Consider the following 55,409-nt stretch of genomic DNA (forward strand, 5'->3'; position numbering starts at 1 on the left):
CGATCTGAAAATTCTGTGTCTACAACACTTGGACTTCAGTGGCACCTTTCTACTGTATTAGTTAAAATCACTTCAAATAACTTATCAATACTATGCACTGAAGCCGTTCAAGTAAGGGTTAGGCTTTATGGTACATTTCATAAAGGCTCCAATTCACTCTAGTCAAATACTAGGTTTCATGTATTTTGTCATTTTATCAACCATTGTGACAGCTCTGTGCACAGTAGCTGTCAAAGATTTCAGAGTGGACCAGGCTGCCAACGTTTTTCTCATGGGCAGATAACAGATTGTATTCTGAGATGTGTTTCTTCTTGACAGTATCTGGCTTGTATTTATGATATTGGACTGATATTGGACATAATGTACGCACCAGCTGCATATGCAGTCAAATGAGAAATGAGCGGCGGCGCTATGTGGAAGCACCTGCTGAAACAGTGATTAGATGTTCTGGTGAATGTTAGGAAAAGCACACGTCTTCTTCAGCCTTTTCAAATAATTTATAGCTGTGTTCAATGACTGTATACGTGAAAATACTATACTGCTGTATGTGAAAGTGACACTGTATTCATAGAAATATAGTGCGTGTAATAGGATGAGTATTTGCATTGTCATATAAAGATATTTGCTGTCATTTAAAAAAACAAAAAAAAGGAATGGACTGAAGTAACAGCAGCATCGATTGAAGCTTTAGATATGTTGACATTGCTTTTATGTTTGGAATATTTCATTCACAAGCACATTGCAAAAGAATAACATCAAATGATGATCATATCCACAATCATCTGCATTGTAGGTAAATTACTGGTATTTTTCATTCCAATAGCTCTCTGGCTGTGTATTGTCACTTCCCCAACTTGCTGAAACAGTACTCTCAACTCAATTAGTCAATTGAAAGAAAAATAATATAAGATCATTTTGATTCTGATTGATAATTGTAATAATTTATCAAGTCAATCTGCTGAGCCAACACGTTCTCACTCCCAACTCCTCCAGTTTAGTCAGGACGTCACTTTTTAATGGATTGGGTACTCCTTGAGCTTTTTCAATATGCAGGGTATTCCGAATAGACAATAATAATAATAAATACAATATATGCATTGTATATGTAAGTTTATTACAAGTGTGTCGTAAGTTAAGTATGTTAACTTACTACCTGGTTAGGTTGAGGCAACACAACTACTTGGTAAGATTTAGGAAAAGATCATGCTTTAGTATATATTACATACGTTTAGTACATAGCTTAAGTCACGTACGTTAAGTAAGTTCAAATAAGTCAACGTTGACTTTTGGCTTCACACAGGACAGGAACAGCGGTCTGCTGGGTGAAAGACATGTGACGATTCATCCTCCCCCCTACACACACTTTGTTTCCTTTACTCCTGTCATAATTACCACAGCTTCTAAAGGCTGCCCTGCACATGCAACACTGGGGCTAGAGGGGTAAATGGAGCGTCATAGGGCCACGGACCAAGCTGCCGTATTTAACGAGTTGGGAGTGGCAACGCCGAAGTACTGGTACTTTACTGGCCGAAGTAACAATCCTTAAGAATTCAGTCCTGGTTGGTTTCACGGCAGCTGTGTTAACTGGTGGTAACAGCAGGTGCAATTTAAAAACATAAGTCCAAGAGTTCTGTTTGAAATTACACATATTGTCCACTGGCGGCAGCTAACGTGCTCTAGGTGGTCTATCCTGTCATCTGGAGTGTGTCTGACCTAATCGTGGGCTTATAGAATTCATCACATTACAATCTTTTAATAAAAAAACAATGTCATCCAACACGGAAATACTGAAATATATGCATCACGTCCTGTACATTTACATATCGTGTTTTATGAATCCCTTGAGCGTTGATTCTCAATTTGTATTCCACCATAAGAGTACTCTGACTGTTTAAAAAACATTTAAACTGCTATTGTGCATACTAACTCGTTTACAGAATGCAAATACAGTGAATGGCTACTGCTAAAAAATGCAGGACATAAATCATATCAAAAATGGTGCTTGAAATAATAAACATTTTAAAGGGAATGTTATGTATTGAAGTGGAGCTGTATTAGATACTAACTAGATAGTTAGTGTATTACTACAAGACAAAAATAGTCATTTTACATTGCAGAACACAGTTAGTTAGTTTGTGTTATTGTGTGACTTTGGTGGATGCGAACTAACCCTTTAAAACACCAAAGTCAGACAACAACACTTAAAAATAACTAACCGATCGAGGCAGAGGTAGACCAACATCTCCCGTGTTCTGCCAGGTAAAATTACCATTTTTTAATGTAGTCTGGAGACTTTGAAGAGAGTTTAGATAACATTCAGTACCTCGTCAGAAAGGACTGTCTGATGGCAAGGAAAAGCGCTGAAAATATTCTAAATATAGCGTACAGTGACACTGATTATATTTAGTGGCTAAAATTGCTTAGCTTCTGTGCTGGTACTCCTGTCTGTTTCTCTGTGCTGACTGCCATCTACTGTAGGTAACACACTGACTATGTAGAAGAACCTGATACAACCACACTTCAAAATCCAAACTATCCGTTAAAGCTTCTCAATTGTTAGGTTTTGCTCTTCATTCTTTTTTATATAATAAATGGAATTAGATGTTTTGCTTGTTGATCCGACAAAATTAAGCAAAGAAATCACATCAGGATTGTGATGAGCATTTGTCATTTTTTACATTTTATAGAATATATTAGAATAATCTATAAGGAAATTGAATTCCAGCCCTATGTTTTAGAGTTCTTGTTGCAGTGTTTTATTCATTGGTTTTAATGAGAAACTGCTAATATTTCTAGATTACAGTATTTCTGGTAAAATCACTTTTTAAGTCGGGGAGACAAGGCATCAATAAACAAAATGTCATAAAGCAGAAAAAGACACATCATGTAAACAACGTGTCCTTCGATTTTTGGTATTGTTTTTGAAACATTTACATGGGAAAATTCACATTGAATTATATGAATGTATATATTTTTTTTAAAAGCACAAAAACACAATTAGATGATAAAACAACAGTCCAAAACAAATATTTAAAGCTCAGATATAAAGATATGCTATACTAAACAGCACAGAAAAATGGAAACTAAAGTAACTTCATCTGGTATCCTGCACCAGAAATATGAAACTGCCACTCATCACAATACAATAATGGACCTGGGAAATGACATTCACAGGTTCATTCCCATTTAACCGTTTCTGTCCTTGACAAAATGCAGTCCAATGTCAGTTAAGCATGTTTTATGTTTCCTGTTCCTCTTCCATCTCCTCTCTTTTAAAGGGGAGGTTGGTGTTTCCTGTGCCAATGTCCAGCACTTGTAAGTTAGACAGGTGTGCGAAAGAGCTCTCGTCCACAGAGTCCACAGACAGGCGGTTAAACCTTAAAGGGAAAAAAGAGATGCGTTTGTGGGGCGTTTTCACTCAATTGACAGCTGATGACCTTTCAGAGGCTAAAAGCTAAAATCCTGCCATGCAGAATGGTTAACAGACAGCAGGTGACATTTACAAATCACATCTGTCATCTGACAGCTTTGATCCACTCAGGGATCAGTATAGTGGGACCCATCCTTTGAGCATATACTGTATGCCATACTGAAGTGCACCCACTCTAATGTTTTGAGTCGATCAAACACAGTCGTAGTAACTCACTTAACATCAAAGCACTTCTGAAACACTGGAATCACCTGCATCCACTCTTATCTATCAGTAAAAATATTTGCATATGCTGATCATGAACTACAGCCAACATGCAATACACATGCAATTAGTAATGAATGCACACATAAATCCTCATTCCACTTCCCCCACTAACAGAAAGCATTCCAACGGCTCTAAATTGGCTCAAGCCAAAGGCTTCCAGCTGTGGGGCGATTTTGGTGGGGAAAAAAAGAAAAGAAATGTGGCAACAGCTGATATGAACAACACGAAGAGCACAGCAGCCTGGAAGGGGTCAAGTCCCGTAAACACGAGCCATAAAGCGGCTAGGTTAAGGTCAGACTGACAACCAAACAGAACAAAAGCCGTAATGCGCCCGTCCGAACCCTCTTTACTGTGCTGTCTGACCGCTGCTTTCAGCTGCAGTGCTTGTGAGTATAAGCCTGCACTATGTGGAATAAAACAAAGTGGAAAATTTGCTGAATGCACACAAGTTAGAGGAGATGGAGAGATTAGATGCCACACAGCAGTACTCTGCAAAATGAAGCTCGGTCAGACTCTCCAACACAGTAAATTTAGTTGATAAGTAACAAACCAGGACACCAGGGATATTTAAAAAAGTTTAACACAAGGTGCATCTCATTCACTTAACACTTAAACTATCAATTGTAAGATTAAAAATAACAGTTTAAACTATGGTGTGAGGAGTTAACAGTAGGGTTTAGGGCAGGGGTCTGCAACCTGCGGCTCAGGAGCCACATGCGGCTCTTTAACCCCTATGAAGTGGCTCCCTGTAGCTTTGACAAAAAAAACATGTCTTTTTTGTTGCACAGTGGACAATCTTTCAAAGGGAACACTTCTTATCTTGGAGTTCGAGGTGATATTGTGACACTGAAATAAAATATTTTTTAAAATATTTCATCAACTAAAAAATGCGTCACATTCTCCTGCGTCTATGGGCGCGGTGCCTTTCCCTACAGGTGGCTTATCTTGAGTTGCAGACCCCCGCCTAACTCACTATGCTAAACATGGATAAAACCAAAAAAAATTTGGAGGAAAATTGTTTAATTCTGCGTGGACAGATACATTTGCTTTCCCTGTCAACAATGCTGGTTTACCTGTATGCTTGATATGTGGCGAGAAATGAGCAAACAACAGAAAATGTAATGTTGAAAGACATTTTGTGGGACATTTGTGAGGTTGTTGTGAATTGTTTAAAAGCCAAAGAAATTATCACCACCTCCATGTGGATGAAACACACTGAAACGCACATAATTAAATGCAGACTGGCCTATTTTTTTATGTTTACTCTTTTTAAGATATTAGGCTGCAGCTACAAGTATTTTTTATTTATTTTTATTTTTATTCATTCCATTTTTATATTGTATTTTTTATTGTTTTGTGTATTTTTTATATTATATTCATTTTATTTTATTCAACAAATATGGGGAGGACTCAAATGGGCCTGCATAATTGCATAATTTATTTAAGTAGGCCTAAACATGGCAGTGTACTTTTTCCTTCTCTTCAAAAGAGTTTGGTGTTTTCCTTTGTGAAAACAGGTAAACATAGCAACAGTTTCTTTTATTGTCATTCTGTAATTTCATAAATGCAACAAATGACTATATATAAAATCTATAAGCTGTGTTATCAAATATGTTTTGCGGCTCCAGACATTATTTGGTGGAAGAGGGGCAAAATGGCTCTTTAGATAGTAAAGGTTGTCGACAACTGGTTTAGGGTTATACCACTGTCTGGTAAATATGAAGCTACGACCAACAGCAGGCTAGTTTAAGAAGTCGCAGCCTGGTCTCCTATTACGTTCCAATACAATGAAACTGCACCGTCAATTACGTTTAGAAGGAATTCTCCATTTTTATCAAAAGCGCGGAATTCCGCAAAAGGAGGAGGAGTGGATGGATAGGTGGGTCAAACAAGCAAGAAAATATATTGTTTTAAATAGTTAGGTGCAGGTTAGCAGATGTTGTTGCTTTTGGAAAGAGCCAGGCCTACTGACCAGCTGCTGGCTGTATCTTCATCTCCAGTACAGACAAATAGGCGTCTTTGCCAAAATGATGAAATTCCCTAAATTTTGAGTTTCTGAATACAATTAACGAAAAGCTGACCCTACTTTAATATATTCTACACGATACTTTCAGAGATTGAGAGCACTGTAAATGTCATCTTTCCTCAGACACTTTCACAAGAATAAAAATAAAAGGAATCCAAACCTTTTCATTGCCCTAAATTCACTCTGAGCTGATGGTAAAAAATTTAAAATGGGGAAAGAACACTGGTGTGCGTTGTTGTCAGCTGTCCCCTGGAGATTTGCAGAGCAGTATAAACAGAAGCAACAATTTCCTAACAGCCATTCTTCAGTAGAGTGCAGATCAATCCAAATGGAAAAGAAAGTTATGTAAGGGGCCACCCACCAGTTTTCCATAAAGCCCTGAAGACGGCGAAGAGTGGCCTATCCCCTCCTGCATGTGTCATGCAGCTACTTTGAAGAAAACAGCTTGAGCAAACAATCATGGAAGATGAATGGAGTGTTGACAAGAGTTTAACACCCGTTCAGAAAGAAAAGGACTGGCAATTACCAGTAACTGAGTTTAAGAATTACAACCTCCTGGTATAACAAGTGTTTTTTATCTAGCTTACCGGAGAAAGATGCCTTTGATGTTTGGAGTGCCTTCAAATGCTGAAGCAGAAAGACTGGAGATGCGGTTACTTTGCAGGTAAAGGTACTCCAGAGACTCAGGCAGGTCAGGCGGGATGTGTGACAACTGGTTGCCAGACAGGTCTAGTGTCTAAAATTACAAGATGCACAATGAATACTAAACATAATGAATTATTTTCCCTGATCTATGCAAGAAGTTGTGTAAAATGAGAAGATGTATACAGAAATATGCTTTACATGCGTAACTACTATCCCTTTTCTATTGAAGGAACAAATCTAAACTTAAATTGTAGCCATTGTCAGAGGTTTTGCTTTTGCTTAACTATATCATTTCTCACATGTGTTTTGACTTAGTTTGGAGACCAGACAGACTTGTCTGTGATTCCTCCTCGTGAAATGTCTTATAATGTGTACACTAAAACAACTTTAAGGCACCTCATTATAATTATGTGTATTCTGATCAGTACAGCAGTATGACGACTTTGAAAGTCCTATAGTGTGTAGGTGCCATTCGTGTGCCCTGTACTGTACTTATGACCTAAACGGTGCCAAACGCCTAACACTCAAAGACCCAAAAATGATATATAAAACACACTTTAAGTGCAAGAAAGAACCCCATACAACAATCTTAAGTCCAGGTAGTGGGTTGTTTAGTTTTGGCAGTGAACAAGGGCTACAAAATGTATTGCACTAATAACTGACATGTTTCTTCCTCCCCTAGCCACTCACTGTGAGCGCACTGAGCTCCATCCAGGCTCCCTGGTAGGCTGAATTCAGTTTCATCTGGTTGTCACTCAGGATGAGCTTTCGTAGCTTATCCATGCCCGTTAGTGCACCATCCGGTATGGAGTTCAGCTGGTTGTTCTTGATTTTGAGCACTTGCAGGCTGCGAGGAAGACCAAGGGGCATCGAGTGAAGGCTGTTTCCAGACAAATCGAGGGTTTCCAGAACACGCAGCTTTCTGAAGGCCTCGCGGTGCACCTTGGGGCTGGTCAGCTTGTTGTAGCTGAGGTTGAGCTCTGTCAGGGTGTACAGCACGGCCAGGTCGTTACGGCTAATGTCAGTAATGAAGTTGTGAAGCAACATTAGGGTCTTGGCCCTCTTAGGCAAGCCCCTGGGAACCCGCTCCAGCAAGTTGTTGTACATGTGGAGAGTGTGCAGTTTCTTCAAACCCTAGTCAAAATGAAAATGTATTACGCAAAGCAGTTGAGCATATCATCTCTTCCAGCCTGTTCTTAGAATTGAAAATACAATCTGAAATGTCTTTATAAAAAAGAAATGCACCTGGAAGGCAGTCGGGTGGATGGAACGTGAGCGCAGCATGTTATTGTGAAGGAGCAGGTACTCGAGGTTTCGGACAGAAGCAAGGGCGTCTCCGGGTATGCTACGGATAGAGTTCTTCTCCAGATGTAGCAGCACCAGATTGCGAGGCAGACCCTTCGGTACGACGCTCAGGTTGTTATTTGACAAGTCCAGACACTCCAGGCTCCTCAGTTGGCTGCCACGACAGAAGGAGAGAAAGTCATCAGATCAGCTCTGTGTGCTTTCTGTCTGATACTGCAACACAAGAATTCACATTGTCGAGTGGATGCTTTCTCCTGGACCACACTTAAACATAAGTCAAGACTAAATCAAGACTTTTCTTCGTTTCCACTTAGCAATAGCTTAAAGATGTTAGAACATGTTAACCCCTAGGGTTTGTCCACCTGAAAGTCTCGTTGTCCATGCCCTCATTGCTGAGGAAGTTGTTCTGGAGATACAGCTCTCTGAGGTTTGACAAGTTGTCAAAGGCCCCCACTGGGATTTTCTCCAGCTTGTTATTCTGTTACAACAAGAGCAATCCTTATGCTAACATAATTTACCATATAAAATTAAAAAGATACAATGAAACAGTAATTATGTATATCATTCACCTAACATAAATGAAAATTTAACAGGTGCTGGACCTTCAAATGAAGACGGTACAGGCTGGAGGGCAGGTTCCTCGGGACATCCCGCAGGAAATTGCTGGACATGGTGATAATCTCCAGGTTGTCAGAACCATTGAAGGTATGATCAGGAAGCCCTGCGTCAGTCAGCTTGTTGTTATGGAGATACACAGACCTGGGAGCCATGATAAAGGGACATTGTCATGTGTATATGGACATGATTCCCGTAACTAGCGATTTACACAAACACACATATACATACCTCAGTTTTGGTTTATGGCCAAACGTATATTGGTAGATCCTTGTAAGCTGATTAGCAGCAAAATCAGCACTAACCAAAGAGGGTGGTAGGACCTTTGGTGCTGAGGTGAGCTACAAGCAGAGGAAAAGAAGCATGACAGGACATTGTTACTGTGGAGATGGTTCGATCACTCCACCTCATCAGTCCTGAGAGATTACTCCTAACCAATATTGGATGAAATGCCGTGAAAATTTGTACAGATATTCATAGTTCCAGGATGATGTATCCTAATGACTTTTGTGATCCCCTTTTCATCTAGTGCCATCAGCAGCTCAATGTTTGTAGAGTCACTTACCTTGAGGATGTAGTATACCAGGGGTCGGGAACCTTTTTGGCTGGGAGAGCCATAAAAGCCAAATATTTTTTAATGTATTTCCTTGAGAGCCATATATTTAATAAAATTGAATGCAACTTTATGTGTGTATTTTTAAGTTTAACATGTCTCCGAGTACTAAAAGCGCTATCAGTGTTTCATTGAACAGGTGCTCTTTTATTAAATAAACTAAACGCTTCTGTTATTCATCTAATTTATGTGCACGTTTCAGTGTTTACTGCACGGGTGTCAAACTCAAGGCAATTATGTCCAGCCCGTGAGAAAATATCATATGTCTATCATAACTTTTTGGTAATTAAATCGATGCAGTGGCACAACCACAGGAAAATACATATTTGAGGAAGTATCTAAATGTGTGAATGAAATTAAACTGCCCCGGGACAAATTGACGGGACTGACGACAGATGGAGAGTCTGCGATGCGGTGAAAAGAGCTGATTAGTGGGTAGGATGTGGGAGAAGATGCAGCTGACGGTGTATCACTGCATCATACACCAGGAAGTGCTGTGTTGTAAAGCTCTGGAGATGGAACATGTAATAAGCACCGTAACACAGACAGGAAAGTTTATAAGAGTTAATGTAAGTATTTTCCTGAGGAGATTCTGAACATGGCGGTGCGATGGCTCAGTCCAGGGAAAGTGCTTAATAGATTTTTCGAGATGCGTGAGGAAATCTGGCCGTTTTTGGAAGCAAAGGGAAACACACCACAGATCTCTGGGACGATGTGAGCTGGACTGTTTGTGCGACATAACGAAGCATCTCACTGTTAAACCTGCAGCTTCAGGGCCGTGTGATCACAGACATGTATGATGCAGTGAGAGCCGAGCTGCCTGTGGGAGACTCGGATGCATTAAGGAAACTTTGGTCACTTCGTGTTTCCAAACACTGACAAACCATCTCCACCGCTGTGTTCCCGACCGCATTCTGCTGATGAAATGAGCGCATTTGCCGACTTTGCCGCTCAGAAATTTAAATTGAACTGCTCAGCAATCCGTTTGCAGTTGACTTAAATATGTTCCATATCTTTTTGCACTTTATCCAATATGTGTATCCTGTTCAATAAATGTTGACCGTGTTTGGCAATCGACGTAGTCCCAGTTTTTAATCTTGGCCCTCTCTGTGATTGAGTTTGACACCCCTAACTGCTTGTTTCGCGCAGTTTCTCCTCTGCTCGGTTTCACAAAGGGCGGGGCTTCACTGCCGACACACACATGTGCGAACACACTTACAGTCAGAAACAGGGCGGAGAAAAGGAGAGGGGGGAACTAAAAAATGAAACGTTTTACTTTAAAATTACACAGTATTATTATTTATTACTTGATTACTAAAAATGTCAGCTCAAAATTGTCTGCGAGCCATATTGTGTCATCGAAAGAGCCATATATGGCTCGCCAGTCATAGGTTCCCGACCCCTGTAGTATACTAATGACTTTGGTGATCCCCTGGTCAAAGTTTAAATTTGTAAAATATTGCAGAACCATCCCCAGCTGACTTTGTGTTTACTGCTGATTAGGGAACAGTACCATGCTAGAACAGGAAACTAAGATGGTGAATATTATACCTAATAAACATATGCATGTTAACACTATCATTGTGAGCATACTAACGCTATTAGTATATTATTAGCATTTACCTCAAAACATCACTATGCCCAAGTATAGCCTCATAGAGCTGGTATGGTGGCTGTACACTTGTAATATTCTTTTTATTCAGGCATGATGAATGATCACAAACTTTCCATAACTTTAACCAAGTAGGTTTAAATTCCCCATAGAGGTGGCAGAGGAAACATTCATATGAATGCTCATATTTGTTTTTTTGATGGACCTATGGGTTGTTTTGAAAGGCAATGACAAACCACCAGATTGTTCTTAATGTACTGTACTTTAACTTTAATGCAGTCTGCCCTGTCTAAAGAAGCGAGCACTGCTGTATGGCAAGTCATGTATCCGTCAATACAATCAAAGTTTTCTTCACTTCTTTCTCTCCACAGAACAAGTGCTACATTGTACAAAATAGCAAATCCGAGAAGCACTGGTGAGATTAGATGTTCATTTAGAGCTCTCTCCTTTATAACATGGTTTATGGATTAAAGCAGCATGGGTGTCTTTGAGGCTTAGTGAGCACTTTAAAATCCCTTATTCTTCCTGTTTGTCTATTCATCTATGTGAAGGCACAAACCAATCTGTCCATCTTTTCTCTCTCTCACTCTGTGTCCAGTAACATTTTAGCTCTCACCAGCTGGCACAGCCATACTGGAAGTGATTACAAGCATAAGCTTGCACAGAGTGTATGAGAGGAGACCTGCCACCTCTTTCTGCCAGCTGGCACTATGTTAGTGTATCAGAACAGAATAGAGTCAAATTACTGTGAGATAGAAACAAAAAAGATCAAATTGGCATTGCATCATGTAAGCACATTTTAAGGTCAGAATTGAGAAACAAATATATGAAAGTCTGGTGTGTGACTCACCTTGTTATTTGCCAAGTACAAATAAGCCAGCTCTTCAAGCACCTCAAAACCTTCATCTTCAAGGCCTATAAAGAGAACAACATAGTGAATTTTAAATCAAGTTACCCTCCATCACAAGTTGTTAAACGGGACACACAGGAAAACAAACTCAAATTCTATGAAGGCATTTCTATAATAACTGTACTGATTGTTTTAAAGCTCTATCTAGACTGCTAGCTGTGGAATGCCAAATTACTGAAGTGATATTACTCTGCAATATCTTTTTGACTTGATGTATACTAATATGTGCAAATGTGGAAATTACACATCACTTTGCTAATTTAACTTGTTAGTTTAGCTAAATGATTTATTGGCAATAACTGAACTTAATTCCATTGATAACACAGTGACATTAGTGGTTCAATGTGTAAGATATGCCAGAATTTAAATGTATAACATTTAAAAAAATTATTAACAGAATGTGAAGAGGTAAAAGTCTTGACTTCATGTCAAACAAAGATTAAAGAATAAAGTATAAAGAATACATTATAATACTATAAAACTTACATACAATAAATATGACATAACTAAAATATGAAATATAAGCAGAATAATAACTGATGGTTTTCATGAATGATGAATTTAGATTGTATGGAGCAGGTGGCTCAGAACTGCACACATTGTACCTTTAATGTGCTGCTTCTGAATGTATCTTCGGTTTAGTACAAAACCAGGTCTTCATATGCTTTGTACAAAGGATTCTTTATGTATTCTCTAAATAGACTCTTGGCTTCTACCTCTAAGAACTTTAGTGAAGAACAAAGGTTTGATCAAAACCCTATAGGGGCAACTACATGGCAGGTTCAGAAGTCCACCCAAAAAGTATATTTGAGGCAGATGGGGGGAAGAATCTGAAGAAGAGGTTTTATCTGATCAACTGGACTGAAGTAAGTATTGCTAAATGAGTCCAGGCACTCCCAGGATTCCTCAAGTGGATTTCAGGAGAAAAGGTCCCAGTTTTAAAATGTAATAAAATGGCTCGTATTAATACACCTAGTCTCGTCATTTCTTCTTTACATTGTAGCCAGATACATTATCTCAGCATATAAAATATTTTGCCATGAAGGATTATGGCCTAATGTTGTTCTATGAGGGCTATTAAAAAAAAGCTTAATACAAATTATTTGGGAAACTGCAGAGCTTTAGCAACAGAAACACAAACAAGCAGTGGCCACAGCTGGCCAGCAAGACCAAAATCCACCAACTTATCTGTTCATTTTGCAGTTTGCCAGAATTATAATGACCACCTGGCATTCAACCACACCGCTAGCAGGCACAACAAAGGCTTCCTCATAGGAGGAAATAATTATTAGCAAGAGGTTTGATGTCTATTTTGCCATTTGCACTTGTTGTGAATGACAGACCTACAACTGGGACTTGACATTTTCTTTAAAGACAAACAAAAAATCAACCAATGCCAATAGGAACAAGACGGCAAAATCTGGGTCGAGTGAATAAGAAAATGCGGTCTCAATAGACGGTAGCTTGGCTACTTAAAAACGGCGGGTTTGTGCAGGACACGGGACACCATGTCGCACAAGAGACAATTCTCTGATCAGTCAGTGATCTGTGTTTTAACTCCACCTTTTAGCATCTGGTTGCTTGGAACCTCGCCCAAGGTGGTATCAAAAAAAGCATTAAGTACTATCAAACAACTTTTGTCAATGGAAGCGAGTCAAGTAGAGTCGAGTCGAGCTGTACCAGACAGTGGGAAAAAAGGCATAGTATATGGATATTAATGTTGTCATCTGACCCTACAAAGCACACAACAACTGCTCACAGTGTAATATTACACTGATAAAGCACAGCTATCCTTGACATAAGCATCAGCAGTTCAGTGCATTTCTTCCAGCCTTTTAAAGCAAGACTATTTAACATTTTGCTGAATAGCAGCCTTTTTTTTTTTTTTAGAGAAAATGATTCTGATGTCCCTGTCAATTGCCCTCGATTTGGATGTGAAGCAAAGCCTAGTGTTATAGGAACAGTTGAATTGGGGCAGCAATTGACAGAAAAAGCCAAAAACAAACTTTCATCTGCCACTGTTGTGTAGGACTGTTGTGTGTATTTGAAAAGATTTCGCTTCTATAAAATTGGTCAAACTCAATATTGATCCACAACGAACAGCATCTCTCCTTTAAACTTCCCAGAGGCAGAATAAGTACTTATCATAGTAAAATTGCTCCAAATTGACTTGACTTGACTTGCTGAACAGGACCAGCCTGTTTGTCCCACAATACACAACTATGTGTTTAGACTGTTTAACAGTGTTTACCATCTGTGGTAAGCCAGTTGTTTTGAAGGTTGAGAGTCTCGAGCTGATGCAGATGGGAAATGTGCTCCACTCTTATCTCCTTGATTTTGTTGTTCTGGCATCAGGGGATACAACACAGACAGTGAAAACAATGGCAGACAAGTTTGCACTTATGTCCCTATTTTTCTAAATATAATTACAAAATGTGGATTTGTATTACTGTGTATGTTTGTGCAGTTGTGTGACAGACCTGTAGAGAGAGCTGGCGAGTTGTGTCCGATAGCTCGGCGGGGAACTCTGTGAGGTCGACTCCAGCGCAGTCCACTGCCCCTTCTGCCGTACAGCTGCACTCCAATGGACATTCAAGCGGCTCAGATTTCGTCACCGTTGTTGCGATGTCGGTCTCTTTTATTGGCTCTTCCTCCTCCTCTTCCTCTGGCTCGAGAGGGGCCTGGCAATGCACCAACACCCAGGCCAAGAGCAGCACACTCAGGGCCTGCAGGATGGAATGCTTGGGAAAGGCCATGTCCACTGCTGAGCTCTCCTGTTGCACAAGCACATACTGTATATATTAAAGTCCAAAACATCCCGAGTATTTTGTTCCTGGAAACAGGGCCTTGTTAAAACCTTTTGCTATTAAAGCAGTGGTTTTGTTTTCATGCTGTTTTGATCAATGTAAGTATTATGGTGGGTGAGTGACATGGACCACTGAGGCTCTCAGATCAAGTTTGTGTTGGGAGCAGCGATCATCAATGTGTACTACCCCACCTACACATGCAGAACTCAGTCAGGTACTTTCTCATCTCTCTAAACAAATATCTACAAAATGTCAACCTGCCAGGGCAGTCAGGGCAGTAGTAAACAGACAGAATTATTATAACAAGATTTCCATTTGTATTAAACTAATCAAAAAGTGCTTTTTTGTGACAGTCAAACATGCAGAAATCACATTTCTAAAAGATTTCCTTAGCAGTTGGTGATTTAGTTGGTTGAAGTGGAAAATCAGAAAACTGAAATGTATTTCCTTAACTACCATTTCTGAGCATTTCTGAGGTACTTAACCCTGAGTTGCTCCAGGGAGACTGTCCCTGTACTTAGTTCAATGTAAGTCGCTCTGGATAAGAGTGTCTGCTAAATGACCTGTAATGTAATGTAATGTAACTTTATCACACGTGAAGTTTCACAGCAGTCTTTTTTGACGCAGCAATCAGGGCCAGTTATTTGTTTTTGTTCCCGAGAAACTTTTGTTTGGCTAAATCGCAACTAAGTTAGTCAGATGTAAAATGATTCAGGGATCATCAAGGGTCAAATAGTTTCGAAATTAACTCCAGCGCAGCTGAAGCTCTGCATAGAACATGATCGAGAACACACTCCCTGATTTTGTGATAGCTCTCCAAAATCCAAATTCCTAACCAGCACCCTGTCGACCTTTAAAATGTCAATTTAGAGTTCCCAGCTGAGGTTTAAAATACCAGAGCTGACCATATTTTGTATGTTTATTTTCATTGAAACTGATTCAGAATAGACTGCTTGTCATGTTTTAGTTGTACAGTTATAGCAGGAGGCGCACTGATCCTAAATGACAGACTGGAGGGTGAGAAAATCCTGCTCCAAGGCAAAAATATGTTACACGTCAACATCTATTTGTGAGTCAGAGGGAGTACTTTTTATGAAAACAGTCCGAAGCTGAAAAGTGAAAATAGTCTGTACTTCATCATAGGTTGTTATGTTTTATTAAACATAACACCTAATGGCTGCTTTTGACACGTTACAGTAGGAAAATCCTAGTTGTGAGTCATCAAATGAATGTTGGCTGAATAGAACAGAGCTATTGTTAATGTTTTTAGTCATTTTCCTACTGTGTTAAGTCAAAATGCCTGCTGTGAAAAAGATCTATTATATGCAGCTAACCTATTTTTCCTACATTGATTATTAAGCCATGCTATCATTCAGTGGGTAAGATTCAATCATTTATTGTCATATCAACCGCAGTTGATTTGGAATTTGTTTCAGTGTACTCAACAACAACTAAACATATACTCACATACACACACAACAAGGAATGTGCAAATAACAAATGTCACTACTTGTACACTACCTAACTTCCAGACTCTGATGCCATGCTAAGCGTGCCTCAAGAGATGGTAAGGCGAGGTCATCCCCTTTGGTCCACAAATTGTTCTTCCATAGAATAACAGAACTGAATCAATTTATTGGATTTAGCTCCATAGAAATTCAGAGTATGTATGCTGCACAGATGCAGCCACCTAAGATTACCACTCTTAGCCAGCTGCCAGCCGGCTGCCTGCCGGTTCCCAGCCAAATCATTATGGGAAGTGTAGGATCCAGGATTTTTGGAGTTTAACAAATAAAATTCAGGATATTTCACAACTTTTTTATCCTTTTTCTCTCAAGTGCCCCAACCAAATACTGAATCCATATAGTACCCATTTAAAGCAAGCAAAACATGCATGTGTCTGCTTACCACAATTTCAGGTACAGTCTTATTATGTACGACATCCTTTCATTTCAAATCCTTTCAATCCACCAACGCTGATCTATCCCTGCAGGGCCCTTTCTGTCTGGTGTAGAAAAAAAACCCCTCTATCATTACATCTAAAAAATTTATTTTACTGATGGAGGGTTTGCATTGTTTTACGCACCAGACCAACAACAAAAGACAGCCGGTTTTCTGTCCCCGCTCTCTGCTGTGTCGGAAGCTTCAGGCCTCACCAACTGGAAGGGTAGTTTGAAAAAGGAACATCAGCCATGTCAGGCTTTCCAATTATTTCACAAACAAGCATTCACAATGTTTCTATGAAGTGGGGTTGTATCAGGTTCTTCTCCATAGTCCTGTATTACTACAGTAGATGAGGTCAGCACGCCCTCAGTTTGATGAAACAGACAGGAGGAGCAGCACAGAAGCTAAACAATGTACTGCTGACGGGCAGCAGCAAAACAGACATCTAAAGGAAAGACCCACTTAACTCAACTGAAGCTGTTATCTATGCTCTTGCCAAAGCCATTAACAAAAACAGTAATTATAGATTAAATAGATTAAATAGAATGATATGAATCTAGCCTTTTGCTATTGTCTGACAAGCACAAGGACAGCAGTGTTTATTTGATGCTAGTGTTTTGGCAAAGCCAGGAACACGCCCTCTTATCTTCTCCACCAATGTTAATAGAAATATTCAAGGGGGCACTCAAGCCATGCTCTCAATGTCTAAAAGCCATCCATCAGAAGAGACATTTTCTGTTTGTCCACACAGAAAATACACACAGCTGCATGCGTACACCCACAGCAAATGAAATATAAAAGACTTTGCACTTTCCTGCACTTATTGTACAATGTGGACCCTAGCTCAAATAAAAACAGCATCGCATCCAGGGGTCAGAGAAGAGTTTAAAGCCGTCATTAAGTCAACAGCATTCTCATGTTACCTTAAAATGTGTTGTCTCGAAGTAAAAATAGTATTTAATAGCAGAGATGCTAAGCATTTTAAAAGTCTTCATCTTGTTTTCATGCTCTTTCTCAGCTGAGCCGGTCTTGAAGTTGCTTCACTGTTAAGTGGATCGTCTGAAATACACATGCCACACTGTCATGCATGGATGAATGAAGCTGACAATTACAGCTCACTCTAAGCTACACATAACATAACAGCAGCCACCTATAAAACATGCAGCAGTAAAGTCTGCCGAAGCTACGTTCTGGTCTAGTACTTTACCCTGTTTGACCAACGTTTGCAGAAACGCACTGAAGTCTGACGTCCAGTCCAAACACGGGCTGTCCCATAGCAGGCGAGGAGTCACTCACACACAGATACCCTCCAGATGTGAGAGAGAGAGAGCAGGAGAGGGAAAGTTAAGAGAAAGGAAGGAAGGGAAACAGGCGAGAGTGAAAAGGAAGGGAGTGAGTAAGAGAGACAGCTCTGACCTGAATGGGAGCCAAAAACACAAATTCTTCCCTTTTTCTTCTCATATTTTTTTACCCAATAATTATTTTTTCCACCCTTAAATGTAGCAGTTCTAGTATTAGAGTAATACTTTTGTGTTGTGATAAAAAAAAATTCCTCTGAACTCAACAAAAACTTTCAATACCACATGGTTCAAATTAGATAATAATCATAGACCAGGAATAGCAGTCCTGATCACTTCAAAAGGATATGGTGCGTATCTTGGATAAAACAGCTAAAAAGTCTTGTTCTCCAATGTACAAAAAGGAGATTATTGATAAAAGATGTTACCTATCTGAAAAAATGTATGTGCCTCTATTTGCTGACACGTTCTGAGATAACTCATTTGGGGAAGAGACAAATTACTTTGTCCTAAATATCCCAGTAATAAATCAAAAAGTGGAAGAGTGGCCTACCAAAAAGGGGCGGCAGGATATGATCTAATGTCCCACGTGTTTCTGCATCAGGCCTCTTCTTCAACAAAACCATCTCCCATTAGGCCAAGTGTGTGAACATCTGCTGCCGTTATGATGCATCAGCATAGTTCACTGAACTTCAACTCTACATGCAAAGAGTTCTGGGATGATTCATCACCATAGATAGTTACAATATGCTTTGACAAACTTTTGTTTTTGTCCATTTAGTTTTCTCACTTTCACACCTCAGTTCTTACCTGATTCTGATTCAAAACAATTTAAACAATCTGTGAGTGAGCAACCATTAATGCCTCATTTCTCATCTCCACTACCATAGTTGATTTGGGTGTTTGTATGAAGGCATTAGAATAAAATGTCTTAAAACAAAGGACTGCCCCACAAAGCCTAAACGCAATTATCTGCATGGTTGAAATTTAGTTAATCTGGCTTTTCCCTTTACCATATAAACAATTATAATGCAATTATTAGAAGGTTGGATAAGAGAATTGATACCCCTTGTCTGTCTGTACAGTAAATATAAAGCTACTGTTGGTTAGCCTAGCTTAGCATGGAAAAAGCTCAATCCAAAGGCAACAAATATGGCCTACCAGAACCTCTCAAGTTGATTTATTAACAGTTTCTATCTTGTTTGTTCAATCTGTACCAAAGCCGAAGAGTAAGAGAAGAAAACTGTTATTTTTTGGACAGGAGCAGTGATTTCCTGGAGTACTGTTTGCCAACATGCTAGCTGTTTGACTCTTTCCATTCTTTAAGCTAAGCTAACGGCTAATGGCTGTACCTTAATATCTAAGACAAGAGTGGTATCAATCTTCTCAGCTCATTGTCAGCGAGAAAGCAAATAAGGGTATTTTCAAAGATATCAAACTATTCCATTAATTTCCATTAAAAGCCTAGCTAAAGCTAAAAACTACCGATTGATTTTTCCCTTATTTGTAAATTAAAAATATCTATTTTGATGAACATACATCTTGGTTTTCAGTTTGTTTTAACTGTCGAAATCGAAATGGACAAGTAATGTGAAAGAACAGCCAATTTTTATTTGATGTAGAAAAAAGTAAACTCAAGTCAAATTTGTTTCTATGGCACATAAAAAACAACATGAGCTGACAAAAGTGCTTTACAAACGTAAGCAGAATGCAGCAGGTCAACAGAGCAGACAACAAAAAACAACATGCATATACCCAGGGAGAGATCAAGATCAAATCGTTGAGTAATGCAAAAACTAAAAAACAAACATTAAAAAAAGCCCAGTAAGTAGTTACAATTTAAATACATTAAAAAGCCAAAGAAAAGAGTTTGGCATTCACCTGTGCTTTGATCGACTCAGTAGAGGAGCAGTTCTGTGCAATTTGTTCCATAAGACTTGGTCCCGCAACTGAGAAGGCAACTGTGGTCAGGGGAACTGAGTTAGGAGCATATCTATGTTTCCAAGGTCCTATGTTCCCAGGGTGCTATGTTCCCAGGGTCCTATGTTCATAAGGTCCTATGTTCCCAAGTTCCCAAGGTCCTATGTTCCCAGGGTCCTATGTTCCCAAGGTCCTATGTTCCCCAGTTCAATATTCTGTTAACACACATTAAATAAACTTTTCAAAAGGTTTAATGTTGTCAGTGACTCATTTTCCCAGGGACCTTTAATCAACTCCATGCTATGTTCCCTTTAGACCATGTTATATAAGGCGAATCCAGACCTTTTTCAGGTTCCCATTATGTGCTATATAAACTGGGGAACCAGTTCAACTCATTCCTAGGTTTTGTCAAACATGCACTTATTTGAACCCAAAGTTGGGTTGGGGGAACAACCTAGGAAACCATAAACCATAAACCATTTTAGGGCTGTTCCCTGGTTTCCAACCCATTGTTCAAGTATGATAATAAGCAGTTTATGATCAACTGTATCAAATACCGCACTATGGTTAAAGTATTAGAATAACACAGTCACTGTTGTCGGCTGCTACAAACAGATCATTTTGCACTTTTAAAAGAACCGATTTATAGTTATTCTTGCTTAAAAAGGGATAGAGTTGCTGGTAAACTACTTTTCCAGTATTTTAGATAGAATGGAAGCTTGGAAATAGGACTAAAATTAACATCAGGGTCCAAGTTTAGTTTTTTAAAACAGAAGGGAAAACAATCTGTGGAAAGGCAACAATGTATAATAGACAGAATGCTCAGGCCCACAATATCAAGCAATTCTTTTAGTAGGAGTGAGGGAAGGTAGTTAGAAGGGAAGGTTGGGGGCTACTTCCTGCAAAGAGGAAAGAACGAGAGCTGACATTAAGGCCCAGACTAAAAACTAAATCTTAGGTGTGGTCACGTTTATAAGTTGGACCAGACACATGTTGAGGAAGATTAAAAGATTTGGTGACATTTAAAAACTCAGTAGCAAATGTGTTTGAGGAATCATCAACATTGAGGTTAAAATCATCAGATATGATAACTTATTTCGTAGTTCAGCTCGATGAAGGACATAAAATCAGAAAATTCCCAAAATGTAGGATTGGCATAGGATTGGCTCTGAGCAGCAGATTTTTAACATAATGTAAAACTTTCTTTTATGGGTCCCTTATTTGCCCCCAAATATCCAAATTAATTGTATTTCTATTAATTTCCTTGAAAGCAGCTTGTGCTTAACTGATCATTCTTAGGATGTTTCCAGGAAAAGGCTGCGTAATTTATTACCAATCATGAGAGAAATGCTGAAAGTGTTCATTTGCTACTGTTGAAAAAAGAGAAAGAAAAGTCCTTTATATACTGATATAATAGAAACATCTGAATGTTCTCTCCATTAGAGACAGGGATGTGAACATTGCCTTTAATCTCACACAGTGTTCAAATACAAAGTGAGTGATTCACCACGGTCCGCTCAGGGACATCTACCTGGTCTGCTTCTTCAACAGGGATTCCTACATTTATCTATCTAGAGTGTTTTAAAGGCATAATATGTCATTTTCTTCAACTCGGGGTTTCTACATCAAAACAATAACAAAAGAAATGTGGTGGCATTGGTAAGTAATGTGGGATCATGGGAGTTGAATGATGATCCTCATTCCAGAGGTTTTTACTGAGAGCTGAATTATCAGCAGAGGTCTCCTCGGCAAAACAAACAGACCTGGTGAGTAAAACTGGTAAAAACACTGAATAATGCAGTTTCACATTAAAAATCTCTGTGTTTCTCTGACGACAGCGGTTGCTGCAAGCCGAGTTGCCGCTAATGTTTGCTCAGCTTGTTTCTCTGAATCCTTAAGATCCAGACATTCAGGAAGTTTTTACCAGGAGCCCAACTATGCACAGGTCTGTTCCTCTCCAACACATAATGGACAAATGGAAGGAAAACACTGAATAAAGTAGAATGTAGTTTCTCCCTGCCTGTTCGACTGCCGCTAACATTTGCTCAGCTTGTTTCTCCGATAACTTAGGATCAAGACGCCCAATGACTAAAAATGTTCAACACAATCTCAAAAGTGTATAGTAGAAATGTGACTTAAAACTGGATAAAAAATAAACATATGACTGGCAGACAACCACAACTCTGACACATGCACAAATGTTGCAATTACAGGCGACAGAATGAAACTGATCATTACCTTGATTAAAATTACATATTTCTCTAGGTTAAAAAAATGATTGGAAACATTTGGGTTAATGTAAGTACGCAACCCAACAAAATATACAGAATTCGTTTTTAGACTTTAGTGTGATAATGTAACATATCATACCTTTAAATCTGAAACTGAATAAATGTTTTTATCAAGTGCATCTCTATAAACAAATACTGGAGGCCACTTCTAGAAGATCCTCCGCAATTACGTAGCAGTGAGTAAGTCCAGTATAAATATCCCGCCTATAGCTATTTGTGTTGGAAGAGACAGACCTCGGTTTGTAACCTTGAATCCCTCCAGAAATGGGAGAAAACACCCTCTGATCCTCACTCTGGTTATTACTCGTCATATTTTTTGGCAGGCTGCTTTCCAGAGGGGCTCTGGTCACTGCGACGTGTTTTTAATAAGTTTCCACTGTTTAAGTGGAACATGTTCAGACAACTCTCTAAAAGCAGTGGTCCCTCCAACAGATTAATTTCACAATAGGTTGTTATGTTTCATGTCCTTCTTTAGGACACTGTACAGGGATCATGTGAGCAATTTCAAAATCACTACACTGTTCCCCCAGCTGTGTTAATATAGTTCTTATTGTTTGAAGTGGGGTTGTATCAGGTACTTCTCCATAGTCCTGTATTACTACAGTAGATGAGGTCAGCACGCCCTCAGTTTGATGAAACAGACAGGAGGAGCAGCACAGAAGCTAAACAATGTACTGCTGTGGACAGGGCAGCAGCGAAACCTATTTAAAGGCCCTGTCACACATATCCGTATGACAGAAACGTATGTCGGCGCATACGAAATATCGGCAATAGGTTGATATAAATTGAGAGTAAGTTGTGATCGTTTGAAGGACGCAGACGATACGCCGAACACGCCAGACACACGGCCCTGTCACATAGTTCCGTATGGCAGAAACATGCCGGCGTATATGAAAAGTAGCCTATATCTAACGTACCTCTAACGTAGTCACGTAGGTATTTACGTACTATATTTATTTAGGTCAGTATTCATGTACTATATTTACGTAGGTAAGTATTCACGTACGTGTTCCGTATTCACGTATGTCTAACGTAACGTCTGCATATCTTATGAAGCACACGTCGGGTACGTCCGGTAATTTTGAACATGCTCAAAACGTCAGCGTTGAACAACGCACCCCAGCGTAACACCGCCTGCTCTTAACGAATACTACTTATACCTTACCTTATATCTACGCACCCCAGCGTAACACCGCCTGCTCTTAACCAATACTACTTATACCTTACCTTATATCAACGCACCCCAGCGTAACACCGCCTGCTCTTAACCAATACTACTTATACCTTACCTTATATCAACGTAAACCAGCGTGTTGCCGATATTTTGTATGCGCCATATTTGTGTATATCTTATGCATTTGTTGGGCATTCGTTTGATACATTTTGTATTAGTAAGTGATGCACTATCAATAGGTTAGACATGCGTATCTGTATACGTTCACTTTTCTGTTCTGATGAAAAGTTGGACATATCTGGACTATGACAAATATTGGTATGCACTGGCATACGTTTCTGTCATACGGATATGTGTGGCAGGGACTTTAGACACCTAAATAAATTCATATCAAGTGTTTAAGTGTACACCATATTTAGAATATTTTCATGCTTGACCTTGCTGTCAGACAGCCTTTTCCGCTGTTATCCATCCAAGCTGTATTAGAAGCCACCAGACTGCATTTAAAGGTTTAGATCAGATTCACCAAAGTCACAAAATAACACAAACTAACAGATCGAGGCAGCAGTAGACCAGACATTCCCGTGTTCTGTGAGTTAAAATGACTGTTTTTGACCCCCAGGGGGTCTGCGGAGGTCCTGCAGGGGGGGTCGCGAAATTGTTTGTAGATAAAGCAAAAACAAAAGTATAATTTTTTTATTTACAGAATTTTTTTTTTTTTTTGCACATTCACATCCTTGATGATATTTTGTTTTCAGTTTCTATCAATAACAGCTGCTCTCTTAGCACACAGCTGAGCTCCTGCCTGCATTTGTATAAACTAATCCTCTTCATCTTTTACTTGGCCGAACTAGTATTTTCCACTGTACTTGTACTCTTGTCTCATGTGAAAGCAGATCACGAAAACAAGGCTTCAAGTCCCACCGAGTGTGTTTGTAATATAAAACGTGTCTGCTGTCCTCGTAGTCATCGCTGCTAAATTTCCCTCTAATAAAGTATCTATCTAAATCAGCCCTACAAGTGTGACCATTATCACACCATGTAGCATTGACAGCATGCAGTCAATGTGTTGTCTATTAAACTGAAAGCTGTAAGATCCTGGTCGTTCCTGCTTTTCCTGAGAAGTTTATTTGGTTATTGCTGCTCCAAACGGACGATTTCATCTTCTGCGTGTTCCGAACAACCCCCCTGGGTTTATGGAAACATACAACACGGCACATCTTGTAGGCAGCAGATAATCATTTCCCAGGACAGTAATGACGTGTATGCAAGCTGAATCACTGCTGTGTTACGTAACTCACAAACGTAGCAAACATTTAAATCAGGTCAGGTCATGGTAACAACAGAGCACATCGAGACATCGTAGACAATAATTGAAGGACTTAATGCAAGAGTATCAAAGCGCTTAAAAAAATAATGGATCAAAGGTGATGCAGTTGCTGCAGAGACACCCTGACTTTTAGTCCCTTGTATGGCTCAAGCTCCAAAAACAATGGATTACATATCCCATAATGCAACTGACTGTAATAGCATATTTTAGCATAAGCTCCACTTCCTGGTAAACACCCACATCACCTTCACTGTGACATTATCAGGGTTATTGTTTCCCCACACTTTAAGTACTCATTTTGGGGAAGGACATGGATGATAATGAGAAAAAACATCTGTAATTTAACTATTACAGATGTCTCAAGTTTTTTAACTTAGCTTGTAGGCATTTCACATTAAGATTAGAGCATTTATGACTTGTTAAGCATGTAAAATGTAAAACAAAAAGCTTGGATGCCAACATTTCTAATCAAATGTAAATGTAACATAAGATGTATAACTTGTGAAATCTCTTACATGTACAAAAGTAGCCATCAGTGACCAAAGAAATCCCCCTACAGCGACTGCAGAGTAAAAGTGCAAGAGCCGAGCCAAAGCTGCAGTGGAATCTGGGTCAGAGCTAGTTAACAGATTTGTCTTTCAGCCATGCTCCTCCATTTACAAAGGAAAAACTACAGCGTGGCAGTCTGGAACAAGGTGGCTGCAGTGTTGGAAAAGTGCACAGCCCTCTAAAAGGGAACATACGCAGATTTCACAGAAACTGATCTGGCTTTTTAGTTTACGTCTTCAAAATGATTAGAAACACAAGAGGGGCAGTCGGAGAGTGTGGATCTCCAACAGGGCTGTTTCCATCAGTGAAAAATCATTTTTGTATCCGCGCCGTGATCCGGAGCCACTTCAAAATGTAATGTGTTCTTCCTTGGCCCATGCTTCACTCTTCCAGCAAGTTTCATGGAAATAGGGCCAGTAGTTTTTCCGTAATCCTGCTGTCAAACAGACAAACAAACAAACTAGAAGGGAACTTGGAGAAGGCAAACCTACACGAAAGCCATGCCCTGCAAGTGTGAAAAATGATGTGTGTCCGCCCCGTGATTTGGATCCTCTCCAACGTGTAAAAGGTTCTTCCTTGGCCCATGCTACACCCTTTCACCAAGTTTCAAGAAAATTGGGCAAGTAGCTTTCCGTAATCCTGCTGACAGACAAACAAACCAACCGAACAGAAAACATAACCTCCTCGGTAACAATGAGGGCGAGGGTGTTTGCTAAATACTATTACTGGATAAGATAAACAGACCCAAGTCAAGACCACCCAAACTGACATTGCGGAAAAAGCACATTTATTTTGTAGAAATCTTTTAGAGATTCATACAATAATGATAGTACAGCAGAAAACAACAACCCCCCCCCCCTGTTAAAATGTCAGGCTGCCACAGAGAAAAACATGTCTATGTTGTTGGCTAAAAACCTTAGAGCAAACTGCAAGTCTGAGACGAGGAGGCACTTAGTGGCCATGAGTGCAGAAAATTACATCTGATCTACTCAAAACATTCCAGACATAACACACTCAAAGAAAGATTTTATTAGCAACAGACAATGAGAAGTTATTGAAAACTGGACATAAACTGAATTACTATCTATAAGTAGCGAACACCTGTGTATACGCTTGTGTACTGACACAATTACATGAGAGGGACTTGATTAGAGAATTAATTATCTGTCCATCTATCTTATTCTCCAGTTATTTTGGCAGGGCTGCTGACTAATCCCCTCGTCGGTCAGTGAGGTCACTAGGAGGGAAAGTGGTTCAGCCCTGTGATGAGAAGCTTTACGGACCTTTAACATTAATCTGAAACGTATCAGACTTGCTGTTAAATTCTTTGTGGGTTAACTCTATCCAGTGTTCAGAGGTGTAGTTATTACAGCTAGCTGCCATGTCCCATCTACAGCTTGGCTTTGCCCGGCTGCAGCTGCAGGCTCTGAAGCTTCATGGCCAGTCCCATGTTCCCTGTGATCTTCAGCTTGCCCTGGAAAAACGCCTGTGAATCAGAGAAGAGCGAAAAATGTCATTCAGACAAAATTTGAATCTGAAGTACTGTTCGTCCTGTTTGGGAGAGAACTACATGCTGCTGGTTTTAAGAGTTACCGTGAGAGATTAACTCGACCCAGGGAAAGTGGGGCAACGGCAACAACAGCTTATGAAATGTCAGGACAGTGCACGGCACACAGTGGGTAGAGTTAGAGGAATGAATGTTTGTGGACTGGAGTGCCAGAGGTAATCATTTAAACACTCCGTGAGCAGAAATTCTAATAATATTCCCCTTGTACCTCACAAGGGAAACCTTTGGCTTTTTAATTTTCCAATAACTTTGGATGCATATGGCATACAACCTCAGCTCCTATAGTAAGTCTATAATAACGTGTGCAGCTGAAATACAGACGCTCACATCCTCAAAGACAAAAATGTCCCCATTACACCTTAAAATCATGCGTTCTATTATATCAGGCTTTACATCTCAGGCTCGGGCTTCAAAGATGTAGTTTTTACTATTTACCACCAGATAAAAAAAGAATTCAGAAAAATAATCCCCCTTAATATTAAATGTTTGTGTTCTTTCATGAACAACACTAGCATTGTGTAAACCAACTGGCTTTTAAAAAGTGGAAATTAATATTTATATACAACATTTTTATAGCAGTCGGGTAACAAGAGGGAGTTTTATTTATTTATTAAAAATTCCATCAAAATCAAAGTTGTTGCTAATGTAATGTAGCATTTAGTGTACAGAAATATGAGGGGTTTTTTTCCATTAAAAAAACAACATTATGTTTTAACCTAATGAAATTGGAAAATAATATTTATATCTCATTTTATTGCAGCTCTTTGACGCGGACATTTTTGTCCTAGAGTGACATCAGAACAACTTTTTAAAAGTGAGGCACAGGGGATAAGTTCTCAGAAGGACAGAGTTTATGGCGGAAATGGAAAAACTGAAATGATCAATTTTTCTTATTTATTAAAAAAACATGTAAAAATGTCAACCTGTCCAAATGATGGGACATAAAGCAGTGGAAAAGCTGTGTTCTTGGAGCACGCACAGCTGGCCTGCATGACATAAACACAGTGCTTTCTGGGACTCCGAATTCATGGAATGGCAGTGGACTGATTGCAGAGATGTCTCATCACTTCACTCTTCACGTACAAAACAACTTGGTGGGTCTCATGATTCACTGAGTTGGAAAACATGGCATGGAAATAGAGTATATTTAGGGCTCATCTTGAAGGAAATGGCTGACTTTATCTTTATATGTTCTTACCGTCAACAAATGCCACGAGAAGAGAAAAATAAACTTTCTTTTAATACATTCAAACTTCTCAGGCCAAAGCACATTTTAAAGCCATTTGTTTAAAGTCAACTTGTTAGTAGATCAATTAATTCTTGGGATTTTCTGACAGTCTTATCCTTTAAGCACTAATGCTTCTACTAACATGTTGGAGAATATGTGATGCTGAAAGACGCTGAAACATCTGCCTTTCTTTCTCTTATGCGCACAGTTAACATTTTACTTTGAAGTCAGGCATGAAATTAATCTTCGTCATTTAATCGTCAGATCTCTCCCCCTACACAGCAACGGCTTCATGGCCTCTGGTCTGAGGGAGGTGAATTGGCAAATTGAGCCAATAATGACGCAGCAGAGTGTTTGCTCTCAACTTCAACCAGACGCTAACAAAATACTCTGTCAGTACTACATCCAACTGGCAAACTAATCTGTTCCACTTTTTAGGAGAATCATTGGACAGGATATATAAAACGCACTGCAGGAAACAGCCAGGACACCACACAGCTCAATCAGTCATTAATGTTACACTGATTCCATATAAAAGAAACACCAGACTATAAACATCAGGAATTAATACAAATGTAGGATTGTTATTTTGTTGTTTAAGAAATAAGAAAACTTCTGTTAGTTTCTTTCTTTCTGAATAAATAAGTTGGAGTGAATATGTTTAGTTTATCTGTAGCGGTTTATAGAGTAGGATATGTTAATAGTGCAACATCTCAAGTTGACGGTGATTTTATAAAGTAGGATTTCTCTGCCGTTTTTTATTTAGACTTGTGCACATGTAACGTCGTATTGATTAATCAATACAGTCGGCTCTGTGTGACATTAATGTGAGAGGTATATCGATCTTACCGGTTACTTTTAAATTGCAATGTTAGAAAAAAAAAGATTCATAAAATCCTACTTCCCGTGTCTTTTTTGAAAGATTGATTTAAGCATTATAATTCCAATTAAGGCCTTATTTATTGACTTAAAAGACTTTGTAAGGATCCGCAGGATTGTAGCAAATATAAGAAGGAGGAACAATTACAGCGACCACAAACTGTTCCAATGTACATATGGGCAAGTGAGTGTTGCTTTTGGCATTTTTATTTATTTAGTTATTAGTGAATTTCACATTTCAGAGACACAGTTGTGGCAAAAATAGATCCAATGCATAAGGATAATAGAGGAGTAAAGAGCGAGACACCCGGGCTGTGAAACCAGTGGCACACCTGCTAGGCTGGCATCCTGCAGCCACAACAGTCAGGTACAATCTAAATACTCACACACACTTTGACTCGATAAGACAAAAAGGTAAACTGTATACTTGTGCCTTCTCTGAATCATCATCAATACAAACCGGTCCACTCAAGCCTCACTGAGATTGAATACTCACAGACTGTGGGTTCATCTTCCCCGTCATCAAGTCCAACAGGTCTTTATCTGACATGGAGATGGTGCAATCTGCTTTCTTAGCTGAGCAGAGATAAAATAACACACACACACACACACACACACACACACACACACACACACACACACACACACACACACACACACACACACACACACACACACACACACACACACACACACACACACACACACACACACACCTTTAAACTTGAACGATAAACTTAAATGTTAAACTGTGTTTCCACCCATAGTTAAATATTAACATGATTGCATGTCACTGTCACGAGACCAGAGAAAGCCCTGATACTGTTTTCTTACCCGTGTCATTGTGGACGCAGCCTCTGCCGTTCTTCACATCCACGAACCAAATCGCCTCCTGACCGTCCGGGCCGTCCTTTACTTTGAAGGCAAAGACTCCCCCGATCTTTTTCACAAACTGCTCTCCTTCCTGTTCAAAGTACACAGAGATTTTAAAACACAGTAAACCCTACCGATGTGAAATACATTTTCACGTCATATAATTACAACTTACAAGCTTATTGTATATTCACTTAGCTAGGCAGGCTGTAAATTATTTTTTCCAAGATACATTATGTTACCCAGAAATACCGGCCTTCCATATGGGAGTAACACTATACATATTTAAGGACTCTTTCTATGAAAAACATTTAAGAAAATTTGAAATCGTTTTTAAAACACAGAAAATATCTGTATAGGGTAGTGTCAGTGGTTCATGGAGGTGAGTATCTGTTTGTCTGATCTCTTGCCTGAGATATTTCATTAAACTATGTCTCTATGTAATCAGACTGCTCCATTGTTGCCATTTGCTCATTGATGATGACAAATCCCATTCATTACATAGACAGCCCCTGCCAGCGGGCTCAAGATGAATCCAGTATGATTGAGGTCACACAAAGGTAACTGTTAAAAAGAACACGGACCTTTGGAGGAAACCATTTGTCTGATTGAGTCAACATAAGCTTGAATTGTTTATGTGCTATGAAATGAAGGGATCCAAATGTGCCACGTTCAGGCTAAAGGCCCATATAGCCGTATGGCACAGACCTAGGAACACTGTATATGCTTGCGAAAATGTATATGTGTACTACAAATTAATTAAAACAAAACTAGTAAGCTACCTTTATAAAGAACCACTGAATAAAAAGTCTACCTTACCAAGTGATAATAATTCTAAGTCACCAGTGTGATGCTACGAACAACATTGTCTTCTATTTTACCTCCTGGAGCTTCTTGTTGATTTCCTGGAACACAGCATGTGCCTTGAAGCCCTCCAGTCCGTCACTAGCACTGCTGTGAATGGCTTGAATCCTTGACATGGTGAAAGCAAAGGCATGAGAATGAGAAAGTAATAATATTAAAAGTGGTTAAACACAGCACAGATACATAAATGGTTGCCAAAGACAAACCAATCAATCACTGATCAAACATTCGCTTTGTATTTGTATATATTCTTGTAAATGTATATGAGCAGTTATTGTTTTGTATGGATCTCAGAGTGTGGTCACCCTTGTCAATGTAATATTATAACATGTGAATAACACCAACTAGTCACCAACTCTGAGGTGACACACAACATAAACTCCACTTAATTATCACTTTCACAAATAGATTAAGAGGCATTAAGACTGTGGCCACCACATTTCACGCATCCACTGCCTGCTTCAAAACAGCCACTTCCAGCTAACCCAGGATGGCACCATGGCTGTGCACCTTGTCTGAAGAGAAGCTAGCACTGCTCAACAAAGTAGCAGAACACCGACTGTCCCGGTGCTGCTCGTCCACCAACAGCTCTCGAGGAGGACAGGACAGGACAGCGTTACATTTTCAAGGTTGAAACTAGGTTACATAATTAGCCTATGTGCTAAGTATGTTGTAACACACGGCTAGCTAAAGCCTTGTAGTAATGTATAAAAGAGCTAGTTTAGTGACTTCAACATAGCTAGCTGTTTGTTTAACATGTTGTAGCTAACCCCTGCTGCAATGTTACCTGGTGACCTAATAATATCGTACAATGTTTAGTACTCTTACCTTGGTGTCTGTATTTCAGGCATTTTGCTATACCGCTAGTTGAACAAACAGTTCCGCAGGTTTAACAGAGCAACAGCGAGCTTGTACTTTGCCTGCCTGCTGTTTGCAAACTACACTTCCTTGTTTCTTGCTTCTGTCACCGATCTTCAGACTCGATGTGTCGATGTCAGATAGCACAGCGTGTGTGTGAGTGCAGTGTGAACGGCCCCTCATTTGTGTCAATATAGCTTGAAAGAAAATCCTACATTATGTTAGGCAATATTAAATTGACCTCTAAATTCTCAGTTAAAGGAGTTTATTTAGCATTATTCTGCATGTGTTGCCCTGCCACTACAATTTACTTTCATTACATAACATACATAACTAACAATTCTGCAAACTATGCTGCTTTGTTTTTGTTGGATTTTATAATGTGTTGTTTCTTACCTTTCCAGGCAGCCATTGGTTTCCTTTTGTCTTTGTATGTTATGGAAATCAATGAGCAAACTCTTGAATTTTGCTTGAGTTGTGTAATCCAGTGATTCTCATGGGGGTCCGTGAAAAACTTTTAGATTAATCAATTTAGCTTATTATGATATAAAACAAATTTTTACAAAACGCAGTTCACAGTTCAACAAGTATTACTTACATTTTTTAATCTAAAATAGTTCATAGATCATGTTCTAAACTAACAATTCCTCAACGTTAAATTGTATATTATTTTAAATGCCGTAACCAGAATGTGGGTTTTACTAAGCTTATGTATGCACTGGCAGGAGAGGTGCTGATTTAACTTTGGTGCTCATTTCACAGCCAAATAGGTGAATCAGAGCAAGCATTTTTGTGAAAACTAAGCATACAGTAATGTATAAGCTATATTATCCACAGTTATATAGTATAGATATAGGCCCTGTTCAAAAAGGTTTAAGTGGAAATGGGGGAGGTGGCATTGCCTTTCAGAGAGTGGTGTAACATAAGGTTTGCATGGCTATCCTGGCTTGCCCCAAGTATGTTCTATAACATAAATCCTGCATTACAGTCAAGTAACTGATACAAAAACAGGTAACGGTGAATTATTACCACAATGTTCCCACAATGTCATTATAAATTAAACAGACTGAATGAGATTATGTGATGGAGATAAGCATACGTATTTAAAATGTCCATAGCAATTTTGCTGATTTGCCCTCAACGGCCGCTCCATACATGTTATATTTCAGATGGATACACACGTTGAAGATTCAGTGAATAACTGCTGGATATGATACAATCAGATAAGAGACCATTTCTGAATTATGTTGTCTATATACTGTGCAAAGAGGGCACGGCATGACATTTAATGTGCACAGCATGAGTGGAGGCAAACATCGTGACAATCTCATCAGTCTATTGTAAACTGTGCCCCAACATGAGAAGCCAGGTGATGCTGTCCTGTTGTTGTTGTTGTTATAATAACAGTCTGTCAGCTCTTCTTTCTGTAGTGGATGTGTGGGCTTTAGCTCAGACCACACAGTTTAGTGAGCTCAAGTCCACAGCCACTGATCAGGAGAACACTGCACTCTGCTGGCCAGAAGAGCACATCATCATAATAACATATTCGTTATGGTTGGTTCTCAGCAAGTCAGCCATCAGTTAAAGTTTAAACTATATCTGCACAACGCGCAACAATGTTGTAAATGTTTGAGCTTGTGTAAAAACTACCGAGCCTATGTAATAAAGGACATGTTATGTAAGAAATCCAATTCTTAAATGGCTTAAATCTTACCTTTAGCAACAAAAAACAAGCTTTTTAATTTTAGCTAGTTCTGTCACATGTGTTGTCATGGCACATGGCCATCTTGGAAATGTTGTTATGGCAACAGAAAATCACATAACCTGGCCCATGACGCACCAGGATTTTCAGTATGTGTCACTTAGGGACTTCATGGGTTAAAATCAAGGGTAAAGCTGTATAGGGAACTTTCCAGAACATTTAAAGGTTGTGTGACATCTGTGTTACCGTGGGTTCTACTAGGAATTTATCCAACTTAATTCTTTTTTTTTGTCAACTTTTATTTATGTATTTTAGTCATGTTGTTGTTAGTTTTTTTGTGTCATCTAATCAATTTTTCAAAATCCAAATCAATTCCCTATAAGTATGATGATATTGACCTGATCATATATTTGGAGAGGTTATATTTATATATTAGAATGTGGTGCGCTTCAAATAGGGTAACATTTGTATCTTGATACCTAGCCAATTATTCACATTTTGATTGGACATATGATTGGATATAAATAAAATAGATTTTTAATAGTTTCAGGTTTTTCAAGACAAAAACAACAGGGGTAATAATAATAATAATAATAATAATAATAATAATAATAATAATGATAATATTTGAGTCCCTCACTGAACAACCTTTGCACAGTTGCACAGTAACTAAATACATTCTGTGGTAACTACGGAAGAAGAAGTCACGTGCCAGTTTTAGCAGGTTAAACTTCCTGTAGTCAATACAGTTCAAAATTATCTCTTTTTACTCTAACTTATCATTTCACTGTTTTTTCAACAAGTCGGTTGTGTATTTTCATAAGCGAGGCACATATTTCCGTCGGCTAAACGCAGCTTAAGTGCCAAACTGATTCAGAAACAAACAGGTCGTCTAAGGCAATTTGTCAGCTAATGCTAGATGCTAATGTCGGCTAGCTGTCGTACCTAGAGTGACAGCTGTGACAAGGGTGTCTCTTTAGTTCTTGCTTTGTCCATTAGCTTTGACCGGTGTGATTTACGTCGCTAAACTCCAAGTAGGTATTCAGTTTGCTGGTTAGCACCATGGCCAGTCTGCTACCGATGCAGTGCGTAGCCTCTCTGAGGAAATCCGGAAGCCTAATTAATTTAAGAAGTGCTGCTCTGGGCATCGACAAGCGACACTACAGCAGCAAAAAGGCGTCTTCAGCCGAGTATCTGCACCAAAGTGTTGTACCATCGATGCATTACCAGAAGAGTTTACCTAGGTAAGGAGCTACATGACAAATTGGTCAGACACATTTTTTCCCATTACTCGATCTTATGGTTTTCATTCAACACAACTTTGGTTTAATGTGAAGCTAAAGTTCTTTGGAAATGCCAGGTGGATGTAGCAAGGTGTTCCACGTTTAAGAAGGTGACCCATTCAGTTTTTAGATGAATGTAGGTGAAAGTGCACACTTGAGTTCAGGTCGATGGCCACTAGGGGTCCACAGCATGACATCTACCATCTTCTGACATCTAACATGTACTCGACTGTTGAGAGTTGAATTCTTTTTCTAAAATTGAGAAAATAAACTGGAGAATGGATTGGCTTTCACCCTTGTGTATTTCAAACAAGGCTAAGGAAGTACAGTTCAAAATATTACATAAAATGTACCCTGCTAATGATCTTAGCGCTTATATTTACAGACATTGACATTTCTTTTACAGCTACTATCTCTGTTAACCTTTAACCTTAAATATATGATTTGTTACTTTATTTATTCTACTACATCACTACCCACGTTTTCACTTTTTATCCTAGAATTTAATTATCTACTTAAATCACTCAGGGTATTAAACAACACAAAAGTAATATACCTTTGGAAATATTGAACTTTTTTTCCTGACTGATTATGTTTATTAGGACTGTGAATCTTTTGATATCTCAAGAATGAATTTAAAATGGATTCTGGATTCAGTACATAGAGGTGCTAATTTCAGGATCTACTGCAATCCACTGTGGGCTCATAAAGGTGGTGTGGCAAATGACATGAAAGCAGAGTAAAGTTTGTATAAGGTCATGGAGTTGTAATATCTGAAAAGGTTATATCAACTGATTTCAATAATGTAAACATGTAAACACACAAAGCCAAACCTAAGACAAAATGTAACATTTGTTCATGCTGAGAATAAACAAGTTAAAGTTAGACAAAAATGTAAAAGGCCAGTAAAAGCTATATTTTCTATTTTATTTGTTAGGCTACCTATACCGAAGTTGGAGGATACTCTCAGGAGGTATTTAGCTGCCCAGAGGCCTCTGTTGGATGATGACCAGTTCAGGTAAGTTTTTAGAAAGAATATCAACCTTTTTAATTTAAATATTTTAAACTTACTGGTAAATACTAACTACTATAATCTTACCTGCAACAATCTTAATTGTGTATACTTAGAACGACGGAGAAACTTGCACAAGATTTCCAGAACGGTGTGGGGAAGCAGCTGCACGAGGAGCTGGTAGCTCAGGACAAAAACAATAAGCACACAAGCTACATCTCAGGTGAATGTGCCGTTCTGACCATCACCACCCTAAAAATGTAATATCTCAAAAGTATACATTCAATAAATCTGGTTGAATAATGTATTTTCTTTCAGGACCGTGGTTTGACATGTATCTCTCAGCTCGCGACTCTGTGGTGCTCAACTCCAACCCCTTCATGTCCTTCAATCCTGACCTGAAGACGGAGTACAATGAGCAGCTTGTGCGGGCGACCAATGTGGTGTGTTCAGCGGTGCGCTTCATGAAGACACTGCGGGCTGGATTACTGGAGCCAGAGGTTTTCCACCTCAACCCGGCAAAGAGCGACACGGACGGCTTCAAAAGGTTCATCCGCTGGGTGCCATCTTCACTGTCGTGGTATGGAGCTTACATGGTGAATGCTTACCCCCTGGACATGTCTCAGTACTTTCGCCTCTTCAACTCAACTCGGATCCCCAAGAGTGGCAGAGATGAGCTCTTCACCGATGAGAAAGCGCGACATCTCTTGGTTATGAGGAATGGCAACATGTATGTGTTTGATGTCGTGGACAGGGATGGGAACTTGGTGGAGCCCGCAGAGATCCAGTCACACTTGAAGTACATTTTGTCTGACCCGACACCAGCGCCCACCTTTCCTCTCGGGGTCCTGACTAGTGAGAACAGGGATGTGTGGGCCGGGCTGAGGGACAAGCTGGTAGCTTCTGGAAACGCGGAGGATTTACGGGTAGTCGACAGCGCGCTGTTCTGCCTCAGCCTGGACGAAGAAAGCATGAGGGACCATATTCACATCTCCCACAACATGCTGCACGGTGACGGCTGCAACCGCTGGTACGATAAGTCCTTCAGCGTCATTCTGACCAAAGATGGACAGGCAGCAATCAATTTTGAGCACTCCTGGGGCGACGGAGTAGCTGTGCTCCGCTTTCAGAATGAGATCTTCAAAGACACAACAGAGCAGCCGCTGGTCCACCCGGGCTCCGCTGCTGCTGCTGTGGATTCATCCTCTGCTGTGCGCAGACTGCAGTTCAACCTGGACAGCGAGCTGGAGCATGGCATTCAAAAAGCCAAGGAGAACTTTGACTCCGCTGTATCGAAACTCACCATCGATGCCATGGAGTTCAAAAAAGGTGGCAAGGAAGAGTTAAAGAAGAGCAAGTTGAGTCCAGATGCTGTAGCCCAGCTGGCTTTTCAAATGGGTTTCCTGAGGCAGTATGGACAGACAGTCGCCACATATGAGTCCTGCAGCACTGCAGCGTTCAGGCATGGACGCACAGAGACCATCCGACCAGCCACCATACACACTGAGCGATGTGCACGAGCCTTCGTTTGCCAGCCAGGCCAACACAGTGTGGAGCAGCTACAAGCCATGCTGAGGGAATGCTCTAAATATCACGGGCAGCTCACCAGAGAAGCTGCTATGGGTGAGTAGGAGACATTTCTACACATATTTAAAGCATTACAAATATTCTGCAGATGTGTACGGTCTGTTTCTAAACACATGCTGTCGTGGAAAGTTTGAATTAAATCTGTATACGAGTATTTATTCTCTGCGCAGAGAAGGTTCAATAATCATAGAGTGCATCAGTCTGAGTGAGGAAAGAACACTGCGTGTTTGTTCATGTGTTAAAAAGACAGCGAGGCGAGGGGTGGAAGATTCTCACAGTTGCAGGTGTCAGATGGACATAAGAATACCATTTTATACTTTAGAACAGGGGTCCCCAAACTTTTTCCTGTGAGGGCCACATAATTGTTCCCTTCTCTGATGGGGGCCAGGGTCAGTTTGTAACAGAAAAAGTGTGACGATCGCAGGGGTGCCTAAACGTAAACATTTATTGTTTTCCAGAAAGCCACACATAACCAAATATTAATAACCCTTTCCGGGATCTTCACAGAAATAACAGATGAGACAAACAGCCTTTTCTTTGCATTGAACAAAAAAAGAATCGTTTGACCATTGCAGGTTAAATACCCTGCATTCTGAATCAATTTTTCTCTTACCTAACCTTTTCGCCATTATTCCGTTCTATTTGACAGGGGCTAGTCTAGGATTCGCGAGGCCAGACTGAAAAAAAAAATCATAATGCGTCTCTGGTATTGTTCAGGGGGCCGGGCCAAATGTGGAGGTGGGCCATATCCGGCCCGCGGGCCTTAGTTTGGGGACCACTGCTTTAGAACATTCTGTCCATTAATGATGACCTTCAGTCAAACAAAACGACACAAACACACCCCCCTCTGAACTGCTGTACTCACCACTTGTTTTATTTCTCTTCTCAGGCCAAGGGTTTGACCGTCACCTGTTTGCTCTGAGATTTCTGGCCAATTCCCAGAGCCAGGCTCTGCACAGCCTGTATACAGACCCGGCTTACGCCACTATCAACCACAACATCCTCTCCACCAGCACCCTCACCAGTCCAGCTGTGAACCTCGGGGGCTTTGCCCCGGTGGTGCCCGATGGGTTCGGTGTCGGCTACGGTGTCCATGACGACTGGATTGGCTGCAATGTGTCCAGCTATCCCTCTCGCAATGTCCACGATTTCCTGCAGTGTGTCCACAAGTCCTTAGAGGACATTTTCTCTGTCCTGGAAGGAAAGGCACTCGGCTAAGAAACAAGTGTTTGTCATCAAAAATAATTAATTTTAAGGAACCGTGAAGGTGAGGGCGGCCATCATTCTCAGCTCGCAAAAAGTGAGTGTGAATGAAAGTGATGAATATTATATTTTGTTCACCACAAAGGAATACAAAGCAAATCATTGTGCTTAAATATACCTTCTTTTTTTTAAAGGAATTAAATGGTTGGGAATATGAATTTGATCTTTGGGTTTGGATATTATTGTTGGTATAAAACAAGTGATCTTGACAGTTATCAAAATGTGATATATGGAAAACAAAGTTTCCAGTGTCATGACAATTATTGTATAGTGAAAACATTGACCATAAAATACTGGGAAAATGTGCTAGCTTTCAGCTTTAAATGATTCAAACTACTGGCTTTACAAGACCTCAGTCTCTTAAATGTATAGCAGTCCAGTCTGACAGTTGTGTACTGTAAACTCGTGTTGTGTGTTTTTAGGGACTGGTAACAAGTTAGTGCTGGTCATATTATTTATGCAGCAGGGCTTTTCAGATGTAGAATTTCTCTGCATGGATTCAGATTCTGTGCCTTAACTAAATGTGAATTTAAAACTGTAATTTCAGATTGTTACTGTAATAAATAATATTTAAATGTTCCATCACCATTTGTCATTTACAGCCTTAGAGGTTTGAATGCATTTTGAAATAAAACTTAATTTGCTTTTGTTAAATGTTTGTTGCAAGTAACATCTTCCCATTAAAAATTGCTATTATGAAATTTTAAAAGGTATTTCTATAAACTAAAATATAGAAAATGGGCCATAACATTCTAATTAAATGTTAAGACACATTGTAGATACTAGCCAGGGACATTTGTAATCAAATATTGAGAGGAGCTTAGACAAGCAGAACATTTTCTCACTCTTTATTTAAAATAAAAAACAGTTCCACCAAAAGCAAATGTACAAATGCGGTAGTACAACAGAAACATTAGCTAAAGAAATTAAAATGAGCAAAATCCACATTTAGATAGGCTTGATCTTGAAGTGTAGGCCGATGAGACTGAAGACGAGACATTTCAGATCTTGCACCAGGTAGTAGAACACACGAAGACCTTCAGGGTCCCTGAAACACAGAACCATTTGGAAAGTTAAACCCTGTTATCACGGACAAATACAGTTCTACTTTCCCAACTCCTGGATGAAGTACTCACTTTGACTGGTTGACGTCAATCAAGGAGCCAATTTTGGAAGTTGTGAATGAAATGTGCTCGTCTCCAATGACAATTTCCAGTTCCTGTGAAAATTAGGACAAAAGCAGGCAAGTTTTTATCTAAGATTCAAAACATCAATGTAGCGTTGATTTACTGCAGTGTTCATATCAAGATCTGACCAGTCAGACAGAAGGTGGGGTGCTTATTGATTGCTATCAAAATGTGTGGGACTATATTATTATTATTATATTATATAATATTATAACCACTCCTAAAAACCAGTGTGCTTTCACAGGGTTTGTGCCCTGAATTAGTTATGTTAAAATCTATTAAAAAGGCATTCTCTTAACTCTTATTGATTCATATTGTTCTTAATTCACTTTCTCACGTGTAGCTCTGCTTGCTAAAAGTTGTTTAACTTTTAGACTGTTTACATTGTCTATATTTTTTTATTATGTCTCGTAAACCACTTTGTATTTTGAAAAGTGCAATATAAATTGAAAAAAACATTTTCTTAGAATGCAGCAGCAACAGTGTTAAAAAGCTGCAAGTGGGCATCTGTACAAATGAAGCAATCAGAACTTATCAAAATGACAGATCTGGAGATGACATGGAGGGTAAAACATGCTAAATTAATCTGCTCCCCGGTGGAGAATAAGTCACAAACCTGTCTGCCAACTCTGTCAGGAGGCGGCCATAGAGCATCATCTTCCTTGGTGATCTCACTGTCATCGATGATCCTCTTCAGCTCCTCCATCACACTCTTGTGTACATATGCCTGGGTTGGTACACAGAACACAGGTGGAGCATGTCAAACTTTGTAAAATTTGTCTGGTTGATTGACCATCATTATCAAGCCTCTAATGACATGTTCGCGCAATGTTTATATGACAAAAATATTGCTGAATCAAGACAACAGATAATATTTTGTGCAAAAGTCCAGAGAGGCACACTGTGTGTACACCTTCAGACATCAGCCCTCCATACCAAGGACCAGAACAAAACCCTTGGAGTCATCTTGGATTCTGACATCAGCTCTGAAGCCCACATTATAAATGTTACAAAGAGTAATTTTATCATCTTTGAAACATCGTCATGATGGTTAGAACCTTTCCTTTCTCAGGCTAACACAGAAAAAAATAAGCTGTTGGCCGCCTACAACTGGTTCAGAACGCAGCAGCCAGAGTACTGACCCAGACCACACAGAGAGCACATATAACTCCTATTTTGAAGTTATTGCTTTGAGTGTGCTATTAGTTTAAGAATGGATTTTAAGTTTCTACTAGTTTTAAAATCACCGAAGATCCTGGCACCAGCTTCTCTTTGACATGCTTTAGATCTTCTGCAGCTGGCCTCCTAGTCATCCCAAGAATTACAACAAAAACGTATGGGGGGGGGGGGTCAACTTTCAGCTCTGGAAAAGTCTGTCTGAAGATCTACCTCAGCGACTGGCTTTTACTTAGGGTGCCTCACCATTTGTTGCGTTGATTTTAAGTGTTAACTTGTTTTAGTACATTTGCTTATTTAATAATATATTTTATTATTTTGTATTTAACCACTTTATTGTTGTAATTTACAGTCTTGCAAAAATGTTTTTTATTGTTGTCTCTTTACGTTTCTCTGTGCCGTTTTAATCCTGCTCAGCGAAGCACTGTGGTCTGTTACTGTATGAAAGATGCTAACGTTATATATTGTAGAGTTGAATGAATGACCACAACCACCCCTAGTTACATACAATACTACATGAAATCATTTTGAGACACATTGATACCTTAGAATTGAGTCAAATATGTTCTTATGTTTGCGGTGCCATTATATGGTATCAATGGACGACACCTAAACAGCATGGACTGCACATCCTTCGTGTTTTGAGTAGTTACTCACAAACGGTAACGTGTTTATGAACACAACTTACCTCTTTCCTGATCATGACATCGTTCTTGTAGTTGCTGTTGTTTGCGTACCTCAGTTTACCTGAAACATGTTCAAATTAACGTTACAATAGAAATGTGAAACAATGCATCACTTATCACCGCTCAGGAGTTTGTTCTCGTCCCTACTGGCCACATGGCGCTTAAACGCTCTTGGATATTACTTAAGACATAACTGTTATTATAATAAATGTTTTTGCATGTATTAAATCAATCTACACTTGAACTATTATCATTTTTTAATACATTAGAAACCAGGAAGATCATTTGGCGCTCGCAACTCGATTCGAGTTCGCCGCGGCCTTGCCTACGTTAGCCATTACCGGATGGCTAGCAATGTTAGCTCTAACGTAGGAAGACTAACACATTTGATTTTACCGTCAAATTGAACCTACCGTCCGGTCTGAATTCAAATTCCAGGAACTCGTGTCCAAATTTTCCCTTGTGCCCAACATAATATCTCAAATAGAAGTCACTTGTTGACATCTTTACTCTCCAGAAAGTACTCTTTCTGGTGAAGTCTGCGGAACAAAACTCGGCTAGCAAGAGAAACCTGGAGCCTCGCTACCCATGTACGCATGCGTAGAGGGTCACTGGTATTTGGACGCCTTTAAGCCCCGAAACTTGTCTTTCAGGAAGGTCTATCCATACTACTATCTCTGAAATTAATTCATACACAACTACAGGCCCGACATTTCCCCTTTATGTTCCATCTGCAAACTGACAATAGGTCCCATGATATTTTGTTTTACATGTAATTATGTAACCTTTGGATTCAAATTGTCTAATTAAATTAAAATGTACATATTATATTTTACATACTTTAGTCTCCTGGTTTAGTCTGATTTTTAGAGTCGCCCAAGAAAAGAAGAAAAATATTTTTTATGATGAATTTGATAATGCTGTTGGCAAAATAAGTTATTCATAGGTTTACATTTAACAAAAAAAAATGTATTTTGTTATTTTACTGGAGGATGCTGGGCAATCAGGCTATCAATACACTCAATATCTGTGTGTTTTATTATACATTATATTTTGTCTAGTGTGATCTACCCCTGGCTCTTAAAATTATTTTATTTGTATACTATCACCTGTATACTAAGTATTTTTAAAATTATTTTGTTTCATAAAAAAGAGGTTCTGCCTGAAAGACTCTACCCAGGTACTGCAACATCCAAGGGCTTTGAGGGCCGTCGCATATTACCAACGTCATCACTCTGCGCACAGAGGAACGATCCTGGCAACAGTGCACGTGCGGTTGTTGTAAACTTTCGCCATGGCAGGCTCCTTTTCTCAGGAGCTTGAGGATTTGTTGAATCCTTTGCCTAAATTCGTTGATCCAGAAGATGACGGTGACGAGGCGACCAAAGCCAAAGTCACAGACAGATTCACCGAGGACGATGATGAAGATGGGGTCGGCCTCAGTGCTCTGCGGAAGCACAACACATCCCTGTTGTCAGAGACGGACAGACGGTATGTGGGGAAGACAGTCTCCCGTCAACAGCTGCTGATGGATACTGAGAGATCTGGTGAGGAGGAGGATGATGATGATGATGATAAGGTTGAGGAGGAGGAGGGCAGCATAGAACAGGTAGAAGAAGATGAAGAAGAGGATTCTTTAGGCGATGAAGAGGCTGATGATGAAAATGATTTAGAAGATGAAGAGGAGGAGTTGGTGGACAGTCATGCTAAACTGGCGTCTAAGAAAAAGGGCACTGACATGACCTTTCCTCAGGGAGTGGACTTCCACAAGCTGACAGAGGGCATGGATGACCTGGGAGTGAGTGAAGACGATGATGACGGTGGCGATGAGACTGATGGCAGCGATGAAGATGAGGACTCTGAGATGGAGAATGACGACGATGATGGGGACGGCGAGGACGAGGGAACCGTCCGCACGTTTTCTCAAGATAAAGTAGACGAGGAGGTGGAGAAAGGCAAGGCTGTGAAGGAGCAGCTGGTCCTGTGGGACCAAATGCTTGAGGGGCGGATCAAAATCCAGAAAGCTCTGGTGACCGCCAACCAGCTCCCGCAGCCGCAAACCTTCCCGGAGTTCAAGAGGAGGGGTGGAGCGGAGCTGGCGGGGGAGCTGAAGAACACACACAAAGCTCTGAAAGCTCTGCAGAGATCCCTGCTAGAGCTGCACGATCAGCTGCTGTGGCAGAACACCGACACAAAGAGCATCGCTCAGGGAAAGACTGATGAAGACCAGGAGATAAACAGCGATGAGAATCAAGAGGTGTCAGTGCGAGAGGGTGGAGCTCCTAAAAGGAAACTGAAGATGGCAGAGTACCCGGACTTCATGGCCAAACGTTTTGCTGCTTTCCAGCCTTACCGCAACGCCACGTTGCAGAAGTGGCACGACAAAACCAGACTGACTCTGGGCAAAAGCAGCAAGGGTTTTGGGGCGTTCGACAGGAACATATTGACCCAGGTGGAGCAGGTGCTGATGGACAATGAGAGGCTGGTGCGGCGTACGCAAACCCGGCGTACAGAATACAGAGTCCTGGGGAAAAAAGAGGCGTCTCCCCTCACCTCTGAGCCCGTCTGCACAGAGGTAGAGGAGGTGGAACAGCAGCTGAAGGCAAACACACATCTCAATGATCTGGACGAGGATATATTCGATGATGATGATTTCTACCACCAGCTGCTAAGAGAGCTGATTGAACGCAAGACGAGTGCATCAGACCCCAATGACCAGGTGGCCATGGGCAGGCAGTGGCTGGCCATCCAGAAGCTGCGCAGCAAGATCAAGAAGAAGGTGGATACCAAAGCCAGCAAGGGGCGTAAAGTCAGGTTCCACATTCACAGTAAGCTGGTGAATTTTATGGCTCCTGTTGACCACAGCTTGGTGAGCGACGAAGCACGCAGCGAACTGTACCGTGGCCTCTTTGGGCAGAACTCCACCGTCAGGGAGTGATGAGAAGCAGGTGCTCATGTGTCGGAACCTAAAAAAAGAGTGCCTTTTTCCACGTCCCCTGGAATGATGCCGTGTTGGGACAGAGGCCATCTCTTTTCAGGAGAGGCCTGACAGAATATGGACTACGTAGAGTTCTTCATAAATGTTCATCTGAGTAACATTTTCAGTATGTGTTGTTGCTTAAATGTTAAATATGTAATACATGAGTGTTTCCACCAAAACATGTGCTTAGTGACTGTTATAGGGCTGCAACAAACGATTATTTTTATTATCGATTAATCTGCCAATTATTTTCTATAGCATTTCTGAAAATATTGAAAGATGTCCATCCCAGTTTCTCAAAGTCCATGGTGTTGCCATTGAGTGTATACATATCTTAATAGTTTACTGTTTTTCCAGTTCGTATACAAGAAATCAACACACTTCACTGCTTTATACTAACAGGGAATGATACAATACCTGCACTGTAAAACTGCAATTTTCCATTGTCACTGCCAATAAACTTCAGAGGAAAACTTAATTTTATTACAAAAAAATGTTCATGTTTTATTTTGTAACGTTTTTCACTCCCCATACAATTAATATCATTTAAAAAATTGTCAATCAGCAGCACACTCAAAAATCGAATTTCTCAGTATGCATACTGACTATATGACTACTCTTATACCACCATACAAACTGAAAACCTGCTTAGAATTAGTTTGTGTTTGGGAAACATCTGCATGCATTACATGCGTTGCACGGCTGTTGTGAATCCCTTAACCCCAAATGTTAACATTTTTAATTTGGCTTTTCTGTAATTGTTTTTTTAGTCTCAACGTAGTCTAAAATTTTGACTCTCCACACTGCCAGGAATAAAACTCGGTGGAAGAACATTTAAGGTTCTTTTGTGTTGGCCAAAATGTAGTTGGGTGATTCTTCAACTATTGCCATTTTTGTGTCCCTGGCAGGAATAAGAAAAACTAAAACACATTTCCTATTTTTTATTTTTGTGACACTCACTTAACACCAGAAGGAACATACAAAAATGCAATCATAGACCAGTCATTATTTTTATTACATACAAAGTGGCCTTTTATGTGTTGTTCTTGCTGTATATCACTTGTCCCTGGGCCTGATTTTGGATATTCAAACCTTAAATTAAAAGTTTTTAATTTAATATTGACCTAATTTTAATTGTATGTGCAAATGATACATAAATGGCAATTTTAATTAAATGTATCATGTGTTGTAAGATATATTAGTATTTCAAGTCTCTTTTATAAAAAGAACACCTGTCCCTTGGGGTCCCTGTCATTTCCATCACTCCATGCAAAATGTGAATTTGGTGAGTTTTTTAAAAAGTTTTTTAAGTTGGTGAACACAGCCATAGTCATGTGACAGGAGAGCACATGGCTGCAGCACAAAAACAGCTCCATGAAGGGAACTGATACAAGATAGAATCAAGGTCAATATTTGATAAAATCGAAAATATGTTTATTGGCTGTCATTTCCAAATAGCTCATATCCTTTAAATTTAGAAATAATAAGAAAAACAACATTTGGTATTGTCTATTTTGTGTTTATTTAATGCTAGCTCTAAAGCAGACGTTATCATGCTAACATATCATGAGATCTTCTTTAAAATGTGTCAAAATGTCATTTCCACAACAGTCATATCCATCAATTTTATTATTGTGATGGAAAAGACCATTTGAGTGTTATGGCTCATATCAGTGAAAACAATGTATGTTAAATTAAATGTCAGTGGGGTAGCAGTAAAATATATCTGCAATTACTATTCACCGACAAGGAACCACCAAAGAGAATGAATCAGGGACTCTTTTTGTTTTGTGCTAAATAGTAAGTGCAACATTTGCAACTTGCTTGTAGGTTTCAGCAGTTTCCAACAATGTTCTGCCATATGATTGTATCTGCTTAAAAGGTTAAAGTTTAGATGATGAAGTTCTTCCCTTAAAAATTTCATTTCCAACACGTGCAGTCATTTCCGTCACACAATGTCATCCCCATCACAACACATATTTAAACTAAAAATGCATACAAATTGACATAATCACATTAAAAATGTTTTGTAGTTTGGTATATTAAATATTTTTTTCTTGTAAAACAACTTTTTGTGGTGTGATGGAATTTATGATTTCCTCTGACTGTTTTAATAAAATCACAAAAATTGTATATTATTTAAAGAAATTCAGCATAGCCACTATCAGGAAGTTCTAATACACAGGATGTAGAAATATAAACATATTGAAACATTTCTCTAAATACATTTAATTTTTTCTAAAAGGTTCCAGACCAAAATGGTCCGTAGTTGAAGAATCACCCAGTTACATTTAAATGTAAAATACTGGATAGGCCTTTTTCATAGCAGACATTTTGACTTCTCCCTTAGTACAGGGGAAAAAAGTGAAATCTAAATATAGCGTACACTTAAACAGATAATTTTGTTAGGTGTCTCATATGTTTTGCTGCTGCCCCCACTTACAGCAGCGCCTCTTCTGTGCTGCTACTTCTATCTGCTTCTCCAAACTGGGAAAGTGCCGACCATCTACTGTATGTTACTGCATTTTTCTCTTAAAGGTTCATATTAAGATATTCCAGAATTTGAACTTTAAACCATAGGTCTTCAACAGGGGGTCTGCGGACCAACGACCTCCTCCGTGCAGCGGACTCTGGACTACTCACCATTCTTATCCTCCTTGACCTCACCGCTGCCTTTGACACCATCTCCCACCAGACACTCATCCAGCGCCTGGCTGACATTGGGATCTCTGGTGTAGCACTTTCCTGGTTTTCATCTTATCTCTACAACAGACAACAATATGTGTAACTGAGCAACCACAGGTCCAGGTGTTCTGCTGTTTCACGGGGTGTCCCCCAGGGGTCAGTACTGGGTCCACTATTGTTCATTATCTACCTCCTTCCCCTTGGCACAATCCTCCGCCACCACAATGTCCACTTTCACTGTTATGACGATAACACTCAGGTCTACATTTCTACAAAACCCACCACTGCCCTCCTGCCCACATCCCTCACCACCTGCCTACAAGACGTTCGGAGCTGGATGACCAGGAACTCCTTGAAACTCAATGGCGACATAACCGAGGCCCTTCTCATTGGCTCCAAAAGCATTATATCCAAAACACAAACTTCCACTGCCCCAAACTTCATAATCGATGGCTTCTCTGTACCGTTCTCCAGTCAAGTCAAGAGCCTTGGTGTCACTCTGGACAGCACCCTCTCCTTTGTATCCCACATAAAGAACATCACCCGCATTGCTTTTTTCCACCTGCGCAACATCTCCAGACTCCGCCCATCCCTGTCCCAATCCAGTACAGAAGTCTTGGTCCATGCTTTTGTGACATCACGGACCGACTACTGTAATGCTGTTCTCTCTGGCCTTCCAACCAAATTGCTCAACTGACTTCAAATCATCCAAAACGCCGCTGCCCGGATCACGACCCGCACCAAATCCTCTGAACACATCACCCCCATTCTCCTGAAACTTCACTGGCTCCCTGTTAAATCCCGAATCAACTACAAAAACATCCTGCTCACCTACAAAGCCCTTCACAAACTCGCCCCCACCTACCTAAGTGACCTCCTTCAGGAGTATACCCCCTCCCGTTCCCTCCACTCATCCTCAGCTGGTCTACTGACGATCCCCACATCACGCCTCATCACCATGGGTGACAGGGCCTTCAGCTTCACTGCTCCCAAGCTCTGGAACTCCATCCCTCCACACATCTGATAGTCCGAAACTGTTACATCATTCAAGTCCCAACTCAAAACTCACCTGTTCAAACTGGCCTACTCTCTGTAGTATCAATCATCCTGTATCCTCCTCCCCCCCTTTTCTCTTTATTGCTTTCTTCCTGTGTCTCAACCATATCAACATATGTATTGTTTGTTTGCTCTCCCTTCCAATGTCCTGCTGTTTTTATCTCTTGTATTTTGTACGGTGTCCTTGGGTGTCTTGAAAGGCGCCTCCAAATAAAATGTATTATTATTATTTACATAAATACATACAGATAGAGAGAGAGGAGGAGAGAGGAAGAGAAGGAGAGCAGGGAGGTGTCCCCCGGCAGTCTAAGCCTATATCAGCATAACTAGGGGCTGATCCAAGGCAAACCTGAGCCAGCCCTAACTATAAGCTTTATCAAAAAGGAAAGTCTTTAACCTGCTCTTAAGTGTGGCGAGGGTGTCTGCCTCCCGAACACAAACTGGAAGCTGGTTCCACTGGAGAGGAGCTTGATAGCTGAAGGCTCTGGCTCCCATTGTACTCTTAGAGACTCTAGGAACTACAAGTAACCCTGCAGTCTGGGAGCGCAATGCTCTAGTTGGTTTATAAGGTACTATGAGATCTTTAAGATATGCTGGAGCCTGACCATTAATTGATTTGTAAGTCAGGAGAAGGATTTTGAATTCTATTCTGTATTTTACCGGGAGCCAGTGAAGAGCAGCTAATACAGGAGTAATATGATCCCGTTTCCTTGTTCTTGTCAATACACGTGCCGCTGCATTTTGGATCAACTGAAGAGTCTTAAGCGACTTTTTGGGCAAACCTGATAACAATGAGTTGCAGTAATCCAGCCTTGACGTAACAAATGCATGGACTAGTTTTTCTGCATCATTTTGAGACAGGATGTGTCTTATTTTCCAAATGTTACATAGATGAAAGATTTGTTTTATGTGGGAGTTAAAAGACAGATCCTGATCAAAGATGACGCCAAGATTCCTTACGGTGGTGCTGGACGCCAAATTAATGCCATCCAGAGCTTCTATGTCATTAGAAAATGCGTTTCGGAGGCGTTTAGGGCCAAATATAATAACTTCAGTTTTGTCTGTGTTTAACATCAAAAAGTTGCTAGACATCCAAGTTTTTATGTCCTTAAGGCATGCTTGAAGTTTAGCCAATTGATTGGTTTTGTCTGGTTTAATTGATAGATATAATTGGGTATCATCCGCATAACAATGAAAGTTTATAGAGTGGTTCCTTATAATATTGCCCAAAGGAAGCATATATAAGGTGAATAGAATCGGTCCAAGTATAGAACCCTGCGGAACTCCAATACTGACTTTGGCTGTTATGGATGATTTATCGTTAACGCATACAAATTGAGATCGCTCGGATAAATAGGATTTGAACCAGTTTAGTGTGGTTCCTTTTATGCCAACACAATGTTCCAGTCTCTGTAGTAGAATGTCATGATCAACAGTGTCGAAAGCAGCACTGAGGTCTAACAAGACAAGAACAGAGACAAGTCCTTTGTCTGATGCCAATAGAAGTCATTGGTAACTTTCACCAGTGCCGTCTCTGTGCTATGATGAACTCTAAATCCAGATTGAAAAACCTCAAATAAACTATTATTTTGTAAAAAATCACACAACTGTTTTGTGACTGCTTTCTCAAGGATCTTAGCGAGAAAGGGAAGGTTAGATATCAGCCTATAGTTGGCTAAAACCTCTGGATCAAGACTTTTAAGAAATTGTTTTATTACAGCTACTTTGAAGGATTGTGGCACGTAGCCAGATAATAGAGACAGGTTGATCATATTTAATAACGAGGTGTTAATTATGGGTAAAACGTCTTTAAACAGTTTAGTTGGAATCGGGTCTAAAAGACAGGTTGATGGCTTAGAAGATGAGATTGTTGGAAGTTAGTTGGTTAAGGTTGATTGGAGTAAAACAGTCTAGATATATTTCAGGAGTTACTAATGTTTTTGAAATTCCAGAGGTTGAAGTTAAGTCATTACCATGGCTTCCTGCTTTCTTACTGTGCGGACGCTTCTCTGCTAGCTCTTGCCCCTGCTTACCTGTGCTAGCTCATCTTTCTGCTAATATTAATTTAATTTTCACGGATATGTCCCCCTGCACGGACGTGGACATCTACAGTACTTCAGGCAAAGGTATTTCATCTAGAAGAGAAGGATACAACAATACAATGGACCCCAAAGGTGAAGCTACAACTTGCCAGTCATGTAAATCACGTCTGGAATAAACTAGAAGAACCCGACTTGACAGAAAGAGAATGGCCCCCGCTGCCATCATGCCAGCAGCGGCTCACATCAACGCTACACAACCGTGGATTGTAGCAGCGAACACTGCAGGGAATGCCACGCCGCCACTGATGTTTCTACAGCTGGAAAACAGATTCCTACCGCTACAAACCGAGTCCGGATCGCCGCCGGAGGACCCAGCTCGCCTGTCAGTCCCGCGCCGTTCGGGCAGAACGAGACGCAGAGGACCGCAGAAGCTGACGGAGGACGATCAGTGAATCACTGAGCAAACAGCGGATCGAGTATGTGCGCCGAACAGAGGACCACAGATCACTGAGCCAGCAACGCTAATTATCTACTGTATCAGGCATTAACATTAACGGTAAGAAAGATACCAAAACATACTGCTTCCCTGATGAAATGATCTGTGACATAACAGAAACACTTCCAGAAATGCTGTCTCTCCACAAATATGTAAACAAGGTTATTATTCATGCTGGGAATAATGATATCTCAAGGGGAGAAACGGAAACACTAAAACGTAACTTTACTGAACTGCTAAAAGTTGTAGGCTCTAAAGACATTGAAATATACATCAGTGGTCCCATCCCACCAGCCAGGTTAGGAGTGAATCGTTTTAGCAGAATTTTGGGGCTCAGCAGGTGGCTATCAATTGCCTGTCCCCTGCATAAAGTGAACTTTATTGACAACTTCAATCTGTTCTGGCAGCATAGATGCCTTTTCAGAAGAAATTGACTTTTTCTCAACAGATCTGGAGAAAAACTGTTCGCTTCCAATATGGATCACGCCATTAGCCACCCGACTTTGGCTAAATGCAAGGAGACACCATTCCCCACACCACCAGATAACCACCATGATGACGTCCAAACAACTGGAGCGAGTGACCTTGCTGCAGTACCAGCCACAACAAGCCGGCACACCAAGGACCCCAGTCCCTCAACTCCACCGCCAGACATGGATGAAATTCTGTGGAGTAGCATTGAGACACCCTCCCCCTCTTCCTTCCTCTTTGATGACAGGATGAACAAATTGGTGAAAGGTGGTCTTAAACTGACACCTCCAATAACCCCCCGCTCTAAACCATCATGCCCCACCATCATCCCCCATTCTTCTCCCACTCCCAGACACCCCCCGCACCTCCCCCTCAGCTTATACCAAAAGCCTGCTCATGGACACTCAAGGACATCACCCCCCCCCCCCAAACTGGTCACCAAACTGTTCTAATATGTCATGCTGTTCCTGTCTTGACTACTACCAGACTAAATAATCAGCGCTCAGTACGCACTACGTCTGGTTATCTTAGATATATCAGTGCACAGCCAGGATCGGCTTTGACTCCTGTCACAGACTCCCTGCAGCTGAAAGTGGCTCTTCTGAATGTCAGATCACTGGCTAACAAATCTTTTTTGATTAATGATATGATAGTTCAAAAGAACTTGCACTGTATGTTTCTAGTTGAGACCTGGTTAAAAAACATTACTGGTGTGGCAACACTGACTGAGACATGTCCTCCAAACTATAAAAACTATCAGGCAGTCAGGCAAAATAAGAAAGGTGGAGGGATTGCCACTATCTTATCAGTGTCGCTTGTATGTAATGACATTGACTTGGGTGAATTTACATAATTTGAATATCTTGCTATTGAGCTCAAAGCAGAATTATCTTTGCTCATCATCACATTGTACAGGCCACCAAAATATTCAGCACTATTTCTACAGGAATTCTCAGAGCTGATTTCACTCAGCATCACTAGATGTGAAAGAATAATCCTGCATGGAGACCTAAATAACGTAAATAAGAAGAATGATCCCAAGTCTATTGAACTTGAAAAGTTACTAGACAGCTACGATCTAAAACAAAATATCAGTGAACCCACTCATCAGCATGGTAACACACTAGACTTAGTGATAACGACATGGCTGGACATCGATAAGGTCTCAGTAATCGAATTACCAATATCTGACCATCACTGTCTGCTTTTTGATGCTAACCTAATCTTAACAAAGACCAAAAGAGAGACAGTGGTCAAAAAAAGAATACTAGATGACACAGCAGAAGAAACATTCTCTAACATCATGAGATCATTTGAGCCATGCTCAGACTGCTCCTTAAATCTCATAGGTGAAAGTCTAAACAACACCTTGTCATCTACCCTGGATATTGTTGCTCCATTAAAGGTCAAAAAGAAATCAACTGACAGAATCTCCCCATGGTTAAACAACAGTAATGTTACTCAGACTAAGAGGACTTTTAGAGCAGCTGAACGAGCAGCTAACCCTAAGCTCACAGTTAACTATGATATCTACAAAGAATCCATGGCTGCCTATGGTTAAAGCAATGCAGCTGGCAAGAAAGGATTACTTTTCTAAGATTATCACAGAGAATGTTGGAAATTCTAGAATACTATTCTCAATTATTAACTGAACACTGCCCCCACCCCTCCGCAGTCATCTACATCAAAATGTGAAGAACTCGCATTATTCCTCAATAATTAAATAACTTTAATGGTGATATTTCATATCTTTTTATCTTAGCCTTTTAATGGTGAATTATTACTGGTTTAACATTGAATGTGTAGAGGTAACTAGGATACATTTTCAGAGTGTGTATTTTTGAAAAACTCAAAAGATCAAATAGACTGTTTTACCATGCGAAAAAGAGGAAGTTTCTCTGATAAATGTGTTTACATGTTGTTTACACAATTAGTGGAAAAGTGAAAGATTAAAGAATATATTGGAGAAAAACTGGCTTTAACTGATAGGTTTCATAAAACTTAACAAACAGGGGTTTGTTTATGAAGCGGGCTTTAACCAAGATTTTGCCAAAAGAATCTGGACTCACGGAGACGTCTGTGTTTTATACGTAAATGTAAATAATGGGTAGCAAAGGGAGTAAACCAGTTGATGGGCCACAGGAGCCCATTTTTGATCTCATACTTTCAAAATATGGCCCTGATAGTTTAAATAACAAATAAAGCTTATTATTATTATTATTATTATTATTATTATTATTATTATTATTATTATTATTACCAATTGAGGGCAGGAGGAGATTAATTTTGTCTCTAATAATTATAATTTTATCGTTAAAGAAGCTCATTAAGTCGTCACTACTGAGAGATATAGGAATAGAAGGCTCTGTAGAGCTGTGGCTCTCTGTCAGCCTGGCTACAGTGCTGAAAAGAAACCTGGGGTTGTTCTTATTTTCTTCTATTAAGGAAGAGTAATAAGCTGCTCTGGCATTACGGAGAGCCTTTTTATACGTTTTAAGATTATCTAACCAGACTAAACGAGATTCTTCCAATTTAGTGGAACGCCATTTACTTTCAAGATTTCTTCTTTTGTTTTAGTTTGCGGATTTGTAAATTAAGCCATGGAGCTTTCTTTTTCTGTATTATGATCTTCTTCTTTAGAGGAGCGACAGAGTCGAGTATTATTTGCAGTGAGGCTGCAGTGCTATCAACGAGATGATTCATTTGGGAGGGACTAAAGTTAGCATTGGAGTCCTCCGTTATATTGAGTTATTGAGTCCTGGTATTGAATTAAATGCTGATGGAATCATTTCCTTAAATTTAGTCACAGCACTTTCAGATAAACATCGAGCATAGGATATTTTGCCTACTGGCTTGTAGTCCAGTAACAGGACTTCAAAAGTTTTTAGGTCGTCCTCAGACGGGCCCTCCATCGGTGCTTCTAGCCATCCCGATCCTCCATGCATCTGGCTAGCTTGCCAGTATTTTCTGCTCCCGCATCTTTCCTGAGTACATCCACGTATGTTATTGGGGGACGCCCTCGTGATCGGTGCCCGCGTGTTGGCTCCCACAGCACAAGTTTGCCGGCTGGCAGCTCTTGGTGTCTCCTGACCGCTGTTTTCTCACCCACCCTTAGCGCCCCCCCATACAAGTGCGTGTTGGTGACATGCTCATCCTTGTTGATGCCAAGTACCACATGCAGCATTCTTGTGTAGCACCAATCTAGGGATTTCTGCAGGGTGGGCTTCAGGGTCCAGCTTTCACTGCCATACAATAGAACAGACTCCACTGTTGTATGGAAGAAGCTGAGTTTCATTTGTCGAGGGAGGTTGGAGTTCCACACACAGGATGGTATGGTAATGGTATGTGTATTAAATGTAGTTTATACGCAGGGTTAGAGGCGAGTTTTAGAGGGATAGATGAGCGGCTCCGCACCATGGTTACAGTCAGCGGTTAGCAACTGTAGCTGTTAGCAAGCCCCCTATACCAGTGGTATCTCCTGTTAGCTGTCCCCCGTCGGGGCCCGAGCAGCCGGGAGACACGGGAGTAGGAGTGACGGGATCCATCCTACTTTGGCTGGAGCAGATCTCATATCCAATAATATTACACAGTCTATTAGTGGACCTAATCCATGACAACCCAGAGTTGAGACCAGGACAAAGAGTTGCAGTCTTACACACTTCTCTGTGCTTCTTTCCGGGCAGTCACCCACTCAAATCCCCATAGTGACTGTGTCTGCCCCACGACCACTGAAACTAATCAAGTCTATGGTTAACAGAAGAGGAGTTATACATGAAAACCTAATTAAAATAAACACCACCGCTGCAAAAGTACAACTAAATCGAAAAATTAAATGTGGGCTCTTAAACATCAGATCTTTATCAACGAAAGCTGGATTGGTAAATGATTTAATATCAGATAATAAGATTGATTTATTTTGTCTCACTGAAACCTGGCTGAGACATGAAGAATATGTCAGTCTAAATGAATCTACTCCACCTGGTCATATTAATACTCACATTCCTCGAGGTACTGGCCGAGGAGGTGGAGTGGCGGCCATATTTGACTCAAACCTCTTGATCAATCCTAAGCCTAAACTAAACTAGAACTCTTTTGAAAGCCTTGTTCTTACGCTCTCAAACCCAACATGGAAAACAATAAAGCCAGTTTTATTTGTTACTGTGTACCGCCCTCCTGGTCCGTATTCTGAATTTCTATCTGAATTCTCAGAATTTTTATCAAATTTAGTCCTTAAAACAGATAAAGTAATTATTGTAGGTGACTTTAATATTCATGTGGATGTTGATAGTGACAGCCTTAATAATGCATTTATCTCAATATTAGATTCAATTGGGTTCAGTCAAAATGTACATGAACCAACTCACTGTTTAAACCACACTCTGGACCTTGTTCTGGGATATGGTGTTGAAATTGAAAGTTTATTAGTGTGTCCACATAATCCTCTTTTATCAGACCATTTTTTAATAACTTTTGAAGTCCTGTTACTGGACGACAAGCCAGTAGGCAAAATATCCTACGCTCGATGTTTATCTGAAAGTGCTGTGACTGATACCAGGACTCAATATCAATATAACAGAGGACTCCAATGCTAACTTTAGTCCCTCCCAAATTAATCATCTTGTTGATAGCGCTGCAGCCTCACTGCGAATAACACTTGACTCTGTCGCTCCTCTAAAGAAGATCAGAAAACAGAAAAAGAAAGCTCCATGGCTTAATTTACAAATCCGCAAACTAAAACAAAAGTCGAGAAATCTTGAAAGTAAATGGCGTTCCACTAA

General features: G+C 40.1%; 5 protein-coding genes across 8 annotated transcripts; 2 read left to right on the forward strand and 3 right to left on the reverse strand.

Moving 5' to 3' along the window:
* Positions 1-1,737: 1,737 nt before the first annotated feature.
* podn (podocan) lies at positions 1,738-17,568 on the reverse strand. 4 transcript variants are annotated; one of them, XM_029430545.1, is made up of 12 exons: positions 17,382-17,565; positions 16,317-16,389; positions 13,904-14,197; positions 13,675-13,768; positions 11,364-11,428; positions 8,520-8,629; positions 8,276-8,432; positions 8,036-8,151; positions 7,614-7,827; positions 7,059-7,502; positions 6,311-6,459; positions 1,738-3,377 (listed from the first exon to the last, which is right to left on the reverse strand). In XM_029430545.1, exons 3-12 carry the CDS (start codon positions 14,177-14,179, stop codon positions 3,239-3,241), a joined length of 1,764 nt encoding a protein of 587 aa, XP_029286405.1. In that variant the 5' UTR covers positions 14,180-14,197; positions 16,317-16,389; positions 17,382-17,565; the 3' UTR covers positions 1,738-3,238. The 4 variants fall into 4 exon arrangements, with proteins under 4 accessions (XP_029286405.1, XP_029286404.1, XP_029286407.1 ...); XM_029430544.1 differs by lacking the exon at positions 16,317-16,389 and having other exon boundaries at positions 17,382-17,568; XM_029430547.1 differs by lacking the exon at positions 16,317-16,389 and having other exon boundaries at positions 17,412-17,558.
* A 7,933-nt stretch (positions 17,569-25,501) lies between these two features.
* scp2b (sterol carrier protein 2b) lies at positions 25,502-31,156 on the reverse strand. The gene is made up of 5 exons (XM_029428804.1): positions 30,976-31,156; positions 30,165-30,255; positions 29,245-29,374; positions 28,907-28,986; positions 25,502-26,222 (listed from the first exon to the last, which is right to left on the reverse strand). Exons 1-5 carry the CDS (start codon positions 30,996-30,998, stop codon positions 26,127-26,129), a joined length of 420 nt encoding a protein of 139 aa, XP_029284664.1. The 5' UTR covers positions 30,999-31,156; the 3' UTR covers positions 25,502-26,126.
* Positions 31,157-33,390: 2,234 nt separating this feature from the next.
* On the forward strand, positions 33,391-38,506 carry cpt2 (carnitine palmitoyltransferase 2). Its single transcript, XM_029429613.1, has 5 exons — positions 33,391-33,951; positions 34,928-35,008; positions 35,119-35,225; positions 35,321-36,625; positions 37,479-38,506. Exons 1-5 carry the CDS (start codon positions 33,770-33,772, stop codon positions 37,805-37,807), a joined length of 2,004 nt encoding a protein of 667 aa, XP_029285473.1. The 5' UTR covers positions 33,391-33,769; the 3' UTR covers positions 37,808-38,506.
* Positions 38,507-38,684: 178 nt separating this feature from the next.
* On the reverse strand, positions 38,685-41,507 carry magoh (mago homolog, exon junction complex subunit). The gene is made up of 5 exons (XM_029429614.1): positions 41,315-41,507; positions 40,904-40,962; positions 39,656-39,766; positions 38,989-39,071; positions 38,685-38,900 (listed from the first exon to the last, which is right to left on the reverse strand). The coding sequence occupies exons 1-5, from the start codon at positions 41,403-41,405 to the stop codon at positions 38,801-38,803; spliced, it is 444 nt and encodes a 147-aa protein (XP_029285474.1). The 5' UTR covers positions 41,406-41,507; the 3' UTR covers positions 38,685-38,800.
* A 601-nt stretch (positions 41,508-42,108) lies between these two features.
* Positions 42,109-44,808, forward strand: aatf (apoptosis antagonizing transcription factor). Its single transcript, XM_029430522.1, has one exon. The coding sequence runs from the start codon at positions 42,196-42,198 to the stop codon at positions 43,837-43,839; it is 1,644 nt and encodes a 547-aa protein (XP_029286382.1). The 5' UTR covers positions 42,109-42,195; the 3' UTR covers positions 43,840-44,808.
* Positions 44,809-55,409: the final 10,601 nt, after the last annotated feature.

This window comes from Cottoperca gobio, chromosome 4, assembly GCF_900634415.1.
Source record: "Cottoperca gobio chromosome 4, fCotGob3.1, whole genome shotgun sequence".
Classification (NCBI taxonomy): Eukaryota; Metazoa; Chordata; class Actinopteri; order Perciformes; family Bovichtidae; genus Cottoperca; species Cottoperca gobio.

What these genes read in the sequence shown, in the direction of transcription:
- podn (XM_029430544.1), bottom strand. Translation starts at nt 14,179, where the DNA reads ATGGCCTTTCCCAAGCATTCCATCCTGCAGGCCCTGAGTGTGCTGCTC. An exon ending in TGTACTTGGCAAATAACAAG is followed by an intron (nt 8,630 to 11,363) that starts GTGAGTCACACA and finishes CTCTGCTTGTAG; the next exon opens with CTCACCTCAGCACCAAAGGT. An exon ending in GGCCATAAACCAAAACTGAG is followed by an intron (nt 8,433 to 8,519) that starts GTATGTATATGT and finishes CATGGCTCCCAG; the next exon opens with GTCTGTGTATCTCCATAACA.
- scp2b (XM_029428804.1), bottom strand. Translation starts at nt 30,998, where the DNA reads ATGCCTGAAATACAGACACCAAG. An exon ending in TCAACAAGAAGCTCCAGGAG is followed by an intron (nt 29,375 to 30,164) that starts GTAAAATAGAAG and finishes TACTTTGAACAG; the next exon opens with GAAGGAGAGCAGTTTGTGAA. An exon ending in GGAAGATGAACCCACAGTCT is followed by an intron (nt 26,223 to 28,906) that starts GTGAGTATTCAA and finishes TCTGATTCACAG; the next exon opens with GCGTTTTTCCAGGGCAAGCT.
- cpt2 (XM_029429613.1), top strand. Translation starts at nt 33,770, where the DNA reads ATGGCCAGTCTGCTACCGATGCAGTGCGTAGCCTCTCTGAGGAAATCC. An exon ending in GCACACAAGCTACATCTCAG is followed by an intron (nt 35,226 to 35,320) that starts GTGAATGTGCCG and finishes ATTTTCTTTCAG; the next exon opens with GACCGTGGTTTGACATGTAT. An exon ending in CACCAGAGAAGCTGCTATGG is followed by an intron (nt 36,626 to 37,478) that starts GTGAGTAGGAGA and finishes TTCTCTTCTCAG; the next exon opens with GCCAAGGGTTTGACCGTCAC.
- aatf (XM_029430522.1), top strand. Translation starts at nt 42,196, where the DNA reads ATGGCAGGCTCCTTTTCTCAGGAGCTTGAGGATTTGTTGAATCCTTTG.
- magoh (XM_029429614.1), bottom strand. Translation starts at nt 41,405, where the DNA reads ATGTCAACAAGTGACTTCTATTTGAGATATTATGTTGGGCACAAGGGA. An exon ending in CTGACAGAGTTGGCAGACAG is followed by an intron (nt 39,072 to 39,655) that starts GTTTGTGACTTA and finishes TAATTTTCACAG; the next exon opens with GAACTGGAAATTGTCATTGG. An exon ending in ATTGACGTCAACCAGTCAAA is followed by an intron (nt 38,901 to 38,988) that starts GTGAGTACTTCA and finishes TCTGTGTTTCAG; the next exon opens with GGACCCTGAAGGTCTTCGTG.